Source organism: Delphinus delphis, chromosome 17, assembly GCF_949987515.2.
Source record: "Delphinus delphis chromosome 17, mDelDel1.2, whole genome shotgun sequence".
Taxonomy (NCBI): Eukaryota; Metazoa; Chordata; class Mammalia; order Artiodactyla; family Delphinidae; genus Delphinus; species Delphinus delphis.
The window spans coordinates 34,868,504-34,940,592 of NC_082699.1; the positions used below are offsets into that span (position 1 = coordinate 34,868,504).

Sequence of the window (72,089 nt, forward strand, 5' to 3'; positions counted from 1 at the left end):
AATCTATGGTATAATGGTTGATTGGATTTCTCTGGATGGTACTGACATGGTACGGAGATGTTTTATGATATTGTTTTTTCATCAGACTCTTGTGTAACTTTCCCAATGAGGTCTAAAAATGCAACTTCTTTTGATTTTCTTTTGTAAATGTTTAGGTTTTTTTGTATAGTAAAGTGATAATTTCTGGAATTGAAAAAAAAAGAATTCATGGTAACTCTAGTCAGGATAAATGTTGCCAGTTAAGAATTAATATGAAGCATAACAAAATATCAGTGGAGGAAATTATTAGCAAAGCAACATAAAGTAGAATTATATAAGGTATATAAATTATCCCTTGTCAGAAGATTGCTGACTCTGAAAATTTAATGTCAGTTACAAATTAGGAACACAGTTAATATATTTATCTCTAAATGTTTTCCTTGCTCTAGGGCAGCATACTTGTCAAACTTTTTCACACTATGGCACATGTAGAAAATCATCTTTGTGTAGTGCACTGGTGTAAGTAAATGAAGCTGCTCACAGACATGGGAACAGACCAGGGTTCTGGGCTCCAGGTCCTGTCCATCAATCCCAAGTGCTGAGAGGGCCCATATCTGAACATATTTGTTACCCATTCATGATTGAGAAGTTCTAGTCTTGAAAATGGGAAGGCAGCATAGCATAGTGGTCCTAAACTCATCTCTGAAATCAAACTGTGTTCTCAAGCCCTTCTTAGCCATGAGAGCTCTCTGACTTTCATTTTCCTCACCTGTAAAGGGGGCTAATCAATTCTACTGCACAGAGTTAGATCATCCCTGAAAGTGATTGGAATTATGTCTGATACACAGTAGGAGCTCAAAAAAAGTTAGCTGTTACCTTGTACTCAAACTTTGGTACTATCCGAATATGAGTAAGCCAGATCATATGGAGTAAAGAGGTACACAAACTTCCCATAAGATGAATGGGTCACTAGAGCTAGTGCTACATTATAACCATCAAAATCTTCATGCTCTGCCCTCGAGAGCCATGTCACATCTAAACTAGATTGTGGCTTACATTTTCCCAAAGAATAATTCTAGATACAGAGCACAATTCAATGGGCAAACATGATCTAATTTACAGTATTTTAAACACAGAGTCCCATTTCAGAAATGAAACTATTTTCTACATTAAAGAAAATATCATTTAAATTACTTATTGTGACCATTAAGAACCTAAGATAATATGGGTTTTGCATAAGTATTATTATCTGAAAACTTTATAAAATTGAATGTGAATTTCATGAAGTCAAGAAGTAATTTTACTTACCTTGAAAAGAGCCAAAATATGTGAATCAAACTGAATAGTTGTTAATATGAAAGGAGAGTTAATACTTAAATATTAAATAGAATTTAATTCTCAGAGATTCTATCTCATTCATGTAATTAGCATCTCATTTAGCCAATTCTTATGTTCCGTGGCAGAAGGGCAAATTTAATGGGTATTTTTTTCCCGCTAAAACATATAATTAATATCTGAAATCTGTTGAGAGTTATTTTGAGTTCTCTATATTTTCACCTATGGAGAATTTGCTACAAGGAATCTCTGTACAAAATTACACAATAATTTTGTATGGGATAGTATTTTATACTCTCAAGAAGCATAAAAAAGAAGAAAATCCAAGATGAACACATTCACTGTTGTGGCCTCTCCCGTTGCAGAGCACAGGCTCCGGACGCGCAGGCTCAGCAGCCATGGCTCATGGGCCTAGCCGCTCCCCGGCATGTGGGATCTTCCCGGACCGGGGCACGAACCCGTGTCCCCTGCATCGGCAGGCGGACTCTCAACCACTGCACCGCCAGGGAAGCCCCAAAATGAACACATTTTCAACCTTGATTTATAATGGCGCAGGGGTCAAAAGAAAGATACATTTATTGTTATTATTTCTAGTGACAAGAATAAGTCTGTGTATCTGAAGTAAGGGATTGCACATGCAAATGTGCTCTGGGTCACAGACATTTCAGTGACTACTTTTTATTTGTTTTGTTTTGGTTTTGGTGTGTTAATATTGGGTAGATTGTCTATATACCTTCACAGTTATATGTATAATGATGACAATAAGCTGATCATATATACAACACTTTTGCCTGAAAGCATAAATGCTTTGCTGTAATTTTAATCACCACTTAAATGCAACAAGCCACAGTAATCATAATATGGTAGTTTTAAGTTTAGAAAAATAGTTTCTTTTTAACTGAGTAATGTTAAGATAATTATGTAATTTTCTTTCTCTGATTAATGTATATGTACATATATTTATAAAGTATAGTTTTAAAATTGAAAAACGGTAACAGCACTTTTAGAGTGGAACAAATATCAGAGGAAAAAATGGTAAATAGCTTTTTATTACAAAAGTAGACAGACAGGGCTTCCCTGGTGGCGCAGTGGTTGAAATTCCGCCTGCCGATGCAGGGAACACGGGTTCGTGCCCCAGTCCGGGAGGATCCCACATGCCGCGGAGCGGCTAGGCCCGTGAGCCATGGCCGCTGAGCCTGCGCGTCCAGAGCCTGTGCTCCGCAACTGGAGAGGCCACAACAGTGAGAGGCCTGCGTACCGCAAAAAAAAAAAAAAAGTAGACAGACAATATTTAAATGATTAACATAATCTATATAAATTATTACTATGTTTCACTTATATACACTCAGAAATCATTTCGATAAACATAATAGCTTTGATTATTTGCAACCCATTGAGTTAATGTGGATTTCTGGTTCCATAAAGAATGCTTACAGTTTTAAAACACTATATTAGGTGATATTTTCAGGGTAATTGATTTCTTTCCCCTTCATTTCTAAATATCTGTGTCTGTATGTCTAAAATAAATTCCCCCTTTTAAGAAATAAATTTCATTTTTTTGTAGATGCCTCAGATATTTTAGAACTTGGGAAATAACACCGAGTAAAATGTTAATACACCTTACTGTTGTAGCATTTTATTAAATTAGGTATTGATAATCATGATTTCAGAGCTTTTGGACACAGTCAAAAAGAAAAAAATATTTAAAAAATTATAAATATAGAAATAACTTGGTTATTATTTGTATTAGAGATAATAATACCAATTTTTATTTGTTGCTCTGGTGCTTAGCACTGTAGGACATAGGCGATAAAGTGAAGCATTGAAATAATTATGATGCCAGAACACTTGGTGATGATTTTTAATTGTGAGCAGATGAATTTTTGATGTTACAATAATGCTTATCTGTTATTTGAAAATAACCAGGAAATAAATGTTTGAGTCATGGCTCTGACCTTTACTAGTTCTATGACCTTGGGCAAATTAACGTCTCAGTGCTTGGTTTGCTCATATATACAATGGAGATAATGGCAGCACTTACTTCGTAGCGTTGTGTAAGAATTAGTAAATTAAAACAGAAAAATACTTAGAACCTTGCCTGAGTAATAGGCATTCAATGTTAGTTATTTTAGTTGTTTTTCATGAAAGTGTATATTTCCCTGCTGTGTTACATATGTTGGATGTTTGTGTGTTTGTTTTTTAAGCTTTGGCGGTTTAACAAAATAATATCACCATCATCTTCATTTATATTTTCTTCATTACTAGATTGAATTCTTTTCAAATTATTTACAGTCTGCGTGAATCTCCAGAGAATTATTCTGAGTGAAATAGAGCCATTACAAAAAGATTACATATTATATGGCTTCATTTATATAACTTTTTTTTTAAACTTTTTAAACTTTTTAATTTGTTTCAAAGTTAAACCCAAGACACACTGACTTCACAGGAAATCCAATGAGAAATGTTTTTCTAGGCTGAACACCTGTTTCCCCTTAGTCTCCCCACAAAAAAACATTGCATATTAATTACTTTCATTTTACAATCACTGCTAAATAAACATTTTTAATATAATAATAAGTCAGTAAGGGAACTGAACCAGATTCAGGATTGAAATAATGCAGTTTTCCATGAAGATATCAAAGCCATATTTTTCACCTCAACTTCCAACATTTCACGTAGGTTAAGGACGTCCCTCAAGCACCTCTAAGCCCTCCTTCCCCCAGCTTCTAACTCATGGCATTCTGCATGGCAGGTCTCCTGAGAGTCTAGGGCATAAGAGTTTTGGGGGGTTCAGAAAGCGGGCTGTGGACCCCCTGCCTGAGGCTTTGGTTTGAGCCCTGGATCCGGCCTTACTTGTGTTTCCCCACAAGGATGGCGTCTCAGTCTTTCCTGAAGTTGGGCACCATGAAGAATGCTATGAGTTATATAACATTTTTGAAACACTGCAGGGATCAAACACTGTATGTTTGATCCCTGGTCAGGAAAGATGATCTCACATGGCGTGTGGCACGGCCAAAAAAAGGAAATGACAAAATTATAGTAATGAAGACCAGATTAATGGTTGCCAGGATTAAGTAGGGGGTGGGGACAGGAGAGAAGTGGGTGTTGCTATGAAAAAGGAAAATGAGGGATCCTTGTGGTGATAGAACTGTAGTATATCTTGACTGTAGCAATAGTTGTGATATCCCCAGTTTTGATACTGTACTATACTTATGCAAGATGCTACCACTGGGAGATACTGGGTAAAATTTCTGTGGTATCTATTATTTTCTTATATATATAAAAAAAAGCCCCAAAACTCCCTACACAGAAAACCCCAGGACCAGATGGCTTCACTGGCAAACGTCACCATTTTTTTCCCCTGAGACATGTCTTTAGTTGTAAACAAATCTGTTCTTACTTGCCTATTTTCATTTTCTTTTTAAAATTATTATTGCTAATTAATACTGTTTGTAATTCTTTTAAAGAATTTAAATTAGATTTATTTAAACTAAAATAACAAAACAAAAACAATTCACCCACCCATGGCCTCTTGCAACCACCAGTCTGTTCTCTGTATCTATGAGCATTCTTTTTTAAGATTCCACATATAAGAGAGATCATATGGTATTTGTCTTTCCCTGCCTGACTTATTTCACTTAGCATAATGCTGTCAAGATCCATCCATGTTGCTGCAAATGGCAACGTTGCATTATTTTTATGACTGAATAATATTCCATTGTAGATATATACCACAATTTCTTTACCTAGTCATCATCAATGGACACTTAGGCTCTTTCCATATCTTGGCTATAGTAAATAATGCTGCAGTGAACATGGACATGTATATATCTTTTTAAGGTAGTGATTTTTTTCCCCTTTGGATAAATACCCAGAAGTGGAATTGCAAGATCATATGCTAGTTTGGTTTTTAATTACTTGAGGGACCTCCATATCATTTCTCATAGTGGTTTCACCAGTTTACATTCCCACCACAGTACACAAGAGTTCCCTTTTCTTCACATCCTTGCCAACACTTGTTATTTCTTATTTTTTTGATAATAGCCATTCTGAAATGTGTGAGGTGGCATCTCATTGTGGTTTTGATTTGCAGTTCCTTGATGATTAATGATGACAAGTATCTTTCATGTACCTTTTGGCCATCTGTATGTCTTTTTTGGAAAAATGTCTATTCAGGTGTTCTTCCCATTTTTTAAATTGGATTGTTTTTTGCTGTTGAGTTGTGTGAGTTCTTTGTATATTTTGGATATTAGCCCCTTATCAGATATATGATTTGCAATTATTTTCTCCCATTCAGTAGTTTTACGTTTCATTTTGTTGATATTTTCCTTTGCTGTGCAGAAACCTTTTAGTTTGGTGTATTCCCAATTGTTTATTTTTGCTTTTTTGCTTTACTTTTGGTGTCAGATACAAAAAAATCATTGCCAAGACCCATGTCAAGGAGCTTACTGACTATGTTTTCTTCTAGGAGTTTTATTGTTTCAGGGCACATGTTCAAGCCTTTAATCCATTTTGAGTTAATATTTGTGTATTGTGTAAGATAGCTGTCCAGTTTCATTCTTTTGCATGTGGCTGTCCAATTTTCCCAACACTATCTATTGAAGAGACTTCTCCTTTCCCAATGTGTATTCTTGGTTCTTTTGTTGTAAAGGCTCTATAGTCTGTTCCACTGATCTATGTGTCTGTTTTTATTCCAAAAATTATATTGTTTTAATTACTATAACTTCAAAATATAGTTTGAAATCTGAAAGTGTGATGCTTTCAGCTTTATTCTTTCTCAAAATTGTTTTGGCTCTTTGAGGTTTTTGTGGTTCCATATAAGTTTTAGGATTGTTTGTTCTCTTTCTATGAAAAATACCACTGGAATTTTGATAAGAATTACACTGAATCTGTATATTGTTTTGGATAGTATGGATATTTTAACAAAACTAATTTCTCTAGCCTATGAACATGGAATATCTTTGCATTTATTTGTGTCTTCTTCAATTTCTTTCATTAATGTCTTTTAGTTTTTAATATACAGGTCTTTCACCTCCTTGATTAACTTTGCTCCTAGGTATTTTGTTCTTTTTGATGCAATTGTAAATGGGATTATTAATTTCTCTTTATGATAGCTCATACACTAATAAGCATACACAGCATATTTTTGTATATTGATTTTGTATCCTGAAACTTTACTGAATTTCTTTATTAGTTCTAATAGTGTTTTGATGGAGTCTTTAGGGTTTTCTGTATATAATATCATGTCATCTGCAAGTTTTTTCTTACTTTCCAATTTGAATTCCTTTTATTTCTTTTTCTTGCCTAATTCCTCTGGCTAGGACTTTCAATGCTATGTTAAATAAAAGTGGTGAGAGTGGACATCTTGTCTTGTTCCTAATCTTAGAGGAAAAGCTTTCAGCTTTTATTATATTGAGGTATGCTTCCTCTATACATGCTTTGTTGAGAGTTTTTATCATACATGGGTGTTGAATTTTGTCAAATTCTTTTTCTGCATCTATTGAGATGATCATATCATTTTTATCCTTCACTTTACTAATGGTGTAAAGTGGTGTATCACACTGATTGATTTGCAGCTGTTGAACTATTCTTGCATCTGGGGAATAATCCCATTTGATCATGGTGTATGATCCACTTAATGTGTTGTTAAATTTGATTTGCTGATATTTTGTTGAGAATTTTTGCATCTATATTCATTAGGAATGACTTGTAATTTTCTCTTTGTGTGTGTGTGTGTGTGTGTATGGCAAACTTGTCTGGTTTTGGCATCAGGTTATACTGGCCTTGTAAAATGTGTTTGGAAGAATTACCCACTATTCTATTTTTTGGAAGAGTTTGAGGAGAATTGGTATTAATTCTTCTTTGAATATTTGGTGAAATTTCACCAGGAAGCCATACGGTTCTTGACTTTTGTTTGTTGGGAAGTTTTTGATTACTGATTCAATCTCCTTGTTAGTTACTGGTCAGTTTAGATTTTCTATTTCATCATAATTTGGTTTTGGTAGGTTGTATGTTTCTAGGGATTTATCCATTTTTTTCTAGGTTGTCCAGTTTTTTGGCATATAATTGTTCATATTGGTCTCATGATCCTCTGTACTTCTGTGGTATCAGTTGTAATATCTCCTTTTTCAATTTTGATTTTTATTTATTTGAATCTTTTCTTTTGTTGTTGTTGACTCTAGCTAAATGTTTGTCAATTTTGTTAACTTTTTTCCAAGAACCATCTCTTAGTTTGACTGGTCTTTACTATTGTCTTTTTAGTCTCTTTCATTTATTTCTGCACTAATCTCTGTTATTTTCTTCCTTCTAACTTTGGGCTTTGTTTGTTCTTCTTTTTCTACTTCCTTAAGCTGTAAAGTTAAGTTGTTTGAGATTTTCCTTGTTTCTTGAGGTAGGTGTTTATCTCTATGAACATCCCTCTTCAATCTGCTTTTACTGCATCCCATAAATTTTTGTATGTTACACTTCCACTTTCATTTGTCTCAAAGTATTTTTTGATTTCTCTTTTGACTTCTTCTTTGACCTATTTGTTATTCCATAGCATGTTTATTCTCCAGTTTTCTTTGTGTAATTAATTTCTCATTTCTACCATTGGTTAGAAAAAATGCTTGATATGATTTCAATCCCCTTATATTTATTAAGACTTGTTTAGTGGCCTAACACACAATGTATCTTAGGAAATGTTCTGTGTACACTTGAGAAGAAGGTGTATCCATTGCTTTTGGATGGTACCTTTTGTAAATATCTGTTAAGCCCAACTGGTCCAACTGGTCTAACTGGTCTAACATTTAAGGCAGATGGTTCCTTATTGATTTTTTTTTTTTTTTTTTGTCTCAGTGATCTATCATTTGGCATAGTGGGGTATTAAAGTCTCCTACTATTATTGTATTGCTGTCTATTTCTCCCTTTGGGTGTGTTAATATTTATATATTGAGATGCTCCTATGTTGGGTGCATAAATATTTTAAATGTTATATCCTCTGGTTGGATTAGCCCCTTTATCATGCCCCTTTTTGTCTATTATTATTTTTGTCTCTTAGTCTTTGTTCTAAAGTCTATTTTGTCTGATATAAGTATAAATACTCCAGCTTTCTTTCGGTTTCCATTTGCAATGAATATCTTTTTCCATCCCTTCACTTTCAGTTTGTGTATATCCTTACAGCTAAAGAGTGTCTCTTGTAGGCAGCATGTAGATAGGTCTTGTTTTTTTAATCTATTCAGCCACCCTATGTCTTCTGATTGGAGAATTTAATCCATTTATATTTAAAGTAATTATTGATAGGTATGTGCTTATTGCTATTTTGTTAATTGTTTTCTTGCTGTTTTTGTAGTTCCTCTCTGTTCCTTTCTTCCTCTCTTGCTCTCTTCCTTTGTGATTTAATGAGTTTCTGTAGTGGTATGCTTATATTCCTGTGTCTTTACCTTTTGTGTACTTCCTGTAGGCTTTTAATTTGTGGTTACCATGAGGCTTACATATAACAACTTATATCTATATCAGTCTTTTATAGATATCTATAAAACTCTAAGAAAAATAAAATGAAAATAAATTGGGAAAAATACTTCCTATACAAATATCAAAGGGTTAATCAATTAATCAAAAAATTACCCCATTTTTATGAAATATCAAAATTTCTAAGGTATTGATAAAAGACTTAAGAAAATAAACATTGAATTACTGAAAGTAAAGAAAGAAACTAATTTCTAAACCTTAATGGCTGTACTTGTTACACTGAGCTCTACAATATCCCTCAGTGAATTTATGAAAGTATTCAGAAAGTTTCTATTAAATTCACAAAAAAATTAAATGTTCTTGTTTTCAATAATGCAGAAAAGGAAAGAGCCTCAGGTATAGTATAATTATGAGTATTAAATTATATTCCCTAGCATTTATATCACGTATGAGAAGTGAAAAGTTATTTACAGTCAACATTTTTGGGGGGGCCACATCACGCGGCTTGCGGGATCTTAGTTCCCTGACCAGGGATTGAACCCAGGTCCTCAGCAGTAAAAGTGTGGAGTCCTAACCACTGGACCACCAGGGAATTCCCTAGAGTCAACATTTTTGAATATTTATTAAATACAGTGAAGTAAGCAAGTCATATTCCATCTACACAAGGTCATATTAATTTTAGTATTCAGTAAGTCAACAAATGTTTGTAATGTATCTACTTGATATCAAGCACTATTCTAGGTGTTGGCAATACAGTGATGAACAAAACAGGGAATAAGACAAGTGCCTCTGAGAGAATGAGGGTGTTGAAATAAAATAATTAAATATACATTAGTACCTATGACTAAGACTCCATGAAACATCTGGTTTCTGTATTTCTGCTTCAGCTGAGCCCTAATCAGTGTCCCTGGTCTATTCTAGGAAAGGGAAGAAAAGCAGTTGTGTACAGGCTAGTGATAAGGAAGAGAGACTTTCTCCAGCTGGCCCCTTCTTTTACTCTGTGCAATGGCAAATACCATTCAAATAACTCAATATGCTACTACTACTGATTTTACTATTAAAATTTTGGAGGGTTAGAGCCAAGAACTCTAGCTATGCTTGTTCATAAACATGAGAAGGACAGAAAACATGAACTGAGGGAAATGTCAGGGCCAAACTCCATTTAGTGAAGTCTTTCACAGGTGAATGGCAGAGCTGAGATAGAACTCTTTCTATTAAATTTACAGATCAAGTAAGATTCTTCAAGTCTTTCAACATCAGCATTCTAAATATCTCTCTTAATACAATTTTGTAAGGGTGTACAAAGTACATACCCTATGGACACTGGACCAGATATCTTCCTTGGAGTCACTATGAATATCTGTGACATCTTCCTAGAAATCCCCCTGCCAAAATGTCATCAGGATCATCCATTTTATCCTGCTTCTAGGAAGAATTGTTTTTTTGTTTGTTTGTTTTGGTTTTTTTTTTTTTGTGGTACGCAGGCCTGTCACTGTTGTGGCCTCTCTCGTTGTGGAGCACAGGCTCCGGACGCGCAGGCTCAGCGGCCATGGCTCACGGGCCTAGCCGCTCCGCGGCATGTGGGATCTTCCCGGACCGGGGCATGAACCCGCGTCCCCTGCATCGGCAGATGGACTCTCAACCACTGCGCCACCAGGGAAGCCCGGAAGAACTGTTTTAATGGTTACTTAGTTTTGTTTTTCTTTCCCATTCACCAGTTACTGGGGTACCCAGAAAGCCCACGACTTATCTTTAAAAATAAAAATGCCAGCTATTTTTATTGAATTTGTGTAATAGCAAATGTAAAATATATAAAATCAATCCACATATGTTTTGTATCTTTCAGAGACAGAGTTAAAATTTTGTGAAAGAATACTTAAGTAGTCTCAAGCTAATTGTATTTCTTAAGAAAGCTCTCATTTACAATCCCCTTTGATGATTATACTGATAGTGAATTGAAAGTGAGAGTAGTTTTCTCTCTCTTATATATGTAATAAGGCAAATAGTTACCTGTTTGTTAATGCTAGGAAGCTTCTAAATGAGCCCCAGGAGAAACAATAATTCCCAAGTTCTTATAAGGAATGAGCGTATTACTGCATGTGCAAATTTAAAACCAGATTTAGAGCTCATCTGTTTTCAGCTACTATTGCAATGGAGGATAATGCTGGAAGGAAGGAATGGTCAGTCCACATAGCCTGAGGAGCTATGTGGAGAGAGGGAGCTATGTGGATAGAGAGAGCTATGTGGAGAGAGAGAGGAGCTGACAAACCTAGCACTCTGGCATGCCTTCCTCTTGGATAAATATGCAGATCCTATCTACTTTGCATTTTAGAAGTATGGGACAGATGAGCAATTATTTAAATAGATTCCATCAGAATTGGTCTACTTAGCTGCTTTCCTCCTTTAACTGATATGTAAATGTTGGAGATCATCCAGGTTTAATTTATGGACTTTCTTTCTTCAATGTCTACTCTTTCTCTGCAGGTGATCTCATTCATCTCAATGGCTTTTATATGCTAATAACTCCTAAATTTACATCTCTGCCCCAAACTTCTACTCTAAGTTGTAGACCCATATAACCAATTGCCTACTAATACTAGGATTCTTAATTATAACATGTCTAAAACAGAACTCATGAATTTCTTCTCAAACCTGTTAACCCCTCCATCTTATTTGCTACACTGAATGGCTAGCCTCCACTCAGTTGCTAAAGCCAGAAACAAAAATCTATTTTTAATAACCTCTTTTGGAATTCCCTGGTGGTCCAGTGGTTAGGACTCTATGCTTTCACTGCCGTGGGACTGGGTTCAGTCCCTGGTTGGGGAACTAAGATCTCACAAGCTGCCTGGTGTGGTCAAAAAAAAAAAAAAAAAAACACCACCAACAACAAAAAGTCTTTTTTTAACCCCCCCATACCCAATTTATTAATGAGTCACTAATTCTATCACTTAAATCTACCTTGAATCTATTGTTGCTTTTGCCAAATCTGCTGGCCCAGTCTTTCTCATCTGGGCACCTGTGAAAGTCTGGAGACTTTACTTCTTGGCCTCTTCTAATCCATACTCCACATACCACCAGATTTACTTTTTGAAAAATGAGAATTCCAAATTTACAGGAAATTTTCAGGTATAGGGCAAAGACAAAGGTCTTCCTGAACTCAGTTTCAGATATGATGATGCATTCATAGTCCCTAAATTCTTCAGTGAGTATCTCCTCTCCTGCCATCAAGACGTTTTTACCATCTAATACAAAGAACCAGTTCAAGTTTTCCGATTATCTTATTATTATTATTATTTTTTGCGGTACGCGGGCCTCTCACTGCTGTGGCCTCTCCTGTTGTGGAGCACAGGCTCCGGGTGCGCAGGCTCAGCGGCCATGGCTCACGGGCCCAGCCACTCCGTGGCATGTGGGATCCTCCCAGACCGGGGCACGAACCCGTGTCCCCTGCATTGGCATGTGGACTCTCAACCACTGCACCACCAGGGAAGTTCCGATTATCTTGATAATGACTTTGTGACTAAGAGATTCAATCCAGGATCACATGTCACATTCTAGTTATATTGTCTCTAGACTTTTTTAACCTGGAACAGTTTTTCAGTCTTTTATTTTCATACTTTTGAGGATTACAGGTCAATTATTTTGTACAAGATGCCTCAGTGTGGGTTTGTCTAATAAAGAGATTCAGATTATGCATTTTTGGCATAAATATCACAGAAGTGATGTTTTTTCCCCCCTCATTGCCTCATATTGGATTGTCTTCCAAGAAAAAGATGCCAAGTTGAATTAAACACAAAAGAGACTTATTGGGAGAAATGCCTGTGAAGAATAAAGGGGAAGAAGCAGGAATTGGCAGAGAGAGGGTCTTTAGACCAATATTTGGGACAAACACCTGAGAAAGGTGAGAAGGAGGTAAGAACTCACACTCTAGTGCAGTTCTGAGAAAACCTCAAGACAGACTGATGGGGTGTCCCCAAGAAAATGTTTCCTGTTAGAGGAATCCCACATCAGGCAGGAATGGACAGGCTTAAATATCCCCACCATGCTCAGTGATTGGCTGGGAATAGACTAGGAGAAGTGGACCTCAGCATTCATAGGGATAGTGGCTGGAAGTGTCAGCAGCTTTTCTCTCCAAGGTATGTTCTCTCAGCAGGGCATTTCCATGGCCACCATATATGTGGTATACAATTTTGATGATACCATTTCTGGTGATATGCACTTGGTTAAAGGTGGTACCAGCCAGATTTCTCCACCACAAGTCTGGTAGTTGCTGAATGGTGATTTTTTATGTCCACAATATCTTCTAGATTTATTAGTTGGCATTCTGCTATAAAGTAGAGCTTTCTCTTTTCCCATTTCTTTACTAATTTTTTTCAGTGTTGACTCATATACTCCTATTTCATTAATGGGCTATGACTTGTTTTTATCTTTATTTATGCTGGTGCTCAAATTGTTCCAGAATTGGCCAGCAGGAGTCCTTTCAGGCCAGCTTCTGGTTTTTTTGTTTTGTTTGTTTTCTTGCTTTGAGGTGTCCTATCATTCTTCGAGCACTTCCTTCTCTTCACCACAAAAAAACACCTCCAGGACCACATTGTCCTGCTCTGTTCACAAAAAGAGCAAGACCAAAGGAGGGACAAAGTGGGGTGGGAACAAGGCCGGGTTATGGTCAGGCTGGGTGAGAAAGTGTCTGAGAAGGAAGAACACAGCTGCCCTTGCCTGGTGAAAAAAAAAAAAAAGCTAGGATTAGCCATTTGTCCCAGCTAGGATTAACCATTTGTCCAAGGAGCACTGGTTCCTTTTAGCAGAGAATGGCATTTTGAAACCAAGATCTGGGTACTAGGTGTTCTCATTATTATTGGAGTGCCATTGCTCCCAGACCATCTCAGTGAACAGAGATAGAAAAAAAAAATCTATATGCATATACAACATATGTGTACACATACATACTTCTATATAAATATATATTTACATATCTCTATTTCTGTTTAGAAAATCAAGACTGAAATTCTAATCCAATGCCAAAAAGTTCATTCTAACATTCCTGCTTTCCATATTGTAGCTCCTTCCTATCACAGTGAGAAACATGACTTCCATTATACACAGTGTGTTTATTTATTCCTCATGTATAAAACCAATCTCATGACCTCATTAGGTCACCACTAGACTTTGTGCTCCTTCCTTGAGCAACCCCAGGCTTTCCTCTGGGACACTGTTGCACTCCATCTCAAAATATTTTATAAACACCAGGTCTTTGAAACAAGTTATTATCATCATTGGAATAAACAGTCCGATCAAGAAGTGAAAGAGTGGCATGGACTTATATATACTACCGATGTAAAATAGATAGCTAGTGGGAAGCAGCCACATAGCACAGAGAGATCAGCTCAGTTCTTTGTGACCACCTAGAGGGGTGTGCTAGGGAGGGTGGGAGGGAGACACAAGAGGGGGAAGGTATGGGGATATATGTATATGTATAGCTGATTCACTTTGTTATAAAGCAGAAATGAACACACCATTGTAAAGCAATTATGCTCCAATAAAGATGTTAAAAAAAGGAATCTGTACCTTTAAAACAAACAAACAAACAAAAAACCAAAATTGAATTTAGTGAAATAGTATATAAACTTAAGGAAGAAATACAAAATACGAGGGGAAAATAACAGAGAAAGAAAATGACAGATAAGCTGAGAAACATTAAAGATATTTATTTAATCCTTTAACAGTTAATTATATAGCACCTACCATGTGGCAGGTGCTGTTTTAAGAGCAGGACATGCACCAGTGAAAAGAAAAGATACAGACACAAATTTTTGAATAATAGAAGTGCTAAGTAAAGAATTCACACACACAAAACCCCCCAGAATCACTAATAAGGGGTACAACTGTGAACTGAAGATGCTTTTCAATATATTAAGAAATATGATTTGAGTTGGGGAGGAAGTAAAGAAGAAAACCAACAAACAGAAACCAAGATCAAACATGTCCTGGGAAAATTTTCAATGTCATTCAAGGATGAATCACTGACTTTAACTATAAAGCTATAAAACTTTTAGAAAAAATAACACAGAAGAAATGATTGATACATCCAACATCCTGGATGTGTATCTCCAGAGAATTATACTGGTGAAAAAAGCCAGTCCCCAAAGTTTACATCCTTTATGATTCCATTTTCATAACATTCTTGAAATGACAAAATTATAGAAATGAAGAACAGATTATTGGTTACCAGGGATAAAGGAGGAGGTGGGAGGAGGGAAATGAATGTGGCTATAAAAGAACAACATGCTGTGGCTATAAAAGGAAAGAAATTTCCTTTCTTGTGATGGAAATGTTCAGTTTCTTGACTATATCAGTGTCAAAATCCTGGTTGTGATATTGAGCTTTAGTTTTGCAAGATGTTACCATTGGGGGAAATTGGTAAAGAGTACACAAGATCTCTTATTTCTTACAACTGCATGTGAATTGAATTTACAATTATCTCAAAATAAAAAGTTGAATTAAAAACTGAAAGTATGTAGTCAAAGATTAGTCTGTTTAATAGAGCTATCATCTGTGTATAAAAGTACCTAAAAACATTTTTAGACCTGCAATATTTATTACCCCAGTATATGTTTCCTGTAAAGATCTCTAGAAAACTCAAGACAACCTGTGGACAGGGATAAAGAGGTCCCAACAGAGGCAGTTCAATATTTAGAATAAGTATTATGTAGTTTAGAGATGAGTAAAAAACGTTACTATAACTAAAAATTGATGTAATTACTGACAGAACAAGAGTAATTATGAATACTCTAGAAAGGTAAGGGATGTAATATTACTACTTATTATGACTACTGAAACATTAGTTAAAACTAACAACAAAAAGACTTTCCCATTTAACTAATGATGAAGAATGAGGGAACAGAAAACATCACTAAAGAGCATAAAATTATTTTTCTCTCCTTAAAAGGAAACAAAAATGTAGGATGCTTGATTAGTTATAAATTGATAATTGCAGTATCATGACTGTGAATTGCTTTAACTCATTTATAAAGTGTTAAAAGTACGATATTTACTTTCAAATGTTATTAAAATATTAATGTAAATAGAGTAACACCATAATGGAAAAAGGAAAAGGGAGAAGTATAAATTTTTAAATTATAAAGTAAAATGACAAAACATAAAAGTGGCAAAAATTAATCAATCAAAATAAGTAAATCTCAGATAAAAATAAAAATAATTTGAAATAGTATATTCTTTAAAATAGATAACAAAGTAGAAAAAATTTTAAATGCAGCCTAGAAATTAATTTAGAAAATAATGATTTCTTTACAATTTGGTTTCCAAACAAAACCACAGACGGTCTTTTTGTTTTGAACTTCAAAATGAGAGAGTTTGATTCTAAAGGTTATGTCATTTCTAAAATATATTTTATAGAGAAAAAAAATTAAGGATTGCGATAGTATATATAGTATGTCTCCATTTTTGTCAGTGAGATAAATGCATACAAACATATTTAGATGCATATTTATAGAGAAAAATATCCAAAAATCTTTGCACTAAATTGTTAGTTGTGAATTATATATACCTGTTAAAAAGATAAGATTTCATTAAAATAACTAAAAATACTAAATAGACCTAAGACAAATCATACAACATTAAATAAAATGTAATGTAAAACATAATGAACACACATTTCTGCATTAAACAATATGTATAGGATAATAGTTGAAAAAATTAAACATTTTAGGGAGGTGGAATTAGGCTTGAATTATTTTTAAAAATTTAAAATTTATCCTTGTTCATTAATTCTGAGGGTAGCACCTTGTAACTCCTTTTTTTCCACTTTAAATCTTTAATTCACCTTAATTTTTTCAAAAGATAGCTTGTTTTCACAATGCTATTTATTGATATCACCTTCTTTACATAATATATTCTTATGTATACATGGGTCTGATTCTACACTTTCTCTTCTGTTCCATTAATCTAACTATTTCTTCTGATTTCAATGACTTTACATATGAAAATTTTGCACAGAAAGCCCTCTTTTGTTACCTTTTTTTTAAACTTTCCTGGACATTTTCACATTTTTATTATTGCAGATGATCCGTGCATCAGTTTATTAAAATAAAAATCAAGAACAATGCTTTGGAATAATTATTGTAAGAAGACCTACTTGACAGGATAATTTGAGAGAATTCAATGTGTGATTTAACAATGCGATGAACTGCCTCTTTCATGTTACAAGAATAGTACAGTCCCGCTCACTCATTCCCAGCTAACAGAACAGCTAAAAGTTTAAATATATTATAATCCCTGTAAGAAAAATAGTACAACATTCTATTTATTTTTTTATTTTATTTATTTGAATGATGATATGAAAGAGTAAGTCAAAATGAGAGAGGTGTTTCTAATTTGATTATAAAATTTAAAAATGCTTTATCAATTTTGACTTTGACTTCAAGTTAAATCAACACGAAGAGTTTTCAGCTCATGTGTCAGGAGTAACAAGGCAAGAAATTCAGTGTACTTATGTGATACTAAATGGTAGTAAAAGCTGCATCTAAATAGGCTAATTCTTAACTGATGAGCCAAGAGTAACTCTGATACCCAACAGAGACATAATTTTCAATTATTTGGTCTCTTATATCTCAGTGAGACAATTAGGGCCTCCCTTTCGCCCATGGAGCCTATATACAGTGTCCCCTGCAGAAATGGCAATTAACTCTGTCACTGAAAAAATGGGGAGCAGTGAGGGAAGGAATTCACATTTCTTAAATGTCTGTTATGGGATAAGTGCTTTGCATTTAACTTTTTTGGGGGGGATACAGTACAAAAATTGAATCAGAAGCCAACTACTGTTCACTTTCCTCTCTGCAGAGTTAACTCATTTAAATAATTCAGAACTTTAGGTTAGATGATTTGTCAAAGTAGTTTCTATAAAATTTCAACTTTTCTGTAGTATTACAACTAAAATTGTTTCTTTCAATCAGTTTGAATAAATCCTATTTTAGTTCTAATTTTGTCTATCAAATCAATAAGTACAAAAAGTCCATAAGCTAAGTCTGATAATAAGCTCAGTTGATATCTACTCCTGAGTGTTTAGTGCACATATTTAACCTTGAAAGCATTTTATAACCATATGCATACTTAGAACTTTCACTATCATTTCTTAAGCTTGAGACTAATGCTGGAGCCGAAATGATCTTATAACTGAACTGATGCCCTACTTCTACATCCAGGAGATATGATAACGCTTGCAACTGCTACCTAGGAATACTTTTCCTTTTCCTTTCAATTACTTTTTGTAAATTTCTCTGTATTTTGAAAATAGATTTTGCTTCTTTTGCTTCATGGGAATTATATCTATTTTTACATATAACAAACTTTTTTCTGAGTGACACTGTCTAACCTAAGTGCCCTAAAATTCATTTTTCTTGATCTCAATGATAAATATTTAAAACTAAGAGATTGGAATACATATTTTTCCATTTGCCTCAAACTATTTTGATAATTATTTGTTATTATTATAGATGCAATTTTCTAGGGCTTGATGTTTTCAGAGTGAGTTTAAAATTCAGCGTTAATCAAATTATATCAAGTTTAAGTGGATATGTAATAAAACTTTCACTTAATCAGGGTGATGGTCCCTGGGCTTTGTGGTGCTTCTGAAGCTTCCCATGTCACCAAGGCAACACAGGCTGGATGCTTTTGTGTCACTGCTTATGTAGGCTTCCCATCTGCCAAAGAGTGCACTAGTATAGAAGGCACAGAATGGGGGAATAAGATGCTCCGTTGCTAACTTTCTCTGATCCTGTGTCCTCCTCTTTCAACATGAGAATGCAGAACTAGATGAATCTTCATTCTTTTCAGCTTTAAAACACCTTTTTCCAAAATTGAACAAACTAATTTAAAAATAAATTTCCCTGGAGTATGAATGTTGAGAGTAGAAGAGAATGCAGTAAACGCAGTATGAGCTTCCTCTAAGCCATGCAGTTCTTAGGATGTGCTTCATCCTGTAAACATTTTGAAATTTTTATTTCAGAGATGGAAGAAAAGGAAAATTAAGGAAACATCCTAAGATTAATTGGAATTGGAACTATATTTAACTGCAGATACAAATTAGATACTTACTCTAGAGAGCCATGATTCTGCTCAAGAAGTAGATGAAAAATAAAATGAAATTGAGATGGAAATGGTCCTTTGGTACAGAATCATAGCCTCCACACTGTATACATGTGTAGATATTTTTTGACTTGCACAAAATTATATAGCAAATTGGTGACAGTCAGAAATAAAGTGCATATGTCTCTTAACCCCCAGGTCAATGATCTATTTAATTCTCTAATAACAGTATCTTCTGATATAAGCTAATGGTATCTCATATCAATAAATTATAACATATAATCAATAAGCTATATAAATTATAGATTGTTCATTTTTCTCAGTATTTAAACAGTCTTCAGTCACTCCCATCTTAAGAGAAAAATCTTTTCTCAGTGGTTTCAACCTTCAGTGGTATCAAGGTACCTGGAGCTCTTAAAAAATAGTCAGTGCCTAGGCCCTACCTGCAGAGATTATGAAAATAGGTGAGTAAGGGCAAAGCATGGATATTTTTTGAAAGGTGTCCAGGTGACTCAATGTGAGAGAACCACAGTCCTACCTCCTCCTTTATCTTTCCCCACTCCCCAGCTACTGCTTTCTCCTCTTTAATTCATAGCCTTTTAAAAACTTTAAATGACATAATTAATGTAGAAACTATACAAGCAATGCAAATTTTAGAGTAGGTAAAGAAATGCAAATCTTTTTGAAAAGCAGGTCCTTTTCTAATTAATTTCAACGTTAATTGTAATTTTCTATGCTCCCACTGCCAAGTTTATTGAGAGTGGTCTACATTTGCAGTCTTCATTTACACTTTAACACACTTGCACATGGCTTGCACACCCCCTACTTGCTTGTAATTACTGCCACCAAGTTACCAATGACTGCCTAATTGTCAAACCCAATGAATACTTTCAAGTTTTTAACTTATTTGGGCCTCTCTGTAGTATTTAACAGCCTCCTATTTCTCAAAACTTTTTCCTTCCATTGCCTATGACACTCCCTCCTGGTTGCTATTCTCTCTGGCTGCTCTCTATCAGTCTCCTAGTCACCATCGTATTCACTTGGTACCAAATCCACACCAAAAGCCTCAAATACCATCTATGTGTGTTGATAAGTTCCAAACCTCTATTCCCAGCCCATATCTCTGGACCCACATATCCACTTAATCAGAGAGATCATATCCTCTTGATCTCCATGCCTCATAGACATTTCAAACTCACCATCTCCCACATCTCCAAACTGCTCATAAATATGTCACCATTCACAGAACCTGAGGAGCCATCACAGCTTCTCCCCTTTTTTTGGCACCCTCATCCTATACTCACCAAATTTATTTTCTATACCTCTCAAATGTAACACTTTCTCTTTTTTAATTTTTTATTGTTATGTCTTATTTGTGGCCTTCATCATTTCTCCCCTGGTCTTCAGAGTGAGTAGTAGTCTCGACTCTTCAATTCCTCCAATATTCTTAGTGTCATATAAAATGCAGACTCAATTGCCACTTTGATATCTCCTCATCCATGAACATAAAATCCCAACTTCTTACTTTTTAATATTCTACATAAATCTATTCATGTGATATATATGTGGGTATATAACACACACACGTACACACACATCATATATGTAATTCTCTAGCCTTAATTCAATATTCCCACTTGCTCTCTATATTCTAGCTGTATTTAATTATTTGCCATGCTCTTGTGCTTTTGTCTTTAGAATGCTCTTCTTCCTCTTCCCTTGGACAATCTGCACTTATCCTTTCAAACTCAATTCAGTTATCACTAACTGTGGAATACTTTCCTACCCTGGTTCATTTCCCTCCCCCCCCACCCCCAGTTCCCTTTGTCCTTGTTGCAACTCTTGATTCTAATTTAACCTTCTGCCTCTATGGTATAAACATTTATCGTGGATCTGATCACATTTTATTGTAATTGTTCCTTTATTCTTCTACCTTTCCCACTAAATGAGAGTTCCTCTAGTATTATTCCTATCTCTCTAACTCCAAAGCCTAGCAGAATGTCTGATATCTAGCTAATTTTTTTTCAGTATTTTCTGAAAAAATGACTGACAATAAATGTTCAGAAAATTCGAATCTTGATAAAAGGGTAATATTGGCATCACAAACCACAATAAGGCAATAAACTTAAAGTCAACTGTTTATGAAGGAAATAACTTAGGTTCATAAGATATCAATTCAAATACGTCTAAGTTATATGTTGGCTTAAAAAATTAAAAGAGCTGCTGGTAGAGAAAGCAGTCCACTGGGGAAAACTTACTAGACTGAAAACTCCTTCATTTTCCAACAAACAAACAAACAAAACCAACCCTCAAATAGCATAAAGTAGGATAAATTACAGTTTTCTTTGGTGAAACTTGTTTTCTTATTAGCATTTAGAAAGTGGCTAGCCTCACAGACATGAATAGAGTCTATGAGGTGTAAAGGAAGAGGAGAGACATAAATATACTGATGCACCAATTCAAACTATGTACACAATAAGGAAAGGAACAAAATTCCTATCTGCACAACTTTCACCTTTTACCTAAAAAGACTAAGACACATAACAATGTGTCTTAGTCTTTTTTAGTCACAGATCCCTTTGAGAACCATGTACTTTACAGCCCCTATCTGCAAAAAAACAATAAGCTAAATCTTCTTTAGAAAACTTCCCCAACCTTTACCTAAATACAATGATCTAAGTACTCCTTTCACTAATTACTCAATTTGTGCTATAATTTTTCACTGATATTTTACCCTGTACATATTATATAGTAGTTATTTTGTGTATATGTTCTCTCTCCAACTTCACTGTGTGCTCTGTAAACACAGGAGCCAGGTAAAAGTTTTAATACTCTCCCCTATTCTGTTCCATAAATGATCAACTCAATGTAGTCTGCCAAATATACACTCAAATAGTCAAAGTGCTTCTCAACTCCTAAAAGGTTGGTTTTGGGTAATAATACCTAACGCTTATTATATTCTTACTACCTACCAGGTATTCTCTCAGCACTTAACCCATTTTAATCTCTTTAATTCTCACAATTACCCCACGAGGTAGGCTATCATCCAGGTGAGGAAACTGAAGCACAGAGAGAAGTTAAGTAACTTCTTAGTGTTTCAAGGTCATGTAGCCAGGAAGCAGTGGTATTGGGATTTGACCACTGGCAGTTGGCCTTAAGAGAGCCAACTTCAATATTGTACTATATGACCTCGAGTACTTGAACAGAATATCTATCAATTGGGATGGTTTAATAAGAGGATGACTTCTACCATGCCAAAGAAAGGAATATAGGTTCACTTTACCTATTTTAAAAAAATTAGTGCAATTTTCCCCACTTTCCTTTTGGCTGTATTACCTTCATTCTCTCTCCTCTTCATTTCTTCTCTATTAGCCCCCCACACCTGCTCTCCACCACCATCAAAATAACCCATCTTAAGCTAGTAGGTTTCTTTTCACATTTTTCTCGCTACTCATTTAATCCGATATGGAGAGATGCACCTATTCACATGCACACAAATTCATGTATAGAAAGTCACATACAGAAACTCATGCACAGGAAAGTGAGATAGGACTTTTTCTCAAAAATGTGGTATTTTTACTTAGTTTTCTGCATCTCATTTATTTCACAAAACAATACTTCCTGGAAATCCCTCTAATTTACTGGCATAAATCTGGTTCTTCCTTTCTAAGGAAGTGGCTAGTCAATCTCCCATGGTATGGATGGTACATTATTTATTTAGCCATTCCCCTATTATGAACTGTGTTCACTTTGTCTCCAGTTGTTTGGCACTAAGAACAATGCTGCAATTAATATGGGGCATCAGAAATGCCAGAGGTGGAATGTGAAGTAGGCTCGCTGTGAATTCCTTCGAGGAAGTTTGCAGGAAGCTTCTCTATATATGGTCTTCCTGAATTCTCTCCTCTTCGAGCAGCAAGGAATATTAAGGTCATTCAGCTCCTTCTCAGCCTTTTAGAGGTCAGGGAGAGCTGACATATTTTTGTGCGACCGATATCAAACTTCCATTCGGAAACCCACAGGATTTCAAAGCTGAAGTCTCCCCAAGATCTGCAGCTTTCCAGCCTTTCTTACCAGCATTTGGCAGCCCATGCAGGAGAAACCCCTGCTCTGGTTTTCTATACCAAGACCCCCACAAACTCATAATAGAGTTGATCCTAGCAGCCAAGTGGAGGGAAGCAAAGACACTCTCAGGTTCAATGCTACCAGAATCTGTTCCAAGTCCATTTAATAATTTAATGCACTGCTATGAAACCTACCTAGAATGCTGATTCCAAGCAAAGCTGTCCTATTATACATTTAAAGTAGAAATATGATGACATAAAACCAGTTAGTTAACTTAATAGCAGAATAATGAACTGAAAAACCTTAGTGGAAAACTACTCAGTTCCCTGTCCTCCCAGCTGTGGTCAACTTGAGTGCAGGATTGTAAGAAATGAGCATGAAACAGGCCATGCATCAAAACATTTCTACTGAAAATGGCTTTATAACTAACAAAGACAGAATCAAAGAATTCACTCTTATGATGGTTATGAGTTTTATGCATCCTCGGATAAATATACTTACATTAAAACATAATTGTATACCTACTTCAAGAATTTTATAATTTTCAAATTACTCTTTTTTCTGGTTCAATATATATTCTACTCACTCTTTTCTATTCAGCTTCGTGCATATTTTATGATTTTTAAGGCTTTCAATCAACAGGTTATCCCACAGAATATTAGTCACTGTTAAGACAGTAGTATCAGTTAGTAATTACTTAATTCAGATAATCAGGTTTGTTGAAACATGACAGAATGATTAAATATAAATTTACCACCTACATATATCCTGTTTTAACACTATCACACATATAATGCTTTCCCTAAAAATGTTCAATATTTAACTCATAATATTTAACTCATAATACTGTATACTATTAAAATATGTTTTCCCCACACTCTTGAGTGCGACAGGCACCCTCAGTCAAGGAGAGTGAGCATGGCAGAAAGTACTGTACAATCTTGGGTAATGAACACACTGCTAACACATTTATCCAGTGAGTGTTCCACTGCACCACCCCAGCTGAAGGCAGTCTGCAACATGTGGTGTCCCGTCTTTGGCCTATTTTATGCTCTAGCAAGCAATTTTGACCTAAAATGTCTAGGAAACGTATACATGCAACAGGATGGGATCTGCTACAAATAAACAAGAACAAGTGTCTTTCTCAGTATTAAGACGAAAGTTTTATGGCAGCTGGAATGGGGCCTCAAGGAAACAGTCATAGAAACAGGGTAGAGGTCAACAGGAAATTAGATTTACCAAAGTCCTGTAACATTATGAAAGGCATCATAAGCATTACTGCAGCCTGAGATACATGACTAACAATTGTTTGACTGGCAGGTAGCATTTCATGATTTGGGGATATTAGAAAAAAAAACACACAGAAGATCGAGTGTCAGTGTAAGACATCAGAACCATTTCTCCACAGGGCCTCTGCTATAACCATAACCACCCCCATCTAAGGTCAATTACCAGCATTCCCATTTTTAGAAGCATGTCCTCCTTTGTTCTTGAATTGCTCCCTCCCCTGGCATAATCTTTTATTTTCTCAGGCACACAAGTGATCTGGCATACCAATTATCAAAAGATTTTACTGATTTACCTTTAGAATTATCTATTTTAAATCTTCAGCTACCTGAGAAAATAGTTTGCAGCAATCACTTTGCAATTCAGAAGTACCAAGTTATTATTTAGTTGTTGAATTATTTAACAGTTTTCATTCAACATATGTGAGGTTATTGGAACTCCTTAGCTTTAAATATCCTGTGGAACAAGTGATTCCACTCCCTTCTTTTAAGCTTTTTAGGTTAAAGACATGACCTTTAAAAAAATTATATCCTGAACAGTTTATTATAACAGAAATTAGCAATGTCCAATTTAAAAACCAGATAGTGTTATTCAGACCACCATTCTGGTACACTGAGTGGCCTGTGTCTGAAACAAAATTCCATCATTGAAGTCATCAACCTAGGTCAGTATCATTGCTCCTGAGGTCCTCATTAAAGCTCTCTTATTCTCTGCAAATGCTGACTGGTTTTGAACAGCATGGATTTACCATGCATCTCAGGATTTACCTGCATCAACCTGGCACATACCTAGCAACTTTCAGCATTCTAAAGAAAGTCCCACAAATATTGACGTATGTAAGCCATAGCACCTTTCCTAAGAACAGTTCCAATCAGCATTGCACATTAACAAACACATACTGGTATATGCTTGTAGCTCCACCACCTAGCTCAGTTAGAGCAATGGTAAATAAGAGTAGATACTGAACTTAATAGCTTCTCAGGGAGGGAAATGTTTTATAGTCATAGGCTTGATCCTATCAGGGGAAAGTCTTCTTAAAAGGTTTGCAATTGGTTACAAAGTGCTTAAAAGGAGAGTATGGTTGGTTCTGAACAAACCCACAAAGTCACTTCTGAACATAAACTCAAAATACACATTCTAATGACAGAGATTTGGTTCTATTATTTTCACAAACCAAAGTACAGATTTCAAGTTATTTCACAAATCAGATGATCAAATGAAAATGGACATGAAAACATTTAGTAAATTATTATGTTTTTAAAAAGAGGTGCTGCTGTTTAAAAATAATTTACATGACAGAACTTGGCAAAGAGTAAACAAAATCATTAGTAATAACCCAGAAAATGTGGAAAACTAAGAAAAAGGCCCAACGAATTAAAAATAGAACATATCTTTCATCAGATTTGAGATAAGGTATATTGTGTGCTTTTAAAAATACGCATAAAGCAACCTTATACTGCACTTAAATGATCTGAGAAATCCAAAACATTTTCTCTTATAAATATATACTCTACGACTGGATGTAATATTTGGGCAACATAAAAGGATCCTGTAGAAATTTGTTGCTGCCAGAAATCTGGGATACAGAGTTAAAGATGGAGTGAATAAGGCATGGTAATGCTTTGTACAATTTATAGACAGCTCATATAAAAAACCAGCTATCAAATAGCATGGCTATAAGGGAAAATAGTTTATGTGGAGGCTAGAGATGATGAACAAAAGGAAAACTGCAGCTTTAGATTAGTATTTTAGAAATAGTAAATCCATACTATTTTAAGTAAAAATGGATGATTTTATTATATAAAATTATGTTGGCAGAATACAGAAAATTACTTCTCTTTTACCTTTACATATTTATTTTAAGTACTAAGCAAAATGCAACAGTTGGAAGAACTCATGACGAACTACCAAAAGGTATTCATTTGGCAAAATTATTCAAGTTACAAAATGCTAATTAAATAAATGCACTTCAAAATACATGAAGTGTAATACAAGTGTATGAAAGTAGTGATCTTAAATTATTGATTTCTTTACCAAAAACTAAACACAAACAAGAAGCACAAGAGAAATACTGTCAAGTTAGACAGAAAAGAATAAATCAAACATATTGTTTATTGGGATAATTAAACTAAATAATTTTTAAAGATAACCAAACAAGTAATTAGGATTCAAAAAAGAATAATAATATTCCAATACTATATATTTTTTCTACCAATAAAATAAGGAAGGATTTGTAGGCCAATTGAATGCTATAGACTAGACCCAGGTGCCTATAAGATAATTTGCACTGAGTTCTTCTTGGTATGTACATATGAACTTCACTGTTACTCAAAGGTGAGCAAACTTAGGCATTATGAAGGACAGGAAAACAATTATACCTGCAACAGGGCAAAAAATTTACACATTAAAGTGGTCAAATGCATCTTTAGCATAAAACTAAAATAATATGCTTACAAATAATTCTTTTGCACTTTAGTAAATCAGGGCAAAGATTTTACCCTAATGAAAAGGCATATGGGAGGTCTCTGATAAGGTGACATCTTCATAGCTAAAAAAGAGATACCTATTAGAAAATTTGCATTCATATCTATAATCTCCATCATAAAAAAAATGAATCATTAAGTTCACAATTAAGCTATTTAAAAAATATAAGGTGATAAATGAATAATATGTCATATGAATCATATTGCCAAATCATTATATTCTATACACATAAGTGCTATTAATAAATACACTCAATTCATTCTACAGGAGAAAGAGTTGCGAGACTTAATTTCACATTTCAGAATTCCTGAGTCTTAGAGAAAAATAAGTACCAGAAACCAAAAAAAATAAGCCTACTCTACAGTATGGCAAATAATACAAATCTGGGCATTAAGTTAACATTACTTATAGTTTTAAAGATGAAGACTATGGGAAAAATATATATGTACTTCAATGGAATTATAAACATGATTTTAAAGCTTAGTGTTTTAGAAAGGCGTTTTGATCAAACAAGGCCACCTGAGTGACATCTTTAATGATGGTAAGCCCACCACTTTAAAGGAATAACATCTTTATTTCAAAGCCTAATTATGAATATAAAAAGAAAAAGAAGTTTATTTTAATAAAATGTTTTAGTAAGACTGCAATAGGACAGCCCTTTGATGGAAGACCTAAGGAGGGTAAAACCAATGTAATGAAATTAGAACTCAAGTTCTAATTTGAGCCACCACCCATTTAAATAATTTCCCTTTTGCTTTGCATATTACACAGTGAAACTAAAAAAGGTATCTTAAGAGCACTTCAGTCCCACAATGTAGGATTTAAGCTTGTGTGTATCGGTATAATTGATCCTTACAAAAATACATTCAAACAAAAGTTCACGTCTATTTTCTAACTAGCAAGGAAAAGGAAAGCAAAGTGGTCCCACCTAAAACAATTAGAAAAAAAAAAAAAAAAAACACACCGTTTATCCTTTCTGGAAAGACTACCAAAGCAAAGAATGTCCAATAATATTATACATTTAAAATTGCATACTTTTACTCATCTTTATAAGTAGGAAAGATGCTTACAACTATTCATAGACTTTATAAATAAAGACACTAAGCAAAAAAATATTTGGATTATTTCTCTATTCATAAGTACCCATAAAGAAAACGATGAAGAAAAACTAAAGTGCAGACCTATAGGCCATTATGGGTATAATAAATGATAAAGAGTTGCAGCCAAAATTGCATCTACATTTACACTTACTTATCCAGAAAATTATTCTTGCTTTTTAAAAAATGTGCAATTTAAAAACTAGTCAGTTTCTGTTTTGTTTTGTTTTTTTGTGCTGTAATACAATTAGAACTTGCATCTGCCCACTAGCGAGGGGACTGCTAGACCTTGGACCACACACTAGGCTCTGACAATCATACATTTCATTAGAATCATACAATATTGATTCCACCTCCAGAAAATGTTAGGGTCCTCTTGTTGTAGAATGAAGAGCCACTGATATTTGGTTGATTGCCTTTAACCAGAGAGGTTTTCAGTTCCATTTCGCAAGCTACAATAGCTGCATTCAATTCCACTTGAGCTCGATGAACTACATAAAACATGAGGCCTATACTTATAATAATCTGTGAATAAAAATAAAATATTACAGTTAACAATATTTTACATGGAAAAAGGGGAGAAATATATCCAATAAATATTTGTCTTAGAAATGTTACAAACAGGATGCTTGTCAAATACCGTTAGGTAAAATTTTTAAATAGTTTACACACAGTTGTCATTTATTCTTCCTTTGGCTGCCAGGTGTGGAGTGCCAAAATCTACAGGGTAACCATTATATGGTATCCGGTTAACACAAGGCAACTATACATCCCTTTTAGTCCATATTAAATGATGTTTGTTTGATACAAGTCAAGCTTCTCTCTTTGTACCAAAAAGTTTCCTTCAAGGAATAAAAAAAATTTCTACAATAGAGGTAAAGCTGGCTAAACTTTATTAATGTAATAATGTAGTATTATTTCTGTGCAGAACTATAAATGTCCATAGGTATTTTTAAGCCCACTTAGAGAGAAGCACTACCATTTGCAAATGACCTACCTGGTGCAGCCAAAATTTAAAATATTAAGAAACACTTTTAAAAAATGAAATGCCGGACTTCCCTGGTGGCGCAGTGGTTAAGAATCCACCTGCCAATGCAGGGGACACATGTTCAAGCCCTGGTCCAGGAAGATCCCATTTGCCATGGCGCAACTAAGCCTGTGTGCCCCAACTACGGAGCCTGTTCTCTAGAGCCCACGAGCCACAGCTACTGAGTCCACGTGCCACAACTACTGAAGCCTGTGCGCCTAGAGCCTGTGCTCCACAACAAGAGAAGCCACCATATGAGAAGCCCATGCACCGCAATGAAGAGTAGACCCTGCTTGCCACAACTCGAGAAAGCCCGCGCACAGTAATGAAGACCCAACACAGCCCAAAATAAATAAATTAAACAATTAAAAAAAATGAAATGCCAATAAGCTTCAAAAGAAATTAACTAGAGATTGTGAACACGAAACTGTCTATACTTTTCAAAACAAAAACAAAGGAACACAGTGAGGGGAAAAACGCCAGTCAAAGGGATAACTAGAAAAAGCTTTAAACTGAAAATCAGGTTCTAGTCTTGGTTTAGCCACTCACTAGTGCTGTGATTTCAGGTAAGTCCCTTTAAACCACATGGGCTTCTCCCACTGTCCAAAAGTTGTGGTCCCTCTGTGCTTAAACATTCTACATACAATTCAGCACAATGAATGTCTAAGCAGTCTACATCTTTTAAATGGTATTTATTCCAAAGTTCATTTTAAAGCAGTTCTTTAGAGTTCAGAGCAAATATTCTCAGTAGATATTGTTTAATGTCCCAGCAAGCTTTCAAAGGCTGCTCTAAGCATAGTGATCCTTAAATATAACACTGTTTCAATTAAGCCTACCTATAATTTTATGGGAGAAATATTCTAAATACAAGCGTTGAGGGAGGTAGGGGGAAGGGCAGGATACTGGGAGTAAGGTAGGTTGAGTAGATGGGGGAACCTGGAACTTGCACAAGGGAATCTGTACATGAAGCGAATACCCATTACTTAATACAAGTCTAATCAAATTAGTTATTTTATTCTATTTTTTATGTTATAGGAAACAAAGATATTTATTTTATTCATCCTTATTTAAAACATTTTCTTTTTTTAAATATTTTAATTTTATTGGAGTATAGTTGATTTACAATGTTGTGCTAGTTTTAGATGTATAGCAAAGTGATTCAGTTACAAATACACATACATTCATTCTTTTTTAGAGTCTTTTCTCATATAGGCTACCACAGAATATTGAGTAGAGTTTCCTATGCTGTACAGTAGGTCCTTGTTGGTTATCTATCTTATATATAGTAGTGTACGTATGTTCACCCCAAGCTCCTGATTTATCCCTCCCTTGCCAGTTTCCCTTTTGTAACCGTAAGTTTTTTTTTTTTTTTTTTTTTTTTTTGCGGTACGCAGGCCTCTCACCGTTGTGGCCTCTCCCGCTGCGGAGCACAGGCTCCGGACACGCAGGCTCAGCGGCCATGGCTCACGGGCCCAGCCGCTCCACGGCATGTGGGATCCTCTCGGACCGGGGCACGAACCCGCGTCCCCTGCATCGGCAGGCGGACTTTCAACCACTGCGCCACCAGGGAAGCCCCATACATTTGTTTTTGATGTCTGTAAGTTTGTTTCTGTTTTGTAAATAAGTTCATTTGTATCTTTTTTAAAAATCAGATTCCACATATGAGTGATATCACGATATTTGTCTTTCTCTGTCTGACTTACCTCACTTAGTATGATAATCTCTAGGTCCATCCATGTTGCTGCAAATGGCATTATTTCATTCTTTTTTATGGCTGAGTAGTTATTTCATTGTATACCACATTGTTATTTCATTGTACCGATCCTCCCGGACTGGGGCATGAACCCCTGCCCCCTGTATCGACAGGCGGACTCCCAACCACTGTGCCACCAGAGAAGCCCCAAATTAGTTATTTTAAATGTAGGCCTTTAAATCTTGTCTTTGTTCTCTAACATATGAGCTCTCTTAAAAACACAAGACATACTTATTGAACACCCTAAGTTTGATACTATGTGGATGGTGATACAATGTAAAGAGATGAAAAAAATGTTAACTAATTGGGGGAGGGTGTGGATGAGATGCTAAGTTCTGCTTAGGACATGCTGAATTTGAGGTGCCTATTAGATATCCAAAGCAATTCAGTGAATGGGTCTAAAGGTATGGAAAGAAGGCTGAGCTGAAGATGTGTATTAGGGAGTCCTTGCAATAAACATAATAGCAGCAACCACAGTAACTTGATTTACCAAGAAGAAAAGTTTTCAGAGTGAGACTAAAAAGCTCTGGCTAGAATCTTGAGGAAGACCAAGTTAGGGGTGAAAAGAGAAGGAGGTGCTGATAAATGAGCCAGGCAAACAGCAAAAAAGATCAGGAGAGTGTTATCAAAGAAGCTAAGAGAAGAAGGTGTTTTTAAAAGGCATAGTCAACAGAATCTTAGGTTGTTAAGATGAGAACTGGAAAGTGTATCTGATTTAGAGAAGATTAGTGATGAAAGCTTGAGGTAAGAATTTGGTGAGGCCACAGAAAATAAGTTTAGAACCACTGAAAAAGTCTTTTGGGTTCCCAGCAAGGGTGAATGGGCTACATCTTTACATGGGATTTTCCCCCAGATGCCTTTCTGGAGCCCAGGGCCTGGCAATGTGTACTGACTCTTCCCAACAGCCCAGTGAAGTAAACAAAACAAAAACACAAAAAACTTTTTTAAAAGTTTCCCTATTAAAATGAATCAAAAAAAAAAAAAAAGAACAAAAAGAAAAACAAAAAAACAAAAGAATCAAACCCAAGTAGAAAGACAAGTTTTAAAGGGGAAAGCCTACAGAAAGTGATTTCTTCCGCTGTTAACTGAAAAGCAAGCCGAGAGTATGAGCAGAACATAAGAGGGTTAGTACATTTCTTAGTTGGAAATTGAGGGGTTTCCCATTTGAAGACTTTTGATTTTTCTGTTAAGCAAGAGAGGTAATCTGTTGAGAATGAAGAAGGAAGCCAGGAGAGGAGGAAAAAACTGTGAGGAGGGTGAGGATAAGTTTGAAATAGTCATTGAGGAAAATGGGGGAACGGGAAGACAAAGGAAACAGAATATAGGGCAGTGTTGAGAAACCAGCTGAAGGTTTGCAACCATGAATTAAATATCACCAACTTGCTTGGTTGTATGACTTCCCCAAAAGAGCAGGTGCTAAAGCAGATCAAAACTTGCATTTATCCAGGATTGGGGTTTTGGCTGATGAGTACACACAAAAATATATGGAAAAGATTAACTGAACTGACAAACCATGGAATCTAAGTTGGATTTCAGTACAGTAAATACTTGTGCCTTCCTCTGAACATCTGTTTGGTATTTCTTTGATTTTATAGACACTGTGGACTCTATTTAGGTGGCTACAGTGGGAGGCAAATTTGTGGCTCATTTCTAGTGAATATGAGGAACCTCATGTTATTTACTCTGCTAACTTTAACCTATGCTTCATCCTTTTTTCCTATGCTAATTTTCTCCTTCAAGATGACTTCTTTCTCCTCTCTTTTTATTCTCCTGTATATCTTTTGTAAGCTAAATTAAATCCTCCCTGAAACAAATTACAAGTAACATCATCAATATATCCAATCAAGGCATAAACATGCCTTCACTTTTTTGTTGTTGTGGTGGTTGTTTTTTGTAAATGTCTGGGCTAAGAAACATTTACCTTTTTCCCCCTGTTTTGTATCCTAAGCTTAAATAATTTGCCAATTCAAGCAAAGGGGTAAGAAATCGCTTAGAAAAAAGAACATCCTATATTTTAAGAAGCACCACTGACAAATGCATGAACTAGTTTGTTCTATTACAATTCCATTGATTATAGTTGAGTAATTTACTAAGATGCATAGAAATATAAAGTATCAAATAGTGAATATCTTCTGAAAACTACTAATAATGAGGAATTCTAATTACAATGTCAAGAAAAAAAGATGTTTCAAATTGTTTTCAGGAAACTTGAAAAACATAAAATATGCTTAAATATACTAAAAAAATCAATCTGAGAATGTAGTGTACATCAGAATCTTAGAGTACCTTGGGATGATTATAAACATAAATTATTAACATAGATACTACGTAACACATAGAAAGTTTAGTATGTGATTGGCATGCTACATTAATAAAAATAAACCAACTGTAACAAAAACTCTAAACCTATAGCAGGTTATCTTAAAAAAATGTAGCTCTGAAGAAAAAATAGTAAAGAAAAATAAAAACTGACTTCCTGAATATCAAAACTATTACAAAATTTTTGTTAAAGCAAGCCCTTTCACTGACAAGCTTTATTTATAGTTTAATGTAAATATTCCTGGGCTTACTTTGTTTACTAAACTTGTACTGCATAAGCACAAAGAAAATTAACTCTGGCTTTATTTATCGTAGTATTTTTAATACAATATAGTACCTCAATAAATTGAGAATACTACTAACAGTAAATTGCAATGTGACACCATATATTCAATAACAGTATAAATTAAAACTTACAAGTCAAGGGACCAGTAAGTTAAGTCAGCTATCTCACTAGTATTATCTGCTCAGTAGACCGTTGGTTATAAGTGTGGTCTCTAGAACCAACTGCCTTTGTTCAAATCCTGATCCTACCCCTTGCAGCTCAGACATTAGACAAATTATTATCCAATGGTGTGCTAGTAAACTAGCTCTTAAGGATCAGAGGTGGGAAGCTTGACTTAGAGCACTTGCCATTTTCCATAACTGTAGATACCCCCGTCATGACCAATTTCAAGCTACCAGTGTGACATCACTGAATGTACAATTGGCTCGAGATAATAGATAATAAAATTATATGCCTACTAAGGTTTTGGTAGGCATTAAATGAGCTTAAATATATGGCATATAAAGCATTCAATAAATGTTAGTGACCATCATCATCATCTTACTAAATCATCAAAAATTATGGTGATTTTATATTTTGGTAAATCTCAGGAATGAAATGTATCACAAGCAAATGAATTTTTAACTCTTCCTGCATATACTTTAAGGCACTGAATAAGTCTGCCTACATAGCAGGATTTTCCTCTTTTATTAACCTCTTATATTGAATTGTATGTACCCCAAACTATGCTATAATCTGCATGGTAGTAATAATTTATTATACAAATATTATTTGAACTTATAATGGAATACTTCTATACTTTTTATAAAGCAATACTTTCTAAAAAATTTTTGTTCACATCAAACTGTACTAGAAATAAATTTACATTGCCAGTATAATAATCTAAAAAATACAAATAGAAGAGTTCAATACCTTCAAAATTTGAAGGTAAAGTAACTAAGATTAAAAACCCAACCCCACCAAATCTCATTATCTTTAGAAATGTAGTATTAACACTTCATACAAACTCAAAACAGTATTTGATTTAGTCATGACTTTGAAAATAATCACTGCAAAAAGAAACCTATTTTTGTCATTCCATTTTTTTGTGTTTAAGAGAATTTTCAATAAGTGTCAATTCAGTTCTATATATTTCCATATATCCACACAATTAAAAATGTAAGTGTTGTCAAAATATGAAGTAGTACTGAAAGAACAAGAAAAGGTGTAAAAAGGAAAAAATCTTCTTAAATTATTTTCAGTGAAATTTCTTAGATTTGAATCAGTAATGTCATACAAAAAGGAAACAAAAAAAGACAAGCCTTGGCCTTAAACTCACCTGTAAACAAAAAACAAAATATCCACTAACACTTTGTTCTGCAATGACATCTTCCATGGTCCTCAGGGTGGTACCCAAATAAGAATTCAGGAGCTGGGTAGGAAGCAGTCCAACCGAAGATGCCATCAGATAGTTGGGTAAGGAGAGATCAGTAATCTAGAAGAGCAGATTAAATGGAATGATTCATTACAACATAAAATTTCAACTTTACATAAAATTGTGGTACAAGTCTTGCTAGCAGTTTTCCCTTGGAGTAGAGGAAGCTGAACTACTTTTCAAAGCATTCTGGTTTTTAAAAATGATTATAAAGGGAATACATACAGAATGTAAAAGATGAAATAAAAGTTTTATTCTGCCATTGAAAGCTAACATTTGTGACTATTGTTTTTTCCTTACACGTAAATAAAATGTGCACACACAGATCACTCTGTAAAAACAGTTTTTTAAGTCTTCCTCATGTCATTTAAATATTCTTCATAAGCATACTTAAATGGCAATGTGGTCACTGGGCTTTGAAGCCAGGTAACTCTAGAATGACATTTAAGGGCGGAGTCTTTGAATATCAGTTTTTTCATTTGTAAAATGAGGATAATAACCACTACCTTACATGGTTGTTGTTAGGATGAGAAATATTTGTAAATATCTTAACAAATGCTAGCACATGACTAACACTCAAAAAGGTAGAAATTATTATTATTATACAATTACACTATTGGGTTGGCGAAAAGGTTCATTCAGTTTTTTTCCATAAGATGGCTCTAGTAGCACTTAGGTGTCTTTAACTTCATTCGAAACAATTTTGTTAGATTGTATTGTGACAGCTGTCATATCGGTGTGCATTTAAACAATAACTTATCAAAACTGAATTTTTGTGTAGCCATTTTAATATTAAAGATGGAAGAAAAAAGCAAGATTTTCTGCATATTATGCTTTATTATTTCAGGAAAGGTAAAAACGCAGCTGAAACGCAAAAAAAGATTTATGCAGTGTATGGAGAAGGTGCTATGACTGAACAGTGGTTTGTAAAGTTCCGCGCTGGAGATTTCTGGCTGAACGATGCTCCACTGTCAGGTAGACCAGGTAAGTTGATAGTGATCAAATCGAGACATTAATTGAGAACAATCAACGTTAAACCACATGGGAGATAGCCAGCATACTCAAAATATCCAAATCAAGCATTGAAAATCATTTGCACCAGTTTGGTTATGTTAATCGCATTGATGTTTGGGTTCCTTGTAAGTTAAGCGGGGCGGGGGTGGGGGGGGTGGGGGAACCCTTCTTGATGGTATTTTCGCATGCGATTCTCTACTTAAACGTAACAAAAACATTCTGCTTTTAAAACAAATTGTGATGGGCAATGAAAAGTGGATACTGTACAATAATATGGGATGGAAGCGATCGTGAAGCAAGCGAAACCACACCAAAGGCTGGTCTTCATCCAAAGAAGGTCATGCTGTGCATATGGTGGGATTGGAAGGGAGTCCTCTGTTATGAGCTCCTTCTGGAAAACCAAACGATTAATTCCAACAAGTACTGCTCCCAAGTAGACCAACTGAAAGCAGCTCTCGATGAAAAGCGTCCGGAATTGGTCAACAGAAAACGCATAATCTTCCATCAGGATAATGCAAGACTGCATGTTTCTTTGATGACCAGGCAAAAACTGTTACAGCTTGGCTGGGAAGTGCTGATTCATCCACCATATTTACCAGACACTGTACCTTCGGATTTCCATTTATTTATGTCTTTAAAAAATTCTCTTAATAGGGTTTCCCTGGTGGCGCAGTGGTTGAGAGTCCGCCTGCCGATGCAGGGGACGCGGGTTCGTGCCCCGGTCCGGGAAGATCCCACATGCCGCGGAGCTGCTGAGCCTGTGAGCCATGGCCGCTGAGCCTGCGTGTCTGGAGCCTGTGCTCCGCAACGGGAGAGGCCACAACAGTGAGACGCCCGCGTACCACAAAAAAAATATATATATATAAAAATATATATATATATATATATATATATATATATATATTTTTTTTTTTTTTTTTTTTTCCTCTTAATGGAAAAAAGTTCAATTTCCTGGAAGGATGTAAAAGGCACCTGGAACAGTTCTTTGCTCAAAAAAAGTTTTGGAAAGATGGAATTATGAAGTTGCCTGAAAATGGCAGAAGGTAGTGGAACAAAACAGTGAATGCATTGGTCAACAAAGTTCTCAGTGAAAATGAAAAATGTATACTTTATTGTTACTTAAAAGCCAAAGGAACTTTTTGGCCAACCCAATAACACTGCGTGGATGTAGCACAATTTAACCATTCTTTTGCTGTAGAACATCTAAAATTGTTTCCTTAGTTACTTCTTTGTGTATATGTGATTACGTATTTTTTTTTGCTATTATAAATTTTTTAAACCTATATGAAAACCTTTCTACATTAACCTCTGTGGGAGAACAGTGTCTAAAATATCCCCAATAAATCCATCTCATAGTATTCATGCCCTTGTGTGATCCTCTCCCCTAGAGTGTGGGCTGGACCTAGTGCTTTCTTCTAGCAAACAGACTGCACAGCATAAGGATGAGATGTTAGTTCCAAGATTAGGTTACAAAAAAAACAGGACTTCCATCTCTCCCTCAAGAAGGTAAGTTACCATGTTGTAAGCAGCTCTATGGAGAGGTCCTTGCTGTACCAAGGAACTGATGCCTTCAGCCAACAGCTAGCAAATACCTGAGACCTGCCAACAGCCACCAGAGTAAGCCTGGTAGCAGATTCTCCCCCAGTGGAGCCATAAGATGGCTGCACCTCTGGTCAACATCTTTTTTTTTTTTTTTTTTCTGGTCAACATGTTGATTGTAGTACTGAGAGAGAACCTGAATTAGAGGCACCTAGCTATGCTGTACAGGAATTCCCGACCCACAGAAACTGTGAGATAATAAATGTTTATTAAGCCATTCAGTTTTGGAGTGATTGTTACACAGCAAGAAATGACTAATATGCAACTCCATTATTTTAGGAAAGATCATTCGGAATGGAATTACTGGATCAAACAGTAAAAACTGTTTTCCCAGAAGGTTCACAGTTTTACATACCTATCAGTAAGTAATGTATAGGTGTGTCCATTTCATCATACTCTTACCAACTTTAAGTTTTAAATTTCAATCTTTCTTAGTTTGATAGCGGTAAAAATAATGTTTGATCATTGTTTAATCTGTACTATTTTAATTTATATTTACATTAGTTTTAAATATACATTTGCACATCTTTATGGCTTTATTTGTTCACATTTGCTCATTTTTATTGAAATGTTAAGTGTTTTCTTATTTATTCATGATATTTATTCTTTTTATAGTAAGGGCAACTTTTTGTCCATTATATGTGGTAAATATTTTCTTTTAAAGTGTCTCTTTAATTTTATGTTTTGACATTCAAATGTTTCTAAATTTATACATATATTATTTATATATATTATTAATTGTTTCCTCTGATTTTCCATTGCTTTTAGCTTAAGAATGTCTTTTCAGAACCCATTGTTAATTTCTTCCTATATTTCTTTTATTATATTTTCCTTTTAATATTTACCACTTATTCCTTCTGCAATTTATTTGAATTAAAGGTGAGGATTCCTTATTCCTCCCTTTCCCCAGTAGCCAATTTTCCTAGCATTATTTATTGAATAATCAATAACTTCTCCAGCAACATATGATGTTTACTTTATTATAAATGAAGTTACTGTATATAAAGGGCTCTATTTGGGACTCTAATACTGTCCACTGATATCTTAAACCTTGTGTTGAAACCAAATTATTGTAAAGACTATCAATTTAATATCTCATAAGGAATTTCCCATCCTTCAAACCCCTATTACTCTTCTTTCTAAAATTTGTATAACCTTCTTACCTATTCATTTTTACAGATACATTTTAGGATCACTCTGTCACTCAAAAAAATTAGTAAATATTAAACTAGGATTAAGGTAAATTTATAAATTAATCTGGACAGAGATGCAATCTCCAGAATATTCAGTCCTCTTATCAAGAAATGTTTTTATAATTACTTAAAAATCCTCCACATTTCTTACTAGTTTGGTGGTTTTATTCACATGTATCAGTTATTTCTTATTAGTTTATTTCTAAGCATTCTGTGTTATAGTTGTTGTTGCTACTGCCATTAATTTTGAGAATAACTTTTCCACATCCTTAACTGGGTATTACTGTTATATAAGAAAGCTAGTGGCTATTTTATTAAATTTCACTTTCATTAATTTTTAGAGTCTGGTATTTTAATCAGCTACAGGTTACTCTATAACTACAATCTAACCTAATAATTATGTAAATCATGTTTTCAATAAAGATACATTTATCTCTACTCATAGATGATTAATTGGAGATACACCACTGCTGGTTTAGAAAGAATTACTGCAGTGACTGCTTGTTAAAGATTCACCTAAACAATTACTGACTCAAAGACTGCTCCATGCAAGATGCTCTGGTAGGTGCCTGCAAGAGAGGCAGTACGACACAACTTTTACCTTGAAGAATTTACACACTGACAAGTACACACACTACTTCAGAAACAGGCAGAAAGGGAGCCTTGAGAAGAACTACACAGAAAGTATTAAAGAGTAAACAGGGATTAAAATCTCTGTAGGAGTGGGGGGGGGGCAAAGGGCAATATTGTGGAATAAGAGGAATGTGAAATGAACTCCACAAGCTCATATGGGTTTGGCAGGCAAAGATAGGTGGGATGAGGAAGTTAAGGTGTTCCAAGAAGAGAATGAATAAGGACAATGTGGTAGGGAACATACAGGATGTATTAGTAAAGTTAGCAGTACAGTTTGGATTATTTATAGGGCAAGGGAATCCTGTAAAATAAAGACAGGGCAAGTATTTGGGGTGATACTTGTTATGGGCCTTGGGTGAAAGGCGAATGAGTTTGTACTCAGTAGAAAAGCTCTGGGGAGTCTAATGACATGAATGACATGAATGGGGCTAAGTATTAGGAAGGTTCCTCTATCAGTCTGGAGCACTTACAGGAATGGAAAACTTGCTTTAGAATTAAACATGTCAAATATATAAAATAAGTAAATATGACAAAAATGAATCATAAAAATTATTACACTGCAGTTAATAATAACATTATATGTTAGGGAAGTTATTTTTAAAATAAATATTTAAGTTCCAAAATATCAGAATGCAAAGCTTCAGTTCATAATCTTTAAATGTAATGAAGTTTCTCCAAAGAGAACACATAATTGACATTCATGGATGACGTCAATAATATCCAAACAGCTATTTTAAGAACAGATATCATAAATCTGAAACAACCCTGCCACTTAACTCTTTAACAAGACCCTTGTCCAAAGCATAAATCAAAGTTTATCAAACGTTTCATGACCGAACCTCATCCTACAGAAAAAGCAAGTGTTATTATTTAAATACGGTTCTTTTCTGAAAAGCTGCATAGCTAAATAAAGCAAAGAAACTAATTTCAGGTAATCATTGTAAACTGTTTTGCTGGCGTGTCAAATAATTTAACCAATAGAACAAAACAATAATACACACACATACAGTTTTTCAACTATTACTAAGTGTATTAAAGATAAACAGTTTCTAAATTATTCTAATATGGTATTTCCTATAAGCCATGATCCTATTCAGAATCTGCACCTAGTTCCAGTCTTTGACAAACAAAGCTAATTTAGAATACCTATTCCCACAAAGAGACCCATTCAACCTTCTTTCCCTGGTAAGCCTTTACCCACCGACTTTTAAAAAAACATGTCTCCCAATCCAAAAATGGGCAGAAGATCTAAATAGACATTTCTCCAAAGAAGATATACAGATTGCCAACAAACACATGAAAGAATGCTCAACATCATTAATCATTAGAGAAATGCAAATCAAAACTACAATGAGGGCTTCCCTGGTGGCGCAGTGGTTGAGAGTCCGCCTGCCGATGCAGGGGACACGGGTTCGTGCCCTGCTCTGGGAAGATCCCACATGCCGCGGAGCGGCAAGGCCCATGAGCCATGGCCGCTGAGCCCGCGCGTCCGGAGCCTGTGCTCCGTAGCAGGAGAGGCCACAAGAGTGAGAGGCCCGTGTACTGCAAAAAAAAACAACAAAAAAACAAAAAAACTACAATGAGATATCATCTCACACCGGTCAGAATGGCCATCATCAAAAAATCTAGAAACAATAAATGCTGGAGAGGGTGTGGAGAAAAGGGAACCCTCTTGCACTGTTGGTGGGAATGTAAATTGATACAGCCACTATGGAGAACAGTATGGAGTTTCCTTAAAAAACTACAAATAGAACTACCATATGACCCAGCAATCCCACTACTGGGCATATACCCTGAGAAAACCATAATTCAAAAAGAATCATGTACCACAATGTTCATTGCAGCTGTATTTACAATAGCCAGGACATGGAAGCAACCTAAGTGTCCATCAACAGATGAATGGATAAAGAAGATGTGGCACATATATACAATGGAATATTACTCAGCCATAAAAAACAAAATTGAGTTATTTGTAGTGAGGTGGATGGACCTGGAGTCTGTCATACAGAGTGAAGTAAATCAGAAGGAGAAAAACAAATACCGTATGCTAACACATATATATGGAATCTAGGAAAAAAAATGTCATGAAGAGCCTAGGGGTAGGACGGGAATAAAGACACAGACCTACTAGAGCATGGTCTTGAGGATATGGGGAGGGGGAAGGGTAAACTGTGATGAAGTGAGAGAGTGGCATGGACATATATACACTACCAAACATAGGGTGGATAGCTAGTGGGAAGCAGCCGCATAGCACAGGGATATCAGCTTGGTGCTTTGTGATCGCCTGGAGGGGTGGGATAGGGAGGGCGGGAGGGAGGGAGACGGAAGAGGGAAGAGATATGGGAACATAGGTATATGTATAACTGATTCACTTTGTTGTAAAGCAGAAACTAACACACCTTTGTAAAGCAATTTTACTCCAATAAAGATTTTAAAACAAAACAAAACAAAACATGACTCCTTGTCCTACTTTCCAAAAAGACATTAAATGTGAGCCTAGAGTATTCCCACTGGAATTCCTGACTACAATACCCTGGGATCTTGGCTCAGGACTGTTTTCCTACTCCAAAGACTCCTAGAAATCTCAGCCTAGGATGTCAGTGTTATCCTGCTGGTTAGATTCTGTGATCAGAAATACTCCAGTGAGTGTTCCAGGGATGGTGAATGCTACCTGATAGCCATCTTCCCATGCTTTTAAAACTCTAGAAGCACCATGAAAGTATACACATTCTTATTCTCAGAGGTACTGTGATTTACTTGGAGATGTAACTCACTTGTCTGGGTCAGTAGGGGTTACTGTAGAATATTACTTTACCATATACCAGATAGATCCTGAAAACAAAGACGTGCCCATCTGAAGGAAAAAAAAGAGAAACAAACACTTAATTCTGAATAGCAAGAGCTGATTCTTCTCTGAACACATATTTTTGAAGCTGACAATAAGAGAACTCTGTCTTTAGATGGATCACTCAGATGCTCACTGAACCTGAGGCCTGCTGTCCTTTCAGGCACGGCACAAAGCACAGCTCCCCTGGCAATCCTGCCTCCAGCCCCTCTGCTTTCTCTATTTATGGCTGTTTACACAATGGCTTTACGGGCTTTAATTTAACACACTAAGAAACTTTATCATTTTTACAAAGAATATCTTGACACAGATCGAGTGAAGAATATAAAGGTGATCTGTGTATGGAAGAACTCAAATTCTATCCATAGCTTTGTGAATCTCTATTAGTTTTGGCAAATTACACCTTCCTGTATAGGTGTGTTTCTTAGTTGATATAAAAGCAATGCTGCTTATTGACAAAGTTACTATTAAAGTAAATTCCAATTAAAATATATATTTAGTAATATTATACAGAAAAAAATCATGAATCCCTATAATAATTTTTAAGGAATGGTCAAAAGAAGTTAAAATGACTACATTTGCTCTTTTCATCTAAATATTATTGATAAATTATATATTTTATAATATATATCCTAAATATTGATACTTACTATCAATATTTCAGAAACAGAGAGGGAGAAATAGTCAACAAATGGCAAGTAGTTTTCATTTCCAGAAATATGAAATTTTAAAAACTGGTTAAAGGAAAAACATTAACTGCCCATTCCCTTCCCTCCCCAAAATACCTCTTTCAGGGTTCCCAATCTCAGTTGCCCTAGCTAAACACTTCAGAAGTCAGTCACAGCACTCATTCTTCCCTCATTCTCACATCCAATCATCTACCCTTTCTTATGGATTCTACCTTTTACATATGTTAGAAATCTACCCATTGTCTGTGCCTATTCCTATTCAGTCTCCCCCTCTCTAGTCTTGATACTCTAGACCTACCCTCCACTCACAACCTATGCTAAATTTTGCAGAAATCTTTTAAAAATGCAAATCCAATCCTGCTTAACTCCTTCCTACTGCCATCAGAATGAAGGTCAGGTTCTTCAACATGCAAACTGCTTCATGACCTGGCCTCTGAATGTCTCATGCTTCATATCACACTATGTTCCAGACACATCAAAATTCTCTTGTTCTTAGAACATTCCTTGCTCTCTTCTTTTTGGGCCTTTATACATTGTTCCTTCTGGCAAGAACACTTAGACCCTTCCTCCCACTCCTTTTATTTGGGCAAAGTCCCAAACTATCTTTCACTACTCAGTCATCAATTTCTCTAGGACACCTATCCCAAGGTCCCAAGTCTGCATTAAGAACTGCTCTCAAGTTCTCTGACAGACACTATTACTTGCCAAGTCCCTTCACACTACAGAGTAACGGAAGGTTTCACCATCTGTTTGCCCTTTACCCCTTCCTCCGACTATAAGTTTGTAAAGAAAGGGACCCATCTGTCTTGGTCCTCATTGTGTCTCTAGTCTTTAGTATGATGCCTACTATATATCAGATACTAAATATATGTTGATTGGATGTAGGCTGTACCAACATTAAAATTGTTTTGTTTATAAATGTGGAGACTTATAATAGTTGCCAGTTTATAAACAGGCTAGGAGGCAAAGTCCACTTGTAATTGGCTGTTCAGAAACTAAACATGCTTTCCCCCTTCCCCTCAGAGAAATAATGTATTAAATGGAAATTAATTCATTATCAGCAAAATATTAGCCTTGATATATCCAGAATGTTTTCTCCACTAGACTGCAAGCACCCTGAAGGATCTGGGATGGCTTTATTCATTGCTATTGTATCTCTAGCATCTAGAACAGCAGTGGGCACAGAGTAGTACCTATCAGTTACTTGTTGAGTGAATACTGAATGAACACTAAAAGCATTTCCAGTAACCTCTGAGGTCAACCTGTTATCAAGGTTAAGACCCTCTGTTCAGGCAGCAACCCTCAATGTACTGAGAAAAGTCTTGCTACCGGAAAAAAAAAAACCCAACAAGGCAAGGGCTCTGAGAGACCCCACAATAACAGGTAGAGAGAGCATCAGTGTAGAGGCTTCTACTGACAGAGATAGGACAATAAATCTGTCTACAATGCAGAAACCATCTTCATATATACAGATTTTTTCATTAGTTTACTATCCCTAAATTAGGAACTGCTTTTAATGGTTCCTAAATATTTTAGGGGTCAGTGATCCATTTGAGAATCTGATTAATACACACATTGAACCTCCTCCCCGGGGGGGGAAAATATATATATATCTACTGCATATAATTTCTGGAACATAAGTTAAAAAGATCTTCTTTATAGAGTTATGACAAACGATAGGTTTATTACTTCTACTCATTCAACAAAAATTTATCAAATGCCTTCTACACGTAAGGCCCAGGTCTAAGCAAGGATAAAGATACAAAGATAGAAAACCACAGCTGACTGTGTGGTCATTTTAAGTCATTTTGTAGTATACTTAATGACCAAAATGTTCATTACATTCAGTAAAAAGTCACAAAAATCATTTATAACATTCACCCACAATGTTATATAATGAAAACACATGCATTAACAAACGCAAAGACTAGAAAAACAAACACTGAAATGTTACTGATTTTTCTTCTTTGTACTTACTATACTTTTCAAAGTTTTTACAATGAATACTTATTTCATAGAAAAAGCAAATACTGTTAAAATAAGTTTTAATAAGACTCTCTGTCTCTAAAGAAATTTTTTTTTATCTAGGAAGGGGTAATAAGATATACTGTATTCATTACTGTGATACAACAGGCTAGAGATACAGATTTGTGAATTCTAACCCCATATATGATACATGAAAACCACAGAAGCTGGTGCGATAACTGAAGAGGCACAAACAGGAGAACACAGTTTTGAGGAAGCAATAGCCAGCTATACTCAGTGGTACTGTGAGGTCTAAGGATGTGGGCTAAGGTGGCATGACATTTTTCAACTTGGTCATCATGTCTCAACCTTTAAGACTTGATGACTCCAAGCTCCTTCAAAACACAGACTGTGCCTCTGTCTTTCTATTCCACCTGAACTGTACCACTGGCAATGAATCAGTATCCTTTAATAGTAAGAAGAAATAATCATTAGATATACTGGTACAGTGACAAGTATCATGACCCATCATCTGTGTATGAATGAATGATTATATCTGTAACACAGAATCAGAATGTAAGAAGATGAGAAAACATTTTTATAAAACATACTATCACCAAACTGTTAAATAAAAAGTAATGCTAGTTACTCAGAACATTTGTCTTTTTAAGAGCAAACTCTGAGACCTGGTCTAACCTCTCTCATTTTACAAATAACAAAAACTGGAGGCCAGATCATTAAATGACTTCACCAAAGTCACACAGGAGCTGAGACAGAACCTAAGGTCCCCAAAGAGTCCATGAGGCTAAGATTTTACCATTTTTCTGGTCTTTCAGTCACTAGCTAATAAAATACTTTTATTTAATTATAATAAATTTCAGTTCGATTGTGAACTAAATTACTAGAAGTAATGTATCTTTTTCTTGATTACTCAAGGCAAACTCTAGGAAAATACACTACAGTTACATTTGCTTCAACTTTGTCTTTAATCTTATTTTGCTGTCATTATTTTAGTCAGTACACCAGTTTCACAGCTCCCTGCCCCTCCCAAAACAAACAAAGAACCTTTCTGTTGCTGCTTCTAACCTATTGTGGGCTAATAAAAATAGTCAAAGTAACTAACAGTTAAGTAACATAAAATTCTTTAAAGTGGTTCCACTGAGAAGTGAGCCAGGATGATGGGTCAGGCCTTGCACTTTTAAATTTACTCATTGCTTTTCTTTTCTTTCTTTTTTTTTTCTTTTTATCCACATATGGTCTTTTTTATAAAAAGGGTTTTGCTAAATACAAAGGTAAAAATATATATATGAGAGCTTAACGGCCTCCTCCTACAGTTGCAGGGGCTCAGGCCTGGTGGCTGTGACTGCTGTAGCTCTAAGGCAAACTTTTTCTGCAAAGTGCCAGGTAGGAAATATCTTAGGTTTTGCAGGCCATAGGGTCTTTGTCACAACTACTTAACTCTGCTGTTTTATCTTAAAAAGAGCCACAAATTGTACATACATGAATGAGCATGGCTGTATTCCAATAACACTATTTACGGATGTTAAAATTCCAATTTCATGTAATTCTCACATGCACAAAACATTATTCTTCTGATATTTTTTCAAATCATTTTCCTGGGATGATGTCTAATTCAACTGTGTAGAACCTTGCCCAGTGCCTGACACATGGGAGGCCCTAGGGCAAGTGCTCTGCAACTATCAATGGAATAAGGAGATCTCTGAGCAACCCAGCTCTGCTCAGATCAACAATAGAATTTTAGGTAAGTTCATGACTCTACAATTTACTAACTGTATGTTTCTGGGATAGTTATTTCATCACTCTGCCTCAACTACCTTAGCTTAAGATGAGGATTAGGGTTTATATGAGTCTTAAATAAATAATGTGTACATGTTAGAAGAACAGTGCCTGGCAGTTATTAAGTACAATATAAATAATGGTTAAATTACAAACAAACCAAAAAAACTTTGAGTATCAATGTCCTTTTTTTGGAACGCAGAGGATAGACGGAAAGAAATAGTAAGTAATGAGCAAGCTATATATTTTACCACAGCTTTGTAGCAGGTATTAGTAAACACATTTTACAACAGAAAGTATGGCTCAAAAGAGTAGCTCAAGACGTCAGAGTAAATGTTAGAACTAAATCTAATTTCAAGTGTGTGATATTTTGTCCTCTATATAACTGCCTATAAGTCACTAATAACTCCTCAGAGGAGTGTTGTGATGATTAAAGAATATCATGTATGTAAATTTGCTCTGCATACTGTAAAGTGGTATACAACATATGAAAAAGAGGAGCTTCCATACTATGTTTTATGTTTTTATTTGAGGTTTCAAAGATTTAACCATGATGGAAAGAAAATTTCCCATGTGGAATTGTTTGAGAAGTTTTTCTATAACCGAAGTGAAAACAGAGAATGATTTTTAGGATCTCCTATGGAACAACAGCAACAACAAAATCAAACCCCTTTGGAAGTTGCAAGCACCAATATGAATACTGTTACCCATAACAACCAATTATCGTGTAATATATTTGGATTAAAGTTGACATTTCACAGGTGGTAACTTTAAACTGTAGAAGTTCAGATGTCTCCAAGGGGGCATCTTATAGGAAACCTTACAAGAATGCTTTAATGCTTACTCAATACAGCATGGGATGTTATTCTTATGAATGTTTACAGTTTTCAACTTTATCAACAAAAAGGAAATTCTGAGGCTACAGACAAGATTTGCTATGTCTGAATCAGAAATAATCATGTCTACCTCTTAGAATGAGGATGAAATAGTTAACACATCAAAGGGCACTTAGTAATTGTGGAATGATAAGAGAGAGGCTATAGAGGTAAGATGAGCACTGGGAATTTATCCTGAGGGGAAAAGAAAACCCACTTGAGAGTTTCCCTGCAGGGAGTACCAAGATTGGATATGCATTCTAGAAAGATCTTTCTGGAGAGAGAAAAAATTAGAAACCCTTGTTTAAGAAGCAAGGAGACCAGATGGGAGCCTGAGATGCCTGAACCAGGGTAGTGGCAGTGGACTGAACTGAAGGGCCTGGGAGGCAGAATCCATAAGTCAAGTGCCAGAGTCATGAAGACTGCTACCAAACACTCCAGTTCTCTCTCCTTCCTGGCACACACACTACCCCTTTGAAGTTAGCTGTGGCCATGTAACTTGTTCAGGCCAGTAAAAAGTGAGATTACTTCCAGGTGAAAGCTTTAAAAACCAGTGTGCAATTCACCATGTCACATAAACCAAGTGAAAAATGGTGGCTCTGTCATCCTGGATCCCAAAGTAAAAACGACATAAAGCAGAGACTCCCCACCCCTTCCCCAAACCAAGTTGAACCTGGATCTGTGTCAAGTAAGTAAACAAACCTTTGATTTTTTTCTTTTTTATACTTAAAGAACATATATTTATGAGAAGTCATGGGAAAAATATGGCATCATATGCAATATAGAGTCTATTTAATCAAAAAAAATTTTTTAATTGTATTATACATGCTGGAAGCATATATTATAGTCCCCCAAATCATAAAAGCTGAATTCAAAATATAAATTAAATTTATCTCCTTTTCATCATAAACAATAATTCAAGCTGCATTTTTAACAAACCTTTGCTTTTTAATCCACTGAGGTTTGGGGGTTGTTACTGTAGCATAACTTAGCCTATCCTGACTGAAGCAGTAAGAAACAGTCATCCTAGATACGTGCCCAGATAAGAACAGTATCTAGAAACACACACAGACTGCACGTCTAGAAATCTGTCTTAATGTACAATAATACCTACGGATACAAGACTACATCAAAAACACTGGTCGGGGGAGAGGGGTTAACTATTTCCCAACAGAAACAATGAGTGCATTTTTAAAAGTGGAAAAAATTTAAATATGTCCTTTGGAAATTATATTTCTTATAATCTAAGAATTGATACAATGAAGTGTTATGTACTTATTTTCCATTTCAAGCTTTTCAAAAGTGAGTGTCAGTTTGCTTATCCCTTTCTAGCACACATGGGAGAAGGAAGGAAATAAAGAATAGATAGGAAGCAAGGGAGAGCACCTTTCCTTCTTCTATACATTCACCTTTTACAATCAGCTCCTGCCTCTAAAATATAAAAACCACTAAGAATAATAATTGCTAATAATTTTTGAGAATTGAGTATGTGCCAGGCAAATACTCAATGCCTTCACTGCATTAGCTTATTTAAGCCTCATAACTCAGCACAGACTAATCAAGGACTATTTCCAAAGCCTGTGCCCCTCATGACCACTATACTTCACTTCCTCTTTGAAGTAGGCCCAGATAAATTTCTTTAATCATGGGCATTGATTAAAGATCAATCAATCGTGGACACTGAAGATGAGTTTTAACTGAAATAGCGGGGAAATGGGATAATTTAAAAGATAGGTAGGGGGCTTCCCTGGTGGCGCAGTGGTTGGGAGTCCGCCTGCCGATGCGGGGGACGCGGGTTCGTGCCCCGGTCCGGCAGGATCCCACATGCCGCGGAGCGGCTGGGCCCGTGGGCCATGGCCGCTGGGCCTGCGCGTCCGGAGCCTATGCCCCGCGGCGGGGGAGGCCGCAGCAGTGAGAGGCCCACGTACCGCAAAAAAAAAAAAAAAAAAGATAAGTAGGGAAGAAAAAAACAAAAGAAATATGCCTGGAAAGGGGGCAGCTGTGGGTAGCCTGAGGGGTAGAAGGGCAGAGAGGTTAGAGGCAGAATGAAGTTCTAGAAGGCAGAAGGGAAAGTCAGGCTAAAACAAAAATCAGCCTAAACTAAGCTTTCTTTTCACTCACATACCCTGGGTGAATTCAGTAAACAGTTTTGGTTGAAAGAGCTACTAAGCAGACAGTCAATAATAGAAATGAACAAGATATAATAGACTATATCCAATGGCTCCACAAACCCCCGGCTTATGGCCAAGAGTGAGAATTACACACAGTACCATGCACTTTTTCAGCTGGTCTGGGGTTTATAACTCAGCTCCACCACTTGGTAGGTCGGTGATCCTGAACAAGTTCCTGCATGCTTGAGCCTCCATTTCTTCCTCAGTAAAACTGTACCAATAATACCTATTTTAAGAGGCCAGTTTTCTTTTTTTCCTTCTTTTCTCTTGACCCCACAAGGCCAACTGAGAATTGCCCCTTGTCAAGTTTGGTTTCAATTACATAATTACCTTAAATTATTTCCAAGTACGAAGTATAACTTCTTAATCACATGTTTAATATGTTTAAGAGATTACTTTTAAAAAAACCTAACTTATTTTTAATTAAGAAATATATAGAGTCCACATTATATACCCGGGACTATACTAGGTATTAAATATACAATGAAGAAACAGAGTTATGGGTTGAGACCCTATCTTCAAACCATAGTGCAAAGTTTGACTCTACCTAGGTGACCCTGGGTAATAACAACAGTAATGGTGACAAAAGCCAACATGTGAGTGTTTGTTAATCCAAGGTCAGTAGCAGTATTTATTTTATTAATTGTCTCAATAATCCTATGAAGTAGGTACCGTTACTTTCCCCATTTTGCAAATAAGAAAATGAACCACAGAGAGGATAAGTAACTTGACCAAGGTCAACAGATTCTATGGGGACAGTAGAATTCCAGAGCACCAGCCCTGTGTTCCAGACTATTAGACAATAGTCTATAAAATATGTATAATCACCTTCTGCAGGGTTAGTTTAGATTAGAAATAATATGTGGGAAAGAGCCTAGGATAGTAGGCACATGTAGGTGGACAAGAAAATGCACACGGAAATTATACTAGAGAGGAAGCAAACTAAAGGTATGAAACTATTCAGGTTCCTTAGTTCCCACTCTCTTTCAAAGTCTTAGGATACTTGACCTATTATTATCCAAGGTTGGGTCAAAGTTCATGTTTATAGGAGGTTGTGAAAAGGTAAAAGTTTAAGGAAGCGGACATACCAAACTGCCTGTAAACACCAAACTGTATCTGTACAGAAAACTCCTTATCTATATCCATGCCTCCCCAAGCTTCAATCTACAGTCATTACTGCTGTTGGTTAGAATCAACATGAGATTTGCAAAAGGCATTTAAAAAGAAAAGAAGAAAAAAGAGAAAAATCTTAACTTCATCACAGAGAGGTAGGTTGGTTAGAATTATTCTTAACATAAAACAAATGAGAAAGTTTCTAGAGACTACCAATTTATTTTTGAGACAAAAGAATGTGTCAGAATAACATAAAATACATTGATTCCTATGGATTTGAGTGCTAAATTTCTTTCTTCACACAGTTTTCTTTAGGTCTAGCTGAAGAGTTGAGTTCCTGGGAATCTCTATATGAACTCTTTGAACTTTAGAATCATTGAATTTGAGGAACTCAGTAACCACTTCAACCCCTTCACCTTAGAAAAGTGGAAAGCAAGGGCAGATAGTGTTAATAATTTGTTCCAAAGACACTAAGTTTGTAAATACTGGATTCCTTTCTTCCAATGGGATGGTTTCCTCACTTCGCAGTGTTTCTCTTCCTCAGTCAGTTACAATGTGATGTACATTAACTAGAAATACCTAAACTGAATAAGCAGAACATATGAATACAAGGCAAAAAGAGCACAGAAGGTGTGTAGAAAGACAAATATATTCTCACTGGGAGAAAGGTTATCTGTCCTATTTTGTTTTATCCTACTACCTAGTGATTTCAAAATGAAGTTCCTCCAAAATAAGATAAAAAGGAGGCTTCCCCCCCATTACACTGTAAAAGCACATTACTTGATGAAAAAAAAATTTTAGGAAACTCCAAAATATGGAGTCTGTTAAAAATTTTAGGAAACTCCAAAATATGGAGTCTGTAACTACCCTCTACACTGTTTACCCAAACACTTCCTTTAGCCCCACGTTGTTAAAAACTTGAGTCAAAACACTGGATGCATTTACGCAGGTTAGAGAGAAAGCTAGGCATGTGAAGCCTTTACCCCCTGACTGTTGCCAAAGCTGCTACAGAAATCAGATGACAAATGTTTAAAATGGATATTTCCACTCATCTCCCCTCATAGTTAAAAGGGCTCTTCATTTCTTTTTATATCTTTATTGGAGTATAATTGCTTTACAATGTTGTGTTAGTTTCTGCTGTACAACAAAGTGAATCAGCTATATGTATACGTATATCCCCATATTCCCTCCCTCTTGAGCCTCCCTCCCACCCTCTCTAGGGCTCTTCATTTTTAATCAAACTCATACGCCAAAAAAGGAGTAGCTCTTTCTCTACCAAATCTCCTATTGAGTGCCGGACTTAGATTTGCTTTGTTTGAGATTTCTCAGGGTACGACGGAAAGTAATTTTAATTCCTGTTGTTAATGTCACTTCTCTGCTGGCATTTATCTGTTGGAGCGTCCTCCCAGGGCTGTCACAAGATCGCTCAAAAACAGACTTGGAGAGAGATGGACCAGCGGGACACCACTTACCGAGAACACTGCATTCTGAAGCCCAAAAGGTATGGGGGTCAGTCTGGCCAGTGCCACCACTTTCAGGCCACTTCCTCCCTCCACGACGCGAATAACGGCGCTCAGCTTCTCGCTGCTTTGGATCCTGGCGGTCACCCAGGCGGTGAGCAGCCGCTTGCAGACCACATGGGCGATAAAGGTGCCGATGAGGACGCCCACCACCATTAGTCCCATGCCCAGCACGAAGCCGTACAGGTAGCCGGCGGCCACGTTGAGCACGATGTACCCCCAGCCGCAGGGGAACGAGACCACGATGAAGCCCACCACGAAGAGCAGGACCCCCAGCAGCGAGTCAAGGCTCTCCACCCAGAGCAGGAGGTGCTGCAGGTAGCGGCGGACCAGGGCCAGGGAAGCGAAGCACACCGCGGCCAACACGCAGACCAGCACCAGGCTCCGGCACCAACAGGTGCTGCCGAGGCAGCAGCAGCGCCAGTTTCTCACCTCGGCCACGCCGACCACCACGCCGCCGCCGCCGCCGCTCCCGGGGCTGCCCGCCAAGGCCGCGCCCGGCGCCGGCAGCTCAGAAGCCGCAGGCTGACCGTGGTGCCCCAGATAAGCTCCGAGCAAGGCTCGGGAGGCCGCTGCCGCCGCCGCCTCCGCCGCGCTCGCCCCGCCCCCGCGGGGAAGGCGGTCCGCCGAGTCGTCCCCGCCCGCCGCCCGCGGCAGGGCCCAGCGGGGCGGCAGTTCTGCGGGGCCCGGAAGGGTGTCGTGCTGCAGAAGTCGTGGCAGAGTCTGAAGCAAGCTCCCGCTGGGGCTCCACATGCCTCGGCCCCAAACAGGCCCTCAGCCGACCAGTCCCTCCGCCGCCGCCGCCGCCGCCGCCGCCGCGCCCATCAGGCGGCGGCCGTTCATGGCGCCCCGCACGCCTGGCCTTGACTCCCCGCGTTCGCTCAGGTGGCAGTAGAGGGCCTCAGAAAAAGGCAAGGACTCGAAGACGGTGGGATGATGCCGCTGAGTTAGAAAACTCCGGACCCCACACAAGCAGTGCCCTCCCAGTTTCGGCCAGAGGGGGCGGGGCCTTAGGCGCGCGGGGCGGGGCCTGGCGGGAGCTACATTTTGGCCCCGCCACCGTGACGCACAGCCCAGCGGGCTGAGCGGGTAAAGAGAGGGGTTGTGACCGCGTAGGGAGGGCTGGAATGCTGAGGGGAGCGTTTGGGAGGGCAGAAAGATCAGAGAGTATGCGGGCACCGGAGAAGGAGGGGACTGCAATGAGGTGTAGAGTCGGGTGACGCGCGGTGAGCGCGGGGAGCGCCGGGCGCTCCCGGCCTTCCTATTAGGCGTGCGCGTGCCTGCCTGTCAGGGCAAGCTCTCCTTTTCTCGGACCCAGTCGCAGTCCGCCAGCTGCTTGGATCCTTGCCCAATACCTGTTGGTTGTTTCTGCAGTAACCTCTGATCGTTCACATTCACAGCTCCTTTGGGACACTAGAGGAAAAAGTTCTTGATCTGCTTTAAGGAGGATTTGCTAATTTTTACCTACCCAGGTAGTGAAGTTCCCGTATAGGTTTCAGGTCGTCGTTTGGTCCTTAAGGAACTGAAGGAATTAGGTACAAAGGCCCAACCTTGATAGAATGCCGCTTCTGACCCCAGAAGTCCTTTACTGAGCGCCAGACACCTGGACTAGGGACTTCTCAAAAAGATTCACCGAAGGACATTTTTAGGATTCGCAGTATCAGATGGCTCCTTCTCAAACTATTTTTTTGCTGGTTTCCTTTCTTCTTTTTGCCCTCTAAGGTTAGTGTTCCCCAGGTCCTCTGTTTTCCTTCTTCCTATTTAGAGCTCGCTAAACCCTCTCATCTGAGCCCATAGCTTTGATCCCACTGCGTCCCCATATGCTGATAAGCCCCAAGTCTGTGTCTCTTTTCCTATCCCTCCCTTGCACTCCTGCCTGTGGACACATCCAGATGGAATTCCTGTAGGCACCTCAAATTCAGCATAGCATGGTAGAAATAAACCAACTTGGGCTCTGGTGCAGAACAGATTTGGTAACTATGTAACTGGTTATGAATCCCTGAATCTCAGTATTTGTTTTTAAATTGCAAAATGAAGACAATAGTACAATTTTACCTCATAAAACTGTTGTGAGGATTAAATAAAATAATAAAGATACTTGGCACTGTGCCTGGAATCAATATGGGAAGGTATCCATAATTTAAAAGTATTGTAGGGCTTCCCTGGTGGCGCAGTGGTTGAGAGTCCGCCTGCCGATTCAGGGGACGCGGGTTCGTGCCCCGGTCCGGGAAGATCCCACATGCCGTAGAGCGGCTGGGCCCGTGAGCCATGGCCGCTGAGCCTGCGCGTCCAGAGCCTGTGCTCCGCAACGCAAGAGGCCACAACAGTGAGAGGCCCGCATGCCACACACACGAAAAAAAGTATTGTAGCCCATAGACTTGCTCTTTCTTTTCTAACCTCAGTGGATGATCTTCCACCCACTTATCAGCCAAGTAGCCACCAGGACACTTTGAGTCTTTACCGATTAGGTGCCTGCTTTCTCTTTCATGCCATTCCTCTCAATCCATGTTGGTTTGACTGAGTCAAAGTCTCTCAAAGATGTCAGGCACAAGCTGCTTCCTTCACCTCTTTTTTAACTCCTGTGGTTCACATGGAGGAGCAACTCCCTTATTTAGCTAAAGTTTTACTTTCTCCCTAGAAGCTTCCAACACTACCTTCCCATCACCATCACACCCAGTTTCGTGTCTCCTTTCCGTTCCCACCCCTCTTTTTACATAGTTATTATCATTTGTCCACTGTGTTGAAATTTTTTGTTTACATCAATGTTTCCCTCTTTACACTGAATTTCTTCAAGGTGGGCCCATTACTTATTTAATCTAAGAATCAGTAAGCACTCTTTAAATGTTTGTTGAATGAATAAATTACAGTTTACAAGGGAGGGTATGAAGGCAGGAAAACCAGACAGGAGGCTAACAGAATTGTTTGGGCAAGAATCCATGAGGGACTAAAGTAGGGTAATGGTCATGGAGTTAGTAGAATTGGGATAAATTAGAAGCTATGGGCTTGTCGACTGATTGGATGTTAGAAGAGAGAGAGAAAGAGTCAAAGATAACACCTGGGTTTTCTATTTGAGGTAGTGGATAGATATTGGAGCCACTGACCAAGAGAAAAAATACAGAGTTTGTGAGAAAGATGAAGGGTTCAGTCTTGGTACATGAGACTTGAAATGTCTATGATACAATCCAGTTGTGGCATGTCAGTAGGTGGTTGAAAATATGGATAAAGAGGGAAAACGGGGCATCCAATCTTCATTGTGCTCTGGGTTTCCAATTAGGTTTGACCAATGAGTGTCACCAGAAGAAGATTGGAAGATAGTAGAGTGAGAGGTGGTCAGGGTATTTATCTCTTCCCAACCCAGCTTCACTGTGTTTTTGGTAGTAACTGAATTCTTCCATGTCCAAAGTTCCTGTTGAGTGGCCTTTAAGTTTCCAGCTCTTTCCTAGCTCTGGTAATGGTTTCCTGATGCTTCACCATCCCTTGTAAAACTCCCTTGATTAGACTCTTGTTGCCTGCTGGGACCCTGACTGACATAGGTGGACGGGTCAGAGACTGATGAGTTCAACACAACACCTGAGTTCATATAACTTGCCGAAGCCTATACAGAGAAAGTGATGGAATCAGGTTTCAAATTCAAAGTAAGTTCAGGTAATTTGAGGAGATCAGGAGAAACTGTTATACTAGAAATCCAACGAAAAGAGAATGTTAAGAAAGAAGGAAGAGTCAGCAGTGCCCAATGTAGCAAAGGATTCAAGGTGAGAGAAGGACCAATAAGTGCCCCTTAGGTATCTATTTCAAAAGTAGCCACTAGGGCCTTAGGTAAACTACTTTCAATAAAAAGGAAATTCACTCCTGGACATATATCCAGAAAAGATGAAAACTCTAATTCAAAAAGATACATGCACCCCAATGTTCAGAGAAGCACTATTTACAATAGCCAAGCCATGGAAGCAACCTAAATATCCATCAACAGATGAATGGAAAAAGAAGATGTGGTATATGTGTGTATGTGTGTGTGTGTGTGTGTGTGTGTGTGTGTGTGTGTGTGTATATATATATATATATAAAAATGGAATATTAGCCATAAAAAAGAATGAAATAATGCCATCTGCAGCAACATGGATGGGCCTAGAGATTATAATACCTAGTGAAGTAAGTCAGAGAAAGACAAGTATACCTAGTGAAGTAAGTCAGAGAAAGACAAGTATATGCTATCACTTATATGGGAAATGTAAAAAAAAGATACAAATGAACTTCGTTACAAAACAGAAATATACTCACAGACATTGAAAACAAACATATGGTTACCGAAGTAGAAAGGGGGGGAGGAATAAATTAGAAGTTTGGGATTACCATATACATACTACTGTTGATATATATAAAATAGATAAACAACAAGGACATACTGTACAGCACTGGGAACTATATTCAATATCTTGTAATAACCTATAATGGAAAAGAATCTGAAAATATATATATGTGGATATATATACATATATATATATATAAACTGAATCACTTTGCTGTACACCTGAAACTAACACATTGTAAATCAACTATACTTTAATAAAATTTTTTAAAGTGATTAAAATGGTAAATTTTATAAGTAATTTACAATAGAAAATTAGAAAAAATAAAAAAAGAGTGAGTTTAAATAGCTCTTTTGATCATCCTGAACAAAAAGGAAGGAAAGAAAGGATGACAGCTAGAAGGTAATGCAGGATGAGGAAGATGGGGATATTATAAGTGAGATGTTCCAGTGTGTTTATAAACTGAGATAAAGAAGGCTGGAGTGAGAAAACAGTTAAGGAACAGAAGGGAGAAAGTAAGTGATGAAGCCAGGCTCTGAAGGAGATTAGAAGGAATGGGATTAAGATCTGGGGAAAGGATTAGATGCAGAGGAGACAATGCTTGAAGTTCAAAGAAGAGATATAGAAATGAATGCAGAGTTGCCAGTGCTTATTTCTAATTGTAATGGAGTCTGTCATTTGAGGGTTTATTTGAATGTATTTGGGGAGATGCTGATAGTTTTTCTTTCTCCTTTGGTAGCCTAGGGCATGATTTCCATGAATTTCCCTCATCACAAGTAAGGACTGATTTGTCTTCTCAGCTCTTCAGGTGTCAGTCATACAATGGGTACATTTTTCCGGCCTCCTTGTTGTAGACTTTCCACTGTGCTTGTCATTTAGATACCTTACTTTGTTAGTATCTGTGAGAACAGAGAATGGGGTAGAAGAGGGAATTCAGTCAAACATTGTTAAGTAATCATATTTAAATGCAAAATGAGAAGATGCTATTAAAAACTAATTCAATGGTAAATTACTCTGCAAACTCTGAATTATCTATTTTACAATTATGGATTTCCATGTACTGTAAAATGTTACTTCACTTAAATTTAAGTAGTGATAAATACAGTTTGATATGTGAATATTGAAGCTAACAGTTAAAATTGGTTTGCTGTGATTTGTTGTTATTCATGCAAATTATTTCTCATGCACAATTAGGCATCTCTTTTTCTTCTGACTTGGGTGGTCTGTGATGTCTTTGCCTTTCTCTTGCTTCTATTTATGCCTTTGATTTGTATGTTTTGGGGGAGATTTTGGGGCTCTGGGATCAAAATTAGAATCTGGCTTATTTTATAATAGGCTTCCAGAAGCCTTTGAATTCTTCATGACAAACTCTGTGTCAAATAAACACACGTCAGGCATCTTTCAATGACTACTGCAGCCAAAGGAAATGGAAGTGTAAGTACTGCATCAAAGGTAGTAACAGGAGAACAGTGCTGTTCTTCAGTAGGCTCTCTAGCTAGCAAGATGGATACTTTGAACACCCTTTTGGAGCACTGTATAAAAGACAAATGCCTTCTCTTTTCAGACCTGCTTAAGATATATAATTTAAATGAGTATATCTGGACTCTGTATGAAGTTGCTATTTCAGTGTTAGCAACTAGTTCTTTCTGAATGACGTGTATTTAACTTATTTGTTCAACAAGAGCATATTGGAGATACATACTTTGATAGATTCCATTGAGAATGTAAAGATGAATTAAAGGCATTTCCTACCTTTGGGGAGTCTAATTGTGGAGAAGAGAAAAATAACTCCACTACAAATCATGTGTGATAGCTGCATCAGAGTGATGCCAAGAGGTTTGGGATGGCAGAGACAAGGAAGATAATTACTGATGGGGTAGTCATTTCCAAAGAGTGCTATTACTTCTGTTCCTGGGTTGTATTTAACTAGAATACTTCCAGTTAAAGGCTTCCTTAATTCCCTGAGCTAAATTGTGAATATAATCAATCTTCTACAATGCCTTCTGTCCAGCATTACAGTTATGGTGGGAAATGCAACAATCTCATCCAGACTCAATCTGCCATCCTTACGCTTACATGCCTGTCCATCCTTTACCAAGTATACATCTTCCTGAGGAGTATCTCCAGCTCCCCTCTCCTCTTTCATTGCTCTTCACTATATATTTGACCCCAAAGAAGTGGATCTTGTCAGAGATGGCAGGTAAGGATTAGTGGAAAGAAGGGAAAAATGCACTCATATCAGCTAAGTAATTGTTTAGTAATTACTACTCACAGTAAGAAAATGAAAAGCAATAGGCTGACTCTACAGATAAAACTTCCAGTTCAGAATAGTCAGAAAGATTTGTCTTTCCCATTTCAAGTAGTTTCAATTCTGTGGAAAATAGTAACTCAGGGTTCAATTAGAAAACTGTTGTTTATTCATGATACTGGATGAAAATGCCAAACCTTGCAGTTGTTATAATTCTGTTACTGTGTAAGTTGATGTACACACAAAGTACTGCTCAGTCTAGCCTCTACACTAATTAATACCATATAGGATATCAGGGAGAAAAATGAGTATAAAATATCACCTTTAAATTTTTGTTAGAAAGTAAGAGAAAGGAAAATTTAGAATATCCTACTGCTAATGAGCCTTGTTTCTCAGTATAGAAAATATGATTAGATACTGATATTGAGACTGATATTGATTAATTCCACAAAATGAATCCTTTATTTTTTAGCCACACATGCACAGAAGTATATCTTCTCCAATATTTATTAAGTACTTATGGCTTTCAACTCTTCTCATAAGTCAAAATTGAAAGACAATATATGATTAGAGAGCATTTAAAAAATTTGAATTTGTATTTTTAAAAAAAATTTATAGTCTATTTTTATTTATAGAGAGTATTTGTTTCATTTATTAGGTATGAGTTAAGGAGGAAAGGCATACTCTGCTGATCTCCAGGCATAAAGTAACCCATCTGGCTGATACTTTTTTACCTCATCTCTTCGTGTCATCCCCTCTCAAATCTGTGCTCTCAGTTGAAGAGGATGAAGAGGGGAATCTCCCCAGAAAGAAGAGGATTCATCTTCAGTTAAGAGAAAGGAGTTAAAAACAAACAAACAAACACAGGAGATGTAGATAGGCTTGTCTACTAAACCACCCAGTAAGATCTTACTCGATAATTTACTTGGGAAAATCTATAATTCCAGTATTTTAAAGGGCACCTTGAGGGTGAGACTGGGCCTCAAGTATTCATCTTCCAGTGCTACAGCCATAAACAACTGTAACACAGCATGTTACACACAATGACAGCACAGAGGAAGGAATAACTAAGTCTGGGAGTGAAAGTTTTGCAGCAAAGGTGATTATTTGAGCTTTGTGTTAAAGGATGAGTATACACTAATTTATATCCTGCTCATTCCAAAAGGATTCTATGTGCCTTGTAAGAGTTGACCACACAGTGGAAGAGTGGAATTGCATTTTGGACACAGGCAGTACCAAAGCACAGAAGTGTGAAAAAGTACGATATGCTTGGGAAGTGGTGAGATTTGAGGACAGATGCACAGAGCACACTTGTGAGTCTGGAAGAAGCGAGGCAGATATCACCATTCTCTAGTAGTAGCTTTCAAACTTGTGCATGCATCAGTTCCCCTGGAGTACTTTTAAAAGCACAGTTTACTGGGTCCCCCAGAGATTTTGATTCTGAAGGTTTGGGGTGAGGGAGATCAAGAATTTGCATTTTTTACAAATTCCCTAGTGATGTTGATGAGGCTGGTCTTGGGACACACCTTAAGAACCACTTTCTAGAGTTTGGATTTTATTCTATAGTCAATTGAGAATACCTGGAATTCTTATAGCTGATAAAGGAGTCAGATTTGAATTTAGAAAGTTTATTGGAAGTTATGAGGAGAATCATGGAAGGATTAGTAGATTATTTCACATGTCTAAGAGACAGAGTAAATGGGCCTCAACATATTTTTGGAAAGATGAAATAGAATGACTTGAGGTGTGATCAAGATTGCTTGGAATGATTGAATATGGGGAATGAAGGAAAGGGAAGGAATCTCAGAATGTTAAAATTATGTTCCATAATGTAAATGAAACATTATAATACTTAGGTATTCAAAGAATCTTATCCTACCAAAATCTTAAAAATGGGGTCCAACAATTCATTCAGAGTTTCAGATCATTTTCTTGCCAGTGTCACAGGTTAGACCTTAACATCTAAAGAAAGTGAGACGGCTTGGCCATGGTCATTCAGCAGTCACACCTTAAAAATGTATGACATGAAGCCCACTCAGGTAAGATCAAGCATTCCTAAGGAAGCTTCCATCTAGGGGTGCTGTTTACCCAGTGTGCCTACTCTGAGTATCAGAACCTTGGCTGCAAGTATCAGTTGCGGTCTGGAAAGACCTTAGTATACTGTTAACTGTAGGAGGTTCCCTCAATACATAGGAATTTATAGATGCAAAATGAAGGATAAATTGAGACAGGCTGAAACCACAAAATGGAAAGAAGTATATGTGACTAACTTGATCCTAATTCTATTAAACCCATTGTAACGTGAAGTGAAGTTTTGATTTTAACTTCTAGTTTCTCCTTCTAGCAACTGATCCCTTAGCCAAGTGTAACTAAGGAAATGTCACTGATCTGCTTTCTTTTTCTCTGAACGTTGTTGTTCTTAAAGTTCTGCTGACCCTCTTCTGTTTGTGCTGTTCTTTTCTCTTGCAGGGCTGTTGAAATGGTCAGTTCCTTGTATAAACCATTTTTTACCTTTTTGTTATTAAAAAATTTTTCCATCAGTATAATCTCTGCCAATAGCATTTCTAAGGAGGTTGCTTTCTTCAATCCTCTTTGCTAAATACTTACAAGCCATTAACTTCTCTTTGTTTTTGCAGCCCATTAACCCTCTGTGCTTCTTGCATTGGGCTGCAGCCTCTGTGTTCTGCCCCTTGGTAATGATAGGGAGAGGTAGGTTGGAAGGAGAGAATGGAGTAGAATGGGGGTAAGGTACATGGTATACTTTGCTCCTTTTGACTAGAAGAGTAACTTTCAGATTGGGTCTAAACTGGAAACAGATCCCTGCCTTAGACAGAAAATGCTACTCTGTTTTTAAATATTAAACATAGCCTTTGGCTGCAGCCTTCCAGGGACTTTTCTGATTCATTCTCTTATGTTCATAATTCCTGTGGGAAACAAAAGCTTCATAATGCATTTAGTTACTATTGGAATTAGAGGGGGTTAATAAATTACTCCTTCTTCTCACCATATAAATTCTGAACTAATTGAGAGAGACATGAGTCAGGAAAATGAAGTTCAAAACTTTAACTCTATTACTGATAATGTTGATGAAGAATGTATCTTAGAGTGAGACCCAAGTATAACAACCTGCTGCCAGTCTAGTCCTTTGGACAACCCAGTAGAGGGAAAGTTTGAATCTGGAGGGCAGACACATTAACCTAAGTTCTTACCCTCCTCTCAGGTAATTCATTCCACCACCATGTGGAGGAGTAAAGGGGTAGAGTGGCAAGAAGTCAAGATAAACACTTCCTCGTGGAAACCAGATATTTTATAATAGAATTTTAAAGAAAATAACAATGGTTAACCATAACAGTGTCTAACAATGACTTCTGAACTGTAGAAAAATAATTTCTTCCTTTAAGATAATTAATGTCACACAATTAGGAATTTTAGAAAATCAGGAAAGTTAATATTTATTTTTCAGGCTATGAATGAAGATGACAAAATCTGTATTTAGATGCATAAGTTGTGTTGATTCCACCAATTATCTATTTAATTTATATATATATATATATATATATATATATATATATATAATTAGAGGAATTAAAGTTTTTAAAAGTTGTCACATGCTGTTAGTTATCCTCCACACCATTTTTCCATTTTCCATAGTAGTAAATTTACAACTGGATACATGGCCACCAGCTAGAGAAACTATTGCCCAGTCTCACTTGCCACTAGGGGTAGCCATGTGAATAAGTTCTCACCAATGAAATGGCAAAGTAAAAGTGATGTGTGCAACTCCAACCTCACTTGCTTAAATGGAAATGACTTGGTCTCCACTTTCTTTCCCCTTCTTGGGCTGAGATGCTGATGTGGCAGAGACCAGTGGTTCCAGGGACCCTTAATGACTTAATGGAGCAGAGCCTTTCTACTAACCTAGCCTGGCCAGACTATAAGATGAGAGAGAAATAAACTTCTACCTATTTAGGCCACTGTGATTTTTTGGTCTCTTTTTATTTTTATTTATTTTACATTTTTATCATTTTTAAAAATTGGGGTATAGTTGTTTTACAATTTTGTTAGTTTCTACTGTACAGCAAAGTGAAGTAGAGTTCCCTGTGCTATACAGCACGTTCTTATTAGTTATCTATTTTATACATATTAATGTATATATGTCAATCCCAATCTCCCAATTCATCCCACACCCCCACCACTCATGGATCTTTTTTTAATGTCAACATATATACCAAATAGTACAAATATTATGCCTATTCTATATGATATTTGTTAAAATATTCAATAGGAAGAAATCTGTACAATTAGGTACTATAGTCAGTTGAATAGAGGGCCCCCCCCCCCAAATATAAATCTACCTAGATCTTGTAAATGTCAGCTTATTTGGAAAAAAGGGTCTTTGAAGATGTAATTAAGAATCTCAAAATGAGATCATTCTGGATTGACTGGTTGAACCCTAAATCAAATGACACATGCACTTATAAGAGACAGAAGAGGAAAATACAGAGAGAAAGGAGAGGGAGGCCGTGTGAAGACAGAGGCAGAGATTTAAGTGGTGCATCTGCAAGCCAAGGAACTCCTAGAGCCACCAAAATCTGGAAGAGGCAAGGAAGGATTCTCCCCTAGAGCTTTCAGAGAGAGCGTGGCCCAGCCTACATCTCAAGTTCAGGTTTCTGGTCTCCAAAACTGAGAGAATAAACTTCTATTGTTTTTAAGCCAGCCAGTTTGTAGTAATTTGTTATGATAGCACTAGGAAACTTGTACAGCTACCTAATAAAATTTGATAACAAAGATGAAGAATTTGGACAGGAGAAATAAAAGGAATAATTTCTTGTTTCCTTATGAAGTACTGAAAGGAGCATAGAGCACTAATATAAAATTGGCTCATAAGACATTTTCTGATTGCCAGAAATGTGTCAGCCTCTGAAAGGTACAGGGTGTATAAAAGTGAGACACAATCCTAACCTTCAAGAGGTTCATAGTCTCCTTGGAGAGGATATATGTACATCAGCAACACTGATTCATTTTAAAAAGAAACTAAAAGGAAAGAAACTTCATGTCAAAATTATAGGCTACTTGGTTAAGAGAAAACCACCCACCGAATTGCTGAACAAACAAGTTTGACCATCTAAGAAAATCAGATATACAATTTGTACATAGTGATAATTTTATCTGGGAAATCTGATAAAAACTGTTATTTAAAAAGTTCCTTGTATTCCTAAAGCAATTCACTTTATAAAAGAATTTGTTAAAATAAAATAGCAACTGATTTACTTAAATGTTAATAATTAATGACTTGAGAATTATGCTAGAAAGAAAGGAATTTAAAAGCTTTATTCTTAGCAAATATTACCACTTAATGACTGATTGAAATGGAACAATATTATAACATGTAGAAGAAAAGGACTTGCAAGTGGATCAAGATGGTGGAGGAGTAGGACATGGAGCTCACTTCTCCCCACAGATACATCAAAAATATATCTACAGGTGGAACAACTCTCACAGAACATCTACTGAACACTAGCAGAAGACCTCAGACCTTCAAAAGGTCAAGAAAATCTCCACGTAACTGGGTAGGACAAAGAAAAAAAAAAAAGAGAGAGGAGAGAAAGGAATATGGATGGGACCTGTACTCCTGGAAGGGAGGTGTGAAAGAGGAAAAGTTTCCACATGTGGGGCAGTCCCATCACTGGTAGGGAGATCAGCCAGGACAGAGGGGGAGCTTTGGAGCCTCAGAGGAGAGTGTAGCAACAGGTTTGTTTAGGGCAAAGCAGAGAGAGAGAGACCTGCACAGACGATCAGTGCCAGTCAGCACTACTCAGCCTGAGATGCTCATCCACTGGGGCTGGCAGGGGCTGAGTGCTGAGGCTCAGGCTTCAGAGGTCAGACCCTGGGGAGAGGACTGGTGTTGGCAGCACAAAGACAGCCTGAGGGGGCTAGGGTATGGTGTGCCACAACCAAAGGAGTCCGGGAAGAAGCCTGAGCCCACCAGAGGAAATGCACCATTGTTGGGGGTGTGTGCAAGGTGAGGGGTGGGCCTGCCATAGGAGCTTCTTTCTCTGCACACTCTCAGGTATCAGGGCACCACATACACGAGCTATGGTGGCAGATGTGAGCCACAGCTGCCATCTTGGACTCCAGAGGCGGGTGAAAACCATTGCTGCTGTCAAGGGTCCTGTGAGTGGGTGCAGGTCACTGCCCCCACCTTCCTGGGAGTGTGCACTGCCCACCAGCACCAAGGGTCCCATGACCTGGTGCCAACCTCTGCCCCTGCCTCCCCAGGAGTACATGCAGTCAGCCGCCTCCATCAAGGAACGAGCGACCCAGGGCCAACAATTGCCCCCACCTCCCTGGGGGCATGCATGACTCACCACTGCTGCCAAGGGTCACACAACCCATGGCCAACAACTGCCCCCACCTCCCCAGGAATAGGTGCAGCCAGCTACCTCTGCTGAGAGACCTGCAATGGGAGCCAGTGGCTGCTCCCACCTACCTGGGAGCATGGGCAAGTGCTGTGCAGCTGCACACCGCCTATCAAGGGGATAACAGCCAGCACATACTGGGGAAAGGGACAGCAAGCATCCAAACCAAAAACAGTCTTCACACCAAAAAAAAAAAAAAAAAAATTAAAAGCCACACAAGCTATGCAGGGATGCTCCCACATATAAATAGCCCCCTAAGACTACAGTAGATATTTGTTTCTCCTAAACTCACAAAGAGAAATATAAGCAAAATGAAGAGGGAGAGGAACCACTCTCAGTTAAAAGACCAAGAGAATTCCCCTGAAGGAAATAACAAGGAAACAGAACTCTTCAGTCTAAGAGACAGAAAGTTCAAAAAGGAGGTAATGAAAATACTGAAGGAATTAAGAAAGGCTATTTACAGAAATGCAGGTTACTGTAAAAAGCAACTAGAAACTATAAGGAGGAGCCAAGAAAAATTAGAAAAGTCATTTGTTGAGATGAAAGCTGAGCTCAAGGCAGTGAAGAGCAAAATGAATAATGCAGAAGAAAAAATAAGTGACCTGGAAGATAGAATAATGGAAACCACACAATCGGAACAGCAGACAGAAAACCAAATGAAAAAAATAAACACAACAATATGAGACATATGGGATAAAATATAGCAGGCCAATCTGCACATAATAGGGATTCCAGAAAGAGAAGAAAGAGAAAAGGGGATTGAAAATGTATTTGAAGAAATTATGGCTGAAAACTTCCCAAACCTAAAGAAGGAAACAGATATCCAGATGTAGGAAGCACAGAGTCTCCCAAACAAGATGAACACAAACAGACGTACACCAAGACATCTTATAATAAAAATGGCAAAAGTTAAAGATAAAGAGAGGATTCTAAAGCAGCAAGAGAAAAACAAAGAGTTAATTACAAGGAACCCCCATGATGCTATCAGATGATTTCTCTACAGAAAAACTGCAGGCCAGAATGGAGTGAAAAAATATATTCAAAGTCTTGAAAGAGAAAACTCTGCAACCTAGAATACTCTACCCAGCAAGATTATCATTTAAAATAGGAGGAGAAATAAAGAATTTCTCAGACAAGCAAGAACTAAAAGAATACAGCACTACTAAACCTACCCTACAAGAAATACTGAAAAGTCATCTCTAAATAGAAAAGAAGCAAGAAGATATAGGAACGAGAAAATCACAAACAAAGTAAATCACTTAAATTAGCCAGTATACAGATCAAAAAGAAAAAAAAAAACAAAACTATTCTTTTTTCTTACATGATCACCTTACTTATTCTTTTTTTTAACACCTTTATTTGAGTATAATTGCTTTACAATGGCATGTTAGATTCTGCTTTATAATGAAGTGAATCAGCTATAAATATACATACATCCCCATATCCCCTCCCTCTTGCGTCTCCCTCCCACCATCCATATCCCACCCCTCTAGGTGGTCAAAAAGCACGGAACTGATCTCCCTGTGCTATGTGGCTGCGTCCCATTAGCTATCTATTTTATATTTGGTAGTATATAGTATATATAAGTCCATGCCACACTCTCACTTAGTCCCAGTTTATCCTCTCCCTCCCCATGTCCTCAAGTCCATTCTCAACGGCTGCATCTTTATTCCTGTCCATCTCCTAGGTTCTTCAGAACTTTTTTTTTTTTGATTCCATATATATGTATTAGCATATGGTATTTATTTTTCTCTTTCTGAACTTACTTCACTCTGTATGACAGACTCTAGGTCTCTACCTCACTACAAATAACTTAACTTCATTTCTTTTTATGGTTGAGTACTATTCCATTGTATATATGTGCCACATCTTCTTTATCCATTCATCTGTTGATGGACACTTAGGTTGCCTCCATGTCCTGGCTATTGTAAATACAGCTGCAATGAACATTGTGATACAAGACTGCTTTTGAATTATGGTTTTCTCAGGGTATATGCCCAGAAGTTATATTGCTGCATCATATGGTAGTTCTATTTTTAGTTTTTAAGGAATGTCCATACTATTCTCCGTAGTGGCTGTATCAATTTACATTCCCACCAACTGTGCAAGAGGGTTCCCTTTTCTTCACACCATCTCCAGCATTTACTGTTTCTAGATTTTTTGATGATGGCCATTCTGACTGGTGTGAGATGATATCTCATTGTAGTTTTGACTTGCATTTCTCTAATGATTAATGATGTTGAGCATTCTTTCATATGTTTATTGGCAATCTGTAGATCTTCTTTGGAGATGTGTCTATTTAGGTCTTCTGCCCATTTTTGGATTGGGTTGTTTGTTTTTTTGATATTGAGCTGCATGAGCTGCTTGTAAATTTTGGAGATTAATCCTTTGTCAGTTGCTTCACTTGCAAATATTTTCTCCCATTCTGAAGGTTGTCGTTTCATCTTGTTTATGGTTTCCTTTGCTGTGCAAAAGCTTTTAAGTTTCATTATGTCCCTTTTTTTTTTATTTCCATTTCTCTAAGAGGTGGGTCAAAAAGGATCTTGCTGTGATTTATGTCATAGAGCATGCTGCCTATGTTTTCCTCTAAGAGATTTATAGTGTCTAGCCTTACATTTAGGTCTTTAATCCATTTTGAGTTTATTTTTGTGTATGGTGTTAGGGACTGTTCTACTTTCATTCTTTTATGTATAGTTGTCCAGTTTTCCCAAAACCAAAAGAAAAGGCTGTCTTTTCGCCATTGTGTATTCTTGCCTCTCTTATCAAAAATAAGGTGACCAATGTGCATGGGTTTATCTTGGGGCTTTCTACACTGTTCCATTGATCTATATTTCTGTTTTTGTGTCAATGCCATACTGTCTTGATTACTGTAGCTTTGTAGTATAGTCTGAAGTCAAGGAGCCTGATTCCTCCAGCTCCGTATTTCTTTCTAAAGGCTGCTTTAACTATTCAGGGCCCTTTATGTTTCCATAAAAATTGTGAAATTTTTTTGTTCTAGTTCTGTGAAAAATGCCAGTGGTACTTTGATAAGGACTGCATTAAATCTGTAGATTGCTTTGGATAGTATAGTCATTTTCACAATGTTGATTCTTCCAATCCAAGAACATGGTATATCTCTCCATCTGTTTGTATCATTTTTAATTTCTTTCATCAGTGTCTTATAGTTTTCTGCATAGAGGTCTTTTGTCTCCTTAGGTACTTTTATTCCTAGGTACTTTATTCTTTTTGTTGCAGTGGTAAATGGGAGTGTTTCCTTAATTTCACTTTCAGATTTTTCATCATTAGTGTATAGGAATACAAGAGACTTTTGTGCATTAATTTTGTATCCTCCTACTTTACCAAATTCATTGAATAGCTCTAGTAGTTTCCTGGTAGTATCTTTAGGATACTCTATGTATAGTATCATGTCATCTGCAAACAGTGACAGCTTTACTCCTTCTTTTCCAATTTGGATTCCTTTTATTTCTTTTTCTTATTCGATTGATGTGGCTAAAACTTCCAAAACAATGTTTAATCATAGTGATGAGAGTGGGTATCTTTGTCTTGTTCTTGGTCTTAGTGGAAATGGTTTCAGTTTTTCACCACTGAGAATGATGTTGGCTGTGGGTTTGTCATATATGGCCTTTATTATGTTGAGGTAAGTTCCCTCTATGCCTACTTTCTGGAGGGTTTTTATCATAAATTGGTGTTGAATTTTGTTGAAAGCTTTTTCTGCATCTATTGAGATGATCATGTGGTTTTTATTTTTCAGTTTGTTAATATAGTGTATCACATTGATTGATTTGCATATATTGATGAATCCTTGCATTCCTGGGATAAACTGCACTTGATCATGGTCTATGATCATTTTAATGTGCTGTTGGATTTTGTTTCCTAGTATTATGTTGAGGATTTTTGCATCCATGTTCATCAGTGATATTGGCCTGTAGTTTTCTTTCTTTGTGACACCTTTGTCTGATTTTGGTATCAGGGTGATGGTGGCCTTGTAGAATGAGTTTGTGAGTGTTCCTCTTTCTGCTATATTTTGGAAGAGTTTGAGAAGGATAGGTGTTAGTTCTTCTCTAAATATTTGATAGAATTTTCCTGTGAAGCCATCTGGTCCTGGGCTTTTTTTTGTTGGAAGATTTTTAATCACAGTCTCAACTTCAGTGCTTGTGATTGGTCTGGTTATATTTTCTATTTCCTCCTTCTTCAGTCTTGGAAAGTTGTGCTTTTCTAAGAATTTGTCCATTTCTTCCAGGTTGTCCATTTTATTGGCCTATAGTTGCTTGTAGTAATCTCTCATGATCCTTTGTATTTCTGCAGTGTCAGTTGGTTCTTCTCCTTTTTCATTTCTAATTCTATTGATTTGAGTCTTCTCCCTATTTTTCTTGATGAGTTTGGCTAATGGTTTATCAATTTTGTTTATCGTCTCAAAGAACCAGCTTTTTGTTTTACTGATCTTTGCTATTGTTTCTTTCATTTCTTTTTCATTTATTTCTGATCTTATCTCTATGATTTCTTTCCTTCTGCCAACTTTGAGGTTTTTGTTCTTCTTTCTCTAATTGCTTTAGGTGTAAGGTTAGGTTGTTTATTTGAGATCTTTCTTGTTTCTTGAGGTAGGATTGTATTGCTATAAACTTCCCTCTTAGAACTGCTTTTGCTGCATCCCATAGGTTTTGCATCATCCTGTTTTCATTGTCATTTGTTTCTGGGTATTTTTTGATTTCCTCTTTAATTTCTCCAGTGATCTCTTGGTTATTAAGTAGTGTATTGTTTAGCCTCCATATATTTGTATTTTTTAGAGGTGTTTTCCTGTAATTGTTATCTAGTCTCATTGTGTTGTGATCAGAAGAGATACTTGTTACGATTTAAGTTTTCTTAAATTTACCAAGGCTTGATTTGTGACCCAAGATACGATCTATTCTGGAGAATGTTCCATGAGCACTTGAGAAGAAATTGTATTTTGTTGTTTTTGGATGGAATGTCTTATAAATATCAATTAAGTCCATCTTGTTTAGTGTATCATTTTAAGCCTGTGTTTCCTTATTAATTTTCATTTTGGATGTTCTGTCCATTGGTGAAAGTGAAGTGTTAAAGTCCCCTACTATGATTTTGTTACTGTTGATTTTCCATTTTATGGCTGTTAGCATTTGCCTCATGTATTGAGGTGCTCCTATGTTGGGTGCATAAATATTTACAATTGTTATATCTTCTTCTTGGATTGATCCCTTGATCGTTATGTAGTGTCCTTCATTGTCTCTTGTAGTAGTCTTTATTTTAAAGTCTATTTTGTCTGATATGAGAATTGCTACTCCAGCTTCCTTTGATTTCCATTTGCATTGAATATCTTTCTCCATCCCCTCATTTGCAGTCTGTATGTGTCCCTAAGTCTGAAGCTGGTCTCTTGTAGACAGCATATATATGGGTCTTGTTATTGTATCCATTCAGCCACTCTATGTCTTTCATTGGAGCATTTAATCCATTTACATTTAAGGTAGTTATCGATATGTATGTTTCTATTCCCATTTTCTTAATTGTTTTTTGTTTGTTTTTGTACATCTCTTCCTTTTTCTTTTGTGGCCTGCCTAGAGAATTCCTTTAGAATTTGTTGTAAAGCTGGTTTGGTGGTGCTGAGTTCCCTTAGCTTTTGCTTGTCTGTACGTTTTTAATTTCTCTGTCAAATCTGAATGAGTTCCCTGCTGGGTAGAGTAATCTTGGTTGTAGGTTTTTCCCTTTCATCTCTTTAAATATGTCCTGCCACTCCCTTTTGGCTTGCAGCACTTCTGCTGAAAGATCAGCTATTAGCCTTATGGGGATTCCCTTGTGTATTATTTGTTGCTTTTCCTTGCTGCTTTTAATATTGTTTCTTTGTATTTAATTTTTGATAGTTTGATTAATATGTGTTTTGGTGTGTTTCTCCTTGGATTTATCCTGTATGGGACTCTCTGTGCTTCCTGGAGTTGATTAACTATTTCCTTTCCCATATTAGGGAAGTTTTCAACTATAATCTCTTCAAATATTTTCTCATTCTGTGCACCACAACTAGAGAGCCCATATGCTGCAACTAGAGAAAAGTCTGCACTCCTCAATGAATAGCCCAAGAGCCGCAACAAAAGATCTTGCACACTGCAACCAAGATCTGATGCAGCCAAATTAATTACTTAATATATTAAAAAAACCCACCAAACATCAAAGAGAAAGAGAGAATTTTTAAAAAATCATAATGGGAAGGAGAGTAAGAAAATACAGATTCTTTTTATTATTATTATTTTGTTTTAGAATGTGTTTGAACCTATTTGACTATCAGTCTAAAGCAAGCAAATATATGAAGGGGTTACCATACTTGAAAAACAGGGCAACAACAAATCAAAAACATAAAATAGCTTCACAAAAATGAAAAAGAAGAGAACACAAGCATAAAATAAAAGGAAATCATCAAACCACAAAAAGAAATACAATAAGAAAAAGAAAGGAACAAAGAAGAAACAAAGACTCAACTGGAATACAAGGTTTAAAATGGCAATAAATACATACATATCAATAATTAGGTTAAATGTCAAGGGACTAAATGCTCCAATTAAAAGACATAGAGTGGCAGACTGGATAAAAAAAACAAAAGCCTACAATATGCTGCCTGCAAGAGACCCACCTTAGGGCAAACGACACACATAGATTGAAAGTGAGGGGATGAAAAAAGATATTTCAGGCAAACAGAAATGACAAGAAAGTGGGAGTTGTGATACTCATATCAGACAAAATAGACTTTAAAGACTATAATGAAAGATAAAGAAGAACACTATATAATGATAAAAGGATCAATACAAGAAGAGGATATTACACTCATCAACTTATATGTGCCTAATATCAGAGTACCCAAATACAAAAAATCAAATACTAACAGACATAAAGGGAGAAATCAATAAGAATACAATAATAGTAGGAGTCTTTAGCACCCCACTCACATCAATGACAGATCTTCCAGACAGTGAATCAATAAGGCAACAGAGATCCTAAATAATACAATAGAACAGTTAGACTAAATTGATATTTTCATGACATTACATCCAAGAAAAACACAAGAAAACAAAAAAAACCCAGCATACACTTTCTTTGCAAGCACACATTGAAC

General features: G+C 36.7%; 1 protein-coding gene, 1 non-coding gene and 1 pseudogene across 3 annotated transcripts; 1 reads left to right on the forward strand and 2 right to left on the reverse strand.

Annotated features, from left to right (window-relative positions):
• The window catches only part of LOC132440327 (vascular cell adhesion protein 1 pseudogene), a 10,501-nt pseudogene extending 10,044 nt beyond the window's left edge, over nucleotides 1-457 (forward strand).
• Nucleotides 458-9,282: 8,825 nt separating this feature from the next.
• TRNAK-UUU (transfer RNA lysine (anticodon UUU)) lies at nucleotides 9,283-9,355 on the reverse strand. The gene has a single exon. It is a non-coding gene; the product is annotated as a tRNA-Lys (tRNA).
• Nucleotides 9,356-25,358: 16,003 nt separating this feature from the next.
• Nucleotides 25,359-52,864, reverse strand: TMEM64 (transmembrane protein 64). Of its 2 annotated transcripts, XM_059994877.1 has the most exons (3): nucleotides 51,957-52,864; nucleotides 34,495-34,650; nucleotides 25,359-28,316 (listed from the first exon to the last, which is right to left on the reverse strand). In XM_059994877.1, exons 1-3 carry the CDS (start codon nucleotides 52,755-52,757, stop codon nucleotides 28,125-28,127), a joined length of 1,149 nt encoding a protein of 382 aa, XP_059850860.1. In that variant the 5' UTR covers nucleotides 52,758-52,864; the 3' UTR covers nucleotides 25,359-28,124. The 2 variants fall into 2 exon arrangements, with proteins under 2 accessions (XP_059850860.1, XP_059850861.1); XM_059994878.1 differs by lacking the exons at nucleotides 25,359-28,316; nucleotides 34,495-34,650 and adding an exon at nucleotides 40,317-40,571.
• Between the last annotated feature and the right edge of the window lie 19,225 nt (nucleotides 52,865-72,089).

What these genes read in the sequence shown, in the direction of transcription:
- TMEM64 (XM_059994877.1), bottom strand. Translation starts at nt 52,757, where the DNA reads ATGTGGAGCCCCAGCGGGAGCTTGCTTCAGACTCTGCCACGACTTCTG. An exon ending in TTCAGAATGCAGTGTTCTCG is followed by an intron (nt 34,651 to 51,956) that starts GTAAGTGGTGTC and finishes CTGCTCTTCTAG; the next exon opens with ATTACTGATCTCTCCTTACC. An exon ending in ATTTTGTTTTTTGTTTACAG is followed by an intron (nt 28,317 to 34,494) that starts GTGAGTTTAAGG and finishes TTTTATTCACAG; the next exon opens with ATTATTATAAGTATAGGCCT.